The sequence below is a fragment of the Cucurbita moschata genome, unplaced genomic scaffold, assembly GCF_002738365.1.
Source record: "Cucurbita moschata cultivar Rifu unplaced genomic scaffold, Cmos_1.0 Cmo_Scf00010, whole genome shotgun sequence".
Taxonomy (NCBI): Eukaryota; Viridiplantae; Streptophyta; class Magnoliopsida; order Cucurbitales; family Cucurbitaceae; genus Cucurbita; species Cucurbita moschata.
Window position 1 is genome coordinate 1,460,171 of NW_019268526.1, and position 62,280 is coordinate 1,522,450.

At 36.6% G+C, this 62,280-nt stretch overlaps 8 protein-coding genes and 2 non-coding genes across 11 annotated transcripts in view; 7 read left to right on the top strand and 3 right to left on the bottom strand.

Moving 5' to 3' along the window:
* Nucleotides 1-781: 781 nt before the first annotated feature.
* LOC111449094 (organ-specific protein P4-like) lies at nt 782-1,527 on the top strand. Its single transcript, XM_023088953.1, has 2 exons — nt 782-835; nt 994-1,527. Exons 1-2 carry the CDS (start codon nt 791-793, stop codon nt 1,264-1,266), a joined length of 318 nt encoding a protein of 105 aa, XP_022944721.1. The 5' UTR covers nt 782-790; the 3' UTR covers nt 1,267-1,527.
* A 1,363-nt stretch (nt 1,528-2,890) lies between these two features.
* Nucleotides 2,891-8,123, top strand: LOC111449091 (proline-rich receptor-like protein kinase PERK5). The gene is made up of 8 exons (XM_023088949.1): nt 2,891-3,968; nt 4,066-4,608; nt 4,705-4,791; nt 5,142-5,212; nt 5,343-5,419; nt 5,518-5,665; nt 5,747-5,908; nt 7,746-8,123. The coding sequence occupies exons 1-8, from the start codon at nt 3,281-3,283 to the stop codon at nt 8,025-8,027; spliced, it is 2,058 nt and encodes a 685-aa protein (XP_022944717.1). The 5' UTR covers nt 2,891-3,280; the 3' UTR covers nt 8,028-8,123.
* A 4,395-nt stretch (nt 8,124-12,518) lies between these two features.
* LOC111448340 (coatomer subunit gamma-like) lies at nt 12,519-24,386 on the top strand. Of its 2 annotated transcripts, XR_002711421.1 has the most exons (19): nt 12,519-12,748; nt 13,812-13,909; nt 14,015-14,065; nt 14,218-14,331; nt 14,421-14,621; nt 14,700-14,801; nt 16,415-16,522; nt 16,599-16,829; nt 17,076-17,326; nt 17,520-17,691; nt 17,788-17,943; nt 18,041-18,091; nt 19,939-20,079; nt 20,156-20,353; nt 20,452-20,583; nt 20,660-20,833; nt 22,887-23,126; nt 23,749-24,025; nt 24,168-24,386. XR_002711421.1 is itself a non-coding variant. In XM_023087857.1 (18 exons), exons 1-18 carry the CDS (start codon nt 12,703-12,705, stop codon nt 23,941-23,943), a joined length of 2,661 nt encoding a protein of 886 aa, XP_022943625.1. In that variant the 5' UTR covers nt 12,519-12,702; the 3' UTR covers nt 23,944-24,386. The 2 variants fall into 2 exon arrangements, 1 of the variants encoding a protein (XP_022943625.1); XM_023087857.1 differs by having other exon boundaries at nt 23,749-24,386.
* Nucleotides 24,387-25,814: 1,428 nt separating this feature from the next.
* Nucleotides 25,815-29,715, bottom strand: LOC111448341 (glucan endo-1,3-beta-D-glucosidase). Its single transcript, XM_023087858.1, has 5 exons — nt 29,487-29,715; nt 28,736-29,400; nt 26,500-26,826; nt 26,107-26,395; nt 25,815-25,983 (listed from the first exon to the last, which is right to left on the bottom strand). Exons 1-5 carry the CDS (start codon nt 29,551-29,553, stop codon nt 25,946-25,948), a joined length of 1,386 nt encoding a protein of 461 aa, XP_022943626.1. The 5' UTR covers nt 29,554-29,715; the 3' UTR covers nt 25,815-25,945.
* A 1,063-nt stretch (nt 29,716-30,778) lies between these two features.
* Nucleotides 30,779-36,086, bottom strand: LOC111448935 (cyclase-associated protein 1-like). Its single transcript, XM_023088727.1, has 10 exons — nt 35,580-36,086; nt 34,374-34,542; nt 34,228-34,292; nt 33,645-33,972; nt 33,409-33,556; nt 32,843-32,952; nt 32,707-32,762; nt 32,561-32,617; nt 31,615-31,758; nt 30,779-31,150 (listed from the first exon to the last, which is right to left on the bottom strand). The coding sequence occupies exons 1-10, from the start codon at nt 35,850-35,852 to the stop codon at nt 31,064-31,066; spliced, it is 1,437 nt and encodes a 478-aa protein (XP_022944495.1). The 5' UTR covers nt 35,853-36,086; the 3' UTR covers nt 30,779-31,063.
* Nucleotides 36,087-37,947: 1,861 nt separating this feature from the next.
* Nucleotides 37,948-38,019, top strand: TRNAQ-CUG. The gene has a single exon. It is a non-coding gene; the product is annotated as a tRNA-Gln (tRNA).
* A 160-nt stretch (nt 38,020-38,179) lies between these two features.
* TRNAQ-CUG lies at nt 38,180-38,251 on the top strand. Its single transcript has one exon. It is a non-coding gene; the product is annotated as a tRNA-Gln (tRNA).
* Nucleotides 38,252-38,351: 100 nt separating this feature from the next.
* Nucleotides 38,352-44,938, bottom strand: LOC111448176 (probable LRR receptor-like serine/threonine-protein kinase At2g16250). Its single transcript, XM_023087632.1, has 4 exons — nt 42,296-44,938; nt 40,486-40,614; nt 40,307-40,329; nt 38,352-39,278 (listed from the first exon to the last, which is right to left on the bottom strand). Exons 1-4 carry the CDS (start codon nt 44,227-44,229, stop codon nt 38,668-38,670), a joined length of 2,697 nt encoding a protein of 898 aa, XP_022943400.1. The 5' UTR covers nt 44,230-44,938; the 3' UTR covers nt 38,352-38,667.
* Nucleotides 44,939-54,496: 9,558 nt separating this feature from the next.
* Nucleotides 54,497-55,654, top strand: LOC111448177 (glycine-rich RNA-binding protein-like). Its single transcript, XM_023087633.1, has 2 exons — nt 54,497-54,734; nt 55,028-55,654. The coding sequence occupies exons 1-2, from the start codon at nt 54,621-54,623 to the stop codon at nt 55,433-55,435; spliced, it is 522 nt and encodes a 173-aa protein (XP_022943401.1). The 5' UTR covers nt 54,497-54,620; the 3' UTR covers nt 55,436-55,654.
* Nucleotides 55,655-61,695: 6,041 nt separating this feature from the next.
* The window catches only part of LOC111448798 (protein RADIALIS-like 2), a 2,145-nt gene continuing 1,560 nt past the window's right edge, over nt 61,696-62,280 (top strand). Inside the window, exon 1 of the mRNA XM_023088550.1 lies at nt 61,696-62,184. Within this exon, the coding sequence (XP_022944318.1) occupies nt 61,898-62,184 (287 nt within the window). The 5' untranslated portion in view covers nt 61,696-61,897. The remainder of the gene's footprint in view (nt 62,185-62,280) is intronic.

Consider the following 62,280-nt stretch of genomic DNA (forward strand, 5'->3'; position numbering starts at 1 on the left):
ATATATATATATATATATATATATATATATATATATATATATATATATATTATATTAAAATATTTGTGGATATATTCGTCTAAATATATCAATTAAACGTTACATGAATATGAATATTAATAATAAGGTTTATTATTTATTTAAGAAGTTAAAATAACTTAAAACTAATTTAGAATCAAATAAATACTTTAGTTCATAATTAGGGTTTAAGAGCTTATTATAATGTATAGTTATGGACCTCAAAACCCGCTAAAAAAAGAAAAAAGAAAACCGAACTCAATAAGGACAAAAACTTAGGTCTTAGAATTCAACACCGAGCGGGGCAAAAGGGCTCGAAGGTCTACCTCGCACCCTCAACCAACTTCTTCAATTCCAAAAGCTCCTCGAGCATTCCGTTTTCTAGCTAGGAGGAAAATCGAAAATTTTAAGTCAACTGTTTTCACCTCAGCTAACTCGTGTTCTCCAGATCTAAAAATATATATTTTTCTTTTGGTTGACCGAGAAAAGGGATTTTTTATAATTAAAAAAAATGCTAAATACACACAGCCCACCACTGGTTTTTAAATAAGACTGCGTTTGTCCCCTTCCAAAACCCTAGAAAATTAATGATTAAAAAGAATAGTTTTTTTTTTTTTTTAATTTTAAAAAAAATATATATATATATATATATATATAAATAATATTCATGATAAGTGTACTTCCAATAATTAAATTATTTAAATGTTTTGACCCACAAATTTTGTCTATAAAATGGTAAACTCAACCATGGTTAAACCTGTGGCTGTCCAACATGAAGCTGTCTCTTGCTTTCTTTCTTCTCATTTCTCTTGTTCTGGTAAGCTTTCGATCGATTTGATCGGTTTAGAGTTATAAATATTACGATCGAAGTTAAAAAAATTTGATTTTGATTTCGTTAGCTGAAGAACGAAGAGTTATCGATCGATGGTTTTCGTTTTCGTTACGAAATTTGACGAGTTTTTTTGTATAATTTAGTTCGTAGATGTTAGCCATGGAAGCAGGAAAGATCAAGGGAAGTATTGGAAAAAGATGATGAAAAATGAAGAAATTCCAGAGATGTTGAAAGAGCTGTTGTTTGATGATTCAATGGTGGAGAATCAAAAGCAACGGTTTATGAACAACTTTGATCCTCATCCAAATGCTATAATATACCATGCTCATGCTCATGCTCATGGCCATGGGGCTGCTACTCCTACGCGTAATATTGATATCAAATCCAACCCCACTGTTGCCAATTCAGCACCATGATGATACCCTTCCAAGCCCCATGTGTGCATGTCTGCCGGGGGGAGTGTTATGGTTAAGATCAACTTACTAGGCTTTTCATGTTTGTGTAAATTAATACATTTAGTGTGTGGTTTCTTTTGATGGGTTTTTGGGGTTTGAGGTCTTGGGATTGTTCTTGTGTTTGTATGATGAATTGGGGTTGTTTGATACAATGATCGACACGTGGTTTTTGATAATTACTGAAGTATAAATTTTAAATAATTTGTCGTTTTTTCTCTCGAACTGTGGCTTTCTCGAGTGTTGTTTTACTTTGTTGTCGTTTTTTTCTCTCGAACGGTGACTTCCTCGAGTGTTGTTTTAGTTTGGTGTTGTTTATGTAGGGTATTGAAGGTTGTCGAGAGGCTGGTGTCATGGTGACTCTATACTAATTATATACAATACTCAAATCTTGGAACTATGTATTCTAATTGGTGAATATCTGACTTACCCGATGAGTACACGTGGATTGGATTGAGTTGGATTGTGAATGTCATGTCTCGAAATTTTGAAGCATCGAAAGTCCAGGAGTGACTCGACAAACTATGCTAACAAATTTCAGGTATAAAATTTTCCGGCAAGTTTTAAACATTGCAAGTAAAAGGGACCAAAATATGTTAAGAATGAAACTATACATGAGCTAAGTTCATACAAGGAGGAAAGAGGGGATCAAGATACATGGTATGATAAATGCCAACTATGCGTAAGTAAACTAGACAGACGGCCCGGGTCAACATTTCCTTTGTGACTTTCGAGCTCCTAAACACCCCAACACCACGATTTATAACTTCACGAACCTGAAAAGAAAAATAGTAGAAAGGGGTGAGTATAAATATACTCAGTAAACAACCTACGTGTAGGCCCTTATCGCATCCAAGTCTTAGGAGAGAACCACCGGTTATACTGTAGATCATCGAGTCTCAGTACTCTCAGTATACAACTCTTGGGTAGAAGAACTTAACCTTCATAGTGGCGTCTGAGGATAAGGCGGCTACCTCATAAAACTCTGTACCAAGGCAGGAGACATCATGGTGAGCACTAACCTACTCATCGTCCATGGGAAAGTTAGCAAGCGAACCCGTCTTACAGGCCATGAAGTCACCTAAGAATTGTGGGCGCTACCCCTAGTACAAACCAACTCGAACAGGTCACCCACATGGTCATCATCCTTCCATAGGACGGATCCGCCATACAGGCAACCTTGACCTACCCGTGTGATCAACATCCTACCATAAAACGGATTCACCATGTAGAGTAATCGATCTACCACTGAATAACATGACCCTAATCAGTGTCTCGCCTAGCTCAACGGTATCTCACTACAGTAGGAAGGGAATTGGAAGATCCTCAAACGCTATACTAGCTCATGTTAGCTAAGGGATCGTTTTCTTCGGTCCCGAGATTCTAGAGTGGTCTTCTAGGTCTCAAGGGTAGTTTTGAATTCGTAATGACATAAGTCGAACACATGGATTATTGGGCTTGTGAGGAGGCCCAATGGGCTGACCCAGTTATTAAGTTAATTAGAATTATTTCAAATAAATATAATTTTTTAAAAAAATATAAAATCCAATAATAGAATGAGGGGGGAATGATGCAGGGCATACCGGCCTCCATTGTTGGAGCTGAAGATTTACAGGCACAACATGAATGTAGCGAAACAGAGGAAGGCTCTGTGCCTGAAAAATCTTGGAAGAAATGGCTGGAATTTCAACTCCATGGAAGGAGACAGAATTTTCCTTAACCACCTTTTGCAGGCGGCGATCTGGAGCCAACGAACCCCCAAATTAAGCCGGAAAAGAAGAACTGCGGTTAAGCCGGAAAACAAGAACTGCGGTTTTCTCCGTTTCTTCCATGGGATTATTACCCATTTTCTCTGTCTCCGTCCTTCCAGAATCCCTAATTTACTTCCCGATTTCCTCAGGTCGGCGTCGTCTGGGAGGACCGGCGAGAGTTTCTCCGGCGCCATTCAACGACTAGTCTTTTGCCGGAAACTCTTCTAATGTCTTCTTCATCGGATTCTCCCTCGCCTACCTTGGATTCTTCATCGTCGCCGCCGCCTCGGCCGTCTGATTCTTCTCCGCCTCCGCCGTCTGATTCCTCTCCGCCTCCGCCGTCTGGTTCCTCTCCGCCTTCGCCGTCTGGTTCCTCTCCGCCTCCGCCGTCTGATTCTTCTCCGCCTCCGCCGTCTGATTCTTCTCCGCCTCCGCCGTCTGATTCTTCTCCGCCTCCGCCGTCTGGTTCTTCTCCGCCTCCGCCGTCTGGTTCCTCTCCGCCTCCGCCGTCTGGTTCCTCTCCACCTACGCCGTCTGGTTCCTCTCCACCTCCGTCGAACGATTCTCCTCCACCTCCGCCGGACGCATCGCCGCCGCCTCCTGATTCCTCTTCTTCACCCCGACCGCCATCACGGAAAGACTCGAAATCTTCATCTCCTCCATCTCCTCCGCCGCCGCACGGTTCCTCTAGGCATTCTCCTCCGCCTCCTCCGAAATCGATTTCGCATCACTTTCGATCCGCAAACTCCTCATCCGGCGGCTCTAAAGCCGATGCGTTGCCGATCTTTACAGGACTGGCGGTGGCAGTAGGATTTATGCTACTCGCCGTGGTTTTGATGTTCTTCGCTTGCAGGCGAAAGAAACAGAACAAAAGTAGTGATTCCATGGGCTTCGATGAACCGTCTTCTCCGAGAAGTAATTAATTAATTTGTTTTTATTTTTTAAAATCTATTTAATAAATCTTTGGTAGCTTAAAATTGAAACAAAATTGATCGGCGATGTAAAATTACAGGTGGGGATCCATATTACATGAGAATGAATTACAACAGGAACAACCAAAACGAACACGTCGTGAACATAACGCCAGTCGGCGGCGGAGGACAAGGAGGAGAATGGCCGCAGCCGCCGCCTCCGCCGCCGACTCCTCCGCCGTTGGGAATAGTTAGCAGTGATATGAGTTCGAATAACTCGGGGCCACACGGGCCGGTGTTGCCGCCGCCTCACCCGTCGGTGGCGCTAGGGTTCAATAAGTGCACGTTCACATTCGACGAGCTAATGGCGGCGACGGGGGGATTCTCTCCGGCGAACCTGTTAGGGCAAGGGGGATTCGGGTACGTTCACAAAGGAGTTTTGCCTAACGGCAAGGAAATTGCAGTGAAGAGCCTGAAATCGGGAAGTGGTCAAGGAGGTCGGGAATTCGCGGCGGAAGTGGAGATAATTAGCCGCGTTCACCACCGCCATTTGGTGTCGTTAATCGGACATTGCCTCGCCGGTGAACGGAAGTTGTTGGTTTACGAATTTGTCCCTAATAACAACCTCCAATTCCACCTTCGCGGTACGTTATTACATAATTTATTATTATTATTATTATTCTTATTATTATTTTTCTAATTTCATAATTTAAGAATATTTTTTAAATGTAAAATTATAGGCAAGGGGCAGTCACCGTTGGACTGGCCAACCAGGGTGAAGATAGCATTAGGCTCAGCCAAGGGCCTCGCCTATCTACACGAAGACTGTAAGCATTCATTTTGATACATTAATATTTTTAATATTCAAATTATTTTGTTATTATTATTTTTAATTATTCTTTAAAAAATCATACACTATATTAATAATTAAAATCTCATAAAAATTCAAATCTTAAATATTTATAATAACGTCGATCAAATATTTTTAATGTTCATAATAATTTTACAAGAAAAACAGGTTAGGTTAATTCGACTAAAACTGTCTAATTTTTTTTGTTTTTAAAAAATTCAACCCAATCCAAATCGGAATATATATATATATATATAAGCGGAATGGACGACCTCTTCAAGATTTATGAATTAAATTTATAATTTAACTCTATATTTTTGGTGGCAGGTCATCCTCGCATCATCCACCGAGATATCAAGACTGCGAATATTCTCATAGACATGAGTTTCGAAGCCAAGGTATTTTTCAATTAAAAAATCTTATACTTGAAACTCGTATAAACGTAAAAGATAATATTGTAATTTTAATGAAATTAATATCTTCCCTTATTGATTAATAATAATATATTTTTTTTTTAATTTCTAAAAGGTGGCTGATTTTGGATTGGCGAAGCTCAACCAAGACAACGACACTCATATATCGACTCGTGTTATGGGCACATTTGGGTACGTTAGATATTTTTCCAATTCATTTATTACAGAACGAGAATCAAATCATCGACTCGAAAAATGGGTAGGTTTTAAAATGAGTTAATGATATGCAGATATTTAGCTCCGGAATATGCATCATCGGGAAAGCTAACAGAGAAATCAGATGTATTTTCATTCGGGGTAGTGCTTTTAGAACTGATAACGGGAAGGCGACCGATGGACACGATGGGAGAGTTCATGGAGGAAAGCTTAGTAGATTGGGTTAGGAATTTATTTAAATAATTTGTTTATAGAATTAAATGAAAAAAATAAATAAATAAATTGATTGGATTGTGAATGCAGGCGAGGCCTCTATGCATGCAAGCAATGAAGGATGCAAACTATGAGGTGCTGGCTGATTCACGGTTGGAGAAGAAGTACACCGCCCCCGAAATGGGCTGCATGGTCGCTTGCGCCGCCGCTTGCATCCGTCATTCCGCTCGACGTCGTCCCAAAATGAGTCAGGTTCGTAATATTTAATCCTGAATTATGGTTTATCATATATATTATATTTGACCTTTTATTACACTTAAATATCTGATATGATTGAAAATATTTAGACTTCATTATTATTACAGATTGAAGATATTTACACGACACTTTCATTGCTGTTTACATAGATATATATTATATTTGACCATTTATTACGATATGATTGAGGATAGTTAGACTTCCATTACAGTTTACATAGCTATACATTATATCTGATCATTTATTACAGTCAAATATATGATATGATTGAGGATATTTAGACTTCCATTACAGTTTACATAGCTATACATTATATCTGATCATTTATTACAGTCAAATATATGATATGATTGAGGATATTTAGACTTCCATTACAGTTTACATAGCTATACATTATATCTGATCATTTATTACAGTCAAATATATGATATGATTGAGGATATTTAGACTTCCATTACAGTTTACATAGCTATACATTATATCTGATCATTTATTACAGTCAAATATATGATATGATTGAGGATATTTAGACTTCCATTACAGTTTACATAGCTATACATTATATCTGATCATTTATTACAGTCAAATATATGATATGATTGAGGATATTTAGACTTCCATTACAGTTTACATAGCTATACATTATATCTGATCATTTATTACAGTCAAATATATGATATGATTGAGGATATTTAGACTTCCATTACAGTTTACATAGCTATACATTATATCTGATCATTTATTACAGTCAAATATATGATATGATTGAGGATATTTAGACTTCCATTACAGTTTACATAGCTATACATTATATCTGATCATTTATTACAGTCAAATATATGATATGATTGAGGATATTTAGACTTCCATTACAGTTTACATAGCTATACATTATATCTGATCATTTATTACAGTCAAATATATGATATGATGGAGGATATTTAGACTTCCATTACAGTTTACATAGCTATACATTATATCTGATCATTTATTACAGTCAAATATATGATATGATTGAGGATATTTAGACTTTCATTACAGTTTACATAGCTATACATTATATCTGATCATTTATTACAGTCAAATATATGATATGATTGAGGATATTTAGACTTCCATTACAGTTTACATAGCTATACATTATATCTGATCATCTATTACAGTCAAATATATGATATGATTGAGGATATTTAGACTTTCATTACAGTTTACATAGCTATACATTATATCTGATCATTTATTACAGTCAAATATATGATATGATTGAGGATATTTAGACTTTCATTACAGTTTACATAGCTATACATTATATCTGATCATTTATTACAGTCAAATATATGATATGATTGAGGATAGTTAGACTTCCATTACAGTTTATATAGCTATACATTATATCTGATCATTTATTACAGTCAAATATATGATATGATGGAGGATATTTAGACTTTCATTACCGTTTACAGAGCTATAAATTATATTTGACCCTTTATTACAGTTAAATATCTAATATGATTGAGGATATTTAAACTTCCATTAAAGTTTACCTAGCTATACATTATATTTGACCATTTATTACGATCAAATATCTGATATGATTGAGGATATTTAGACTTTTATTACCGTTTACATAGCTATACATTATATTTGATCATTTATTATTGAGAATATTTAGACTTCGATTACAGTTTCCATAGCTATCATATTTGATCATTTATTATACGCAAATATCTACGTATTTGCCTTCCACTATGGGGTATCATATTATCGTGTATATATTTTGTAAATGATTATAAATAAAGAACTTTCACCGGCATATACGGTATGGATACAGGTGGTGAGGGCTTTGGAAGGAGACGTGTCACTGGAGGATATGAGCGACGGAGTAAAGGCGGGGCAGAGCTCGTACTTCGGCTCAAGCACGACCTCGGAGAACGACACAAGCTCCGATACCGCCGACGTGAAGAGGCTCCAAAAGAAAGCGATGGACGGCCGGGAGGAAATAAGCAGCGATTGCGGCGGCACTAGCGAGTATGGACTAAAGCCTTCGGCAACAAGCGGCGAGATCAGCTTGAAGCCCGGCCGCCAGTCATCCCCAAACGTACGGGCCACCTAAGTAAAAAGCTTGGACCGGCCGGTCGATGAATTCTCTCCCCTTACCTTAGTGTAATTTCATCACTTTAAATTATTAGTATTTATTACAGTTTGTAGTTTCGTGGTCAATTAATATAATTAAAAAAGTCAACTCATTAACTAATAGTAACTTCTAAAAATCTTACCAAATTCCTTTTTTTTTTTTTTTAATTAAAATTTAATCTTCTAAATATATATATATATATATTAAAAGTTGATTAAGAAGAGGAGGGAGAAGCTAATAACACTCCTTATTGAGGGGTATTCTTGGAAATAATGAAAACATCGCTAAATACTTAAAATTTCATATTGGAAGCAAGTTCTCGAGAAACTGCTCGAGTTTAGCAAAAGTTTTCCTTCGAGGTCGTATCGATTGGTTGAGAGATTTGAAAGAAAACATTGTTCCTGCTCGAGTTTTAGCAAAACCTGCCCTTCGAGGTCGTATCGATTGGCTGAGAGGTTTGAAAGAAAACATTGTTCTAGCTTGAGTTTTAGCAAAAGCTGCCCTCTGAGGTCATATCGATTGGTTGAGAGGTTTGAAAGAAAACGTTGGTCTGGCTCGAGTTTTAGCAAAAACTATCCTCCGTAGTTGTATCGATTGGTTGAGAGTTTTGAAAGAAAACGATGTTCCTACTCGAGTTTTAGCAAAAGCTGCCCTCCGAGGTCGTGTCCATTGGTTGAGAGATTTGAAAAAAAACATTGTTCCTGCTCGAATTTTAACAAAAACTACCCTATGAAGTTGTATGGATTGGTTGAGAGATTTGAAAGAGAACGTTGTTCCTGGGATGATACTGATTGGTATTGAATACAGATACGAGACAATATAACAATATTTCTTTAAAAATTCCTAAAAAGACGGAAAAAGTAGAAATTATGTGATATGAACCAAGAGACATCAATCATACAATATACTTTAATGAAGATGTGAAGAAAAGGTTGTCAAAATTATCAAAAAGATGTTTCAATTCATGCTACATTGAAGAAGAATGAAGTTTGATTGTTGTAAATTTTGGGTGGGTTACAATTTAGAGTAATTTAGAGTTATTGTATTTTAAGACTTGTTATTTAATTTCGGTTACATTTACATAATGACTAATTATGGCCATAAAGTAGGAATGTTACAACTTTTGGAATACCTCTAGTAGTTTCATTTTTTAGGCTATATAAAGCCATGTATGTTGTATTTGTAAGGAAGACTTAGAAGATATATCAAAAAAAGCATTTGTGCTTTTCTTTAGCCAATGGCTAAGTTTCTTTGCAACTCTATGTAGTTTAGGTTGCATGTAGAATCATTCAAGCTCGACATGATCAATCTTGCTTGTGGAGTGATTCGAATCTCAAACAAGTGTTCTTGTCTTGAGATATTTGATCAACAAGAATCATTGAAGCTAGACATGATCGATCTTGCTTCTGGAGTGATTCGAATCTCAAACAAAATGTTCTTGTCTTGAGATATTCGATCGACAAGGTAATCCGAATCTTATTCCCCTTGTATTGATTCCTTATCGTATCATTTATAAGAAAATTAAAAGAGATAAGCGCAATGAAACATATATCCGATCGTGAGCCTAAAGCTCTGATACCAAAATGATAAGATAAGGAATCAACTACAAGGGGAATAAGATTCGAATTACCTTGTGGATCGAATATCTCAAGCAAAGAACACTTTGTTTGAGATTCGAATCACTCCAGAAGCAAGATCGATCATGTCTAGCTTCAATGATTCTTGTTGATCAAATATCTCAAACACTTGTTTGAGATTCGAATCACTCCACAAGCAAGGTTGATCATGTCAAGCTTGAATGATTCTACATGCAACCTAAACTACATAGAGTTGCAAAGAAACTTAGCCATTGGCTAAAGAAAAGCACAAATGCTCCTTTTACTATATCTTCTAAGTCTTAAGATTCTTATCAATAATAGCCCTAAGCATAGCAGTCATGGTTCTGTTAACAACTTCAGTTTGTCCATCCGTTTGAGGATGACAAGTAGTTGAATATACTAGCTTAGTTCCTAACTTACCCCATAAAACACGCCAAAAGTGGCTTAAAAATTTTACATCACGATCACTAACGATGCTTTTAGGAATGCCATGTAATCGTACAACTTCCCTAAAGAACAGGTCTGCAATATGTTTTGCATCATCAGTTTTGTGACAAGGAATAAAATGAGCCATTTTACTAAATCGATCCACCACAACAAAAATGCTATCATAACCTTTCCTAGTCCTAGGTAAACCTAAAACAAAATCCATTGATATATCAATCCATGGACCATTAGGAACTGGTAATGGAGAGTATAAACCATGTGGTTGAAGCCTAGACTTAGCTTGTTTACATGCTATGCAACGACCACAAACTTTATGAACATCATGTCTCATTTTAGGCCAAAAAAAATGTTCAGAGAGCATATCATAAGTTTTAGAAACTCCATGGTGTGCCATTAAACCACCTCCATGAGCTTCCCTCACAAGTAGCTCACGGATGGAACAAGATGGTATGCAAAGTTTTCCTTTTCGGAACAAAAATCCATCTAACAACAAGTAATTATCCACAATGAGTCCTTTTTCACAAGATTCAACAAAAGGAGCAAAGAACATGTCATGTTGATACAAATCCTTTATGTGTTCAAAACCCAACAACCTAGCATTCAAAGTATTGAGGAGGACATACCTTCGTGATAAAGCATCTGCTACAATGTTCTCCTTTCCTTGTTTATATTTTATGACATACGGGAATGTTTCAATAAATTCTAACCACTTAGCATGTCGTCTGTTGAGTTTATTTTGTACTCTCAAATGCTTTAAACTTTCATGATCCGTATGAATAATGAACTCTTTAGGCCAAAGATAATGTTGCCAGGTTTGCAATGCACGAACCAAAGCATAAAGCTCTTTGTCATAAGTTGGATATCTCAAAGATGCACCAGTCAACTTCTCACTAAAGAACATTAAAGGTCTTTGATTTTGCATTAATACAGCACCTATCCCTACTCCACTAGCATCACATTCAATTTCAAAAGTAGACTCAAAATTAGGTAATGCAAGCAAGGGAGCAGAACTCAATTTATCTTTCAAAGTATTAAAAGCAAGTTCTTGATCTTTTTCCCATATAAAGGATACATTTTTCTTAACAAGTTCATTCAAGGGTGAAGCAATTGTATTAAAATTTTTAATGAACCTACGGTAGAAACTTGCAAGACCATGAAAACTTCTTACCTCACTTACATTTTTCGGAGTAGGCCAATCTTTTATAGCCTTCACTTTCTCTTCATCAACCTCAACACCATTAGATGAAACTACAAACCCAAGAAAGTTAACTTTTTCCATGCAAAAGCTACATTTCTTTAAATTTACATACAAACATTCGTTTCTTAAAGTAGTCAAAACATTGCGTACATGGATAATATGATCATCTAAAGATTTAGAGTAAACAAATTGAATTTGAACTTTGGGTCGATTAAAAACTAAAAAGATGAAAATAAATAAAAAATTAAATTGAGAAGAAACGCAAAGGAAACATATATCCGATCTTGAGCCTGAAGCTCTGATACCAAATGATAAGATAAGGAATCAACTACAAGGGGAATAAGATTCGAATTACCTTGTGGATCGAATATCTCAAGCAAAGAACACTTTGTTTGAGATTCGAATCACTCCAGAAGCAAGATCGATCATGTCTAGCTTCAATGATTCTTGTTGATCAAATATCTCAAACACTTGTTTGAGATTCGAATCACTCCACAAGCAAGGTTGATCATGTCAAACTTGAATGATTCTACATGCAACCTAAACTACATAGAGTTGCAAAGAAACTTAGCCATTGGCTAAAGAAAAGCACAAATGCTCCTTTTACTATATCTTCTAAGTCTTATTACAAATACAACATGGATGGCTTTATATAGCCTCAAAATGAAACTATTAAAGGCATTCTAAAAGTTGTAACATTCACACTTTATGGCCATAATTAGCCATTATGTAAATGTAACCGAAATTAAATAAAAAGTCTTAAAACACAATAACTCTAAATTATAACCCACCCAAAATTTACAACAATCAAACTTTATTCTTCTTCAATGTAGCATGAATTGAAACATCTTTTTGATAATTTTGACAACCTTTTCTTCACATCTTCATTGAAGTATATTGTATGATTGATGTCTCTTGGTTCATATCATTATGACATCATGCTTGAGATTATAAGGGTAAACTAATTGAATTATAATAAAAATTTGTATAAAATATTACAAAATTGAAAGCTAGAAAATTAGTAAATAATACTAAAAAAAATAGAATGTTAATAATTAATGGCTACAAAATTAATTTATGACGTTAAATGTAATAAAAACTGAATTTTAATTTTTAATGCGTAAAGATTAAAAAAAAAAAAAAAGAGAGGAGGGGTAAAATGGGGAATTTGATATTCATGGACAGTTTTTTGTAAAGAAAATTGTGAGATATGCAAATATCACACACCCGCCAATTTCCCTTCTTCCGATTTCACCCTCTTACGTTACAGCTTCTTCTTCTTCCTTTCGTTCACCTTCGACTTGGATCTCACTTCCACAGCTTTTCCCCATTTCAATCCCACCCACGGACGAAATTTCTCTGCAACTCTCTTCCATTCCGATCTCTCACCGGTTCTTCTGACTCTTCCGCCATGGCTCAGCCTCTCGTCAAGAAGGATGATGACTACGACGACGAAGGTTCTTACTCCACGTTCTTTGGATTACGATTACTTTCTTCTCTCATTGTGCTTGCTGCATTCGATCTGGTTGTTTTTTGAAATTTTGGATTAGTTTACTGATTTTCTTACCTGTAATTTGTTTTTCAATTGTTGAATTTTGGCAGATCTCACTGATTTTGTCATTTTAGTTACTTGTTGATTTAGTCGTACTTTAGATGTTTTGATATAGCATTTTTCTTACCTGAAATTTGTTAGGAATCAGACTCTCCACAATGGTATGATATTGTCCACTTTGAGCATAAGCTCTCATGGCTTTGCTTTGGGCTTCCCCAAAAGGCCTCATACCAATGGAGATAGTATTCCTCACTTATAAACCCATGATCTTCCACTAAATTAACCCATGTGGGACACTTCCAATCCCAATAATCCTCAACAATCCTCCCCTCGAACAAAGCGCACTATAAGCCTCCCCTGAGGCTTATAGATCTCTCGAATAGCCTCCCCTTAATTGAGGCTCGACTCCTTTCTCTGGAGCCCTCGAACAAAGTACACCATTTGTTCGACACTTTAGTCACTTTTGACTACACCTTTGAGGCTCGCCATTCTTTGTTCGATATTTGAGGATTCTATTGGCATGGTTAGGTTTAGGGCATGGCTCTGATACCATGTGTCGCTACTGTTGAATTTTGGTAGATTTCACTGATTTTGTCATTTTAGTTAGTTGTTGTTTTAGTCTTACTTTAGATGTTTGGATATAGCATTTTTCTTACGTGCAATTTGTCTCTATTGTTGAACTTTGGCAGATTTCACTGATTTTGTCATTTTAGTTACTTGTTGATTGAGTCTCTTGATTGTATTGATTTCAGTCTTACTTTAGATGTTTGAATAGAGCATTTGTCTTCTTCGCGCTTGAATTGAGATGTATGTGTTTGTTTGGTTGACGTGAATGGAACTGCTAAGTGTTTTGCTACTCCTGGTCGCAATTTGGTGGAATTACCTGTGTTCTGAAGTTTTGATCTCGAACTAGACTCATTTCGCCACTGTTTTCTGACGCCTTTTGGGAATTGTTTGTTTCTTTTCAGAGGAATATTCTCCGTTTTTGGGGATTGAGAAAGGTACCGTTCTTCAGGAAGCAAGGGTGTTCAATGATCCTCAGCTAGACACAAGGAAATGCTCCCAGGTATATGCTTTGAACCTATGGAATTGGTTGATATTTTAGACATCAATCTTCCATTTCTTCCTAATTTAGTTTTTGGTTCTGATCGCTTTTATGCCTGGTATTCAGGTCATAACGAAGCTTTTGTATCTTCTCAACCAAGGTGAAACATTCACAAAGGTTATGTTGCCTCTACTTGAATTTGCTTTATTTGTTTTTCTTCCCAGATTATGTTTTCCATCTTACAAATGAATTTAGTATAGACACAGACATGTTTTTCCTGTATGTTTTTTTAGTTTCTCATAATATTCTTATTCTATGAATTACTATAGGTTGAAGCTACAGAAGTTTTCTTTGGTGTGACTAAGCTCTTCCAGTCTAGAGATATAGAATTGAGGAGAATGGTTTATTTAATGATAAAGGAGCTCTCTCCATCTTCTGATGATGTTAGTACTTGTTTCTAATTTCATGAGTTTTCAGTATATTATAAATGCATAAATACAAACTGACCATTCTTGAACTTTCAAAATTAAAGGTTATTATTGTGACAAGCTCCCTGATGAAGGACATGAACAGCAAGAACGATATGTACCGTGCTAATGCTATACGTGTACTTTGTAGAATTACAGATGGTACCCTTCTCACCCAGATTGAGCGGTATCTGAAACAAGCAATTGTAGACAAAAACCCAGTGGTTGCTAGTGCAGCCTTAGTCAGTGGGATTCATTTACTCCAGGTACCATCTACTCGAGCTTAATGGTAGACGTACAACCTTTTACATAGTAATTCTATTTAACAATTTTTGTCTCCTTAGACAAATCCTGAGATTGTGAAGCGATGGAGTAATGAGGTCCAAGAAGCTGTGCAGTCAAGGGCACCACTCGTACAATTTCATGCCTTGGGTTTGCTTCATCAGGTATGCCAAAGTTAATAGTTTAGTTTATTATGTGACTGGAATACGGAGTTTTTAATTTGATTCATCTGTCACATTTTTCCAACACTATAGACTTCTAGAGTAAAGGTTTTGACTTATTATTTTCATATTTGATGTGTTCATACTGCACAGCAGAGTAGTGATTAGCCTGATAGCTCTAGCACTTATCCTACTAAAATTAAAATTTTGCCAACCATTATCTATTTGCCCCTTAAGCAACCCAGTTTTTTTCCCTCTTTCTTTTTTATTTTATTTTATTTGTTTTTGTGAGAAACAGTGTCAATTCATTTCATTGAATAAACAAATTTACGAAGTGGCAGTATGCCTTGGGAAGTCCCAATCCACCATTTCAAAAGCCTTCTCAATATCAAGCTTAATGATGACCCCCTCCTTTCAGTCCTCTTGTATTTCTCAATGAGTTCATTTGCGATAAACATCAAGAATTTGTTTCCCTTCAACAAAAGTGGATTGGAAATCTGTGATAGTGAATGATTTTTTTTTAAGCCTTTTTGAGCACCCGGGTAATGATCTTGTAAAGGCATAATGTGAGGCTTATAGGCCTCCATCACGCCTTTTGCATCACTTCTCTAATAAAAAAGGCAATTATTGGTCTCATTTAGGATCATGTTGATGACAGCACTCTCAAAACGTCTTGGAACAGCCTTGAAGAATGTTCCAATTCTTTTTTTAAAAAAAAGAAATTAGTGGTATAACTATGCGCAGGAGATTTATTAGTACTAAGATCTGCAACTGTCTGGAAAATTTCTCCATTCGAGAAGGATCCCTTCAAATCTGTCCTTTGTGGGGCCTAATGGGATCCCGATTGTCAAGGGTTGGTAGTGGACCCTGCCGCGACTTTTCAATGTACAAACCCTAGTAAAGATTGAGAACTGAGCTTCAATGTCATGATCAGTGACCAAACTAGCTCCTGAACTTGTAATAATCTCCACAATGGTGTTCGTTCTTCGCTTACATGACATCAATCTATGGAAAACTAGCTTTTTTCATCATTCTCGATAGCTCATTTCAGCTTGCATTTTTGTCTCCATGGGATTTTCTCTTTGGATGAAATATCCACGAGTTCAGTCCTGATGGCAACTCTTCTCTCCTTTTTTTGGGGATCAATACTCTGATTATCCTTGAGCAGCCCAGTGTTTTAATTTAACTTATTTTCAAATTTGCAACTATTCCATTATTCCTACACTATTTTGTTCGACATAGAAAGCTAACAGTTCTTTGTAGTGCTCTCGATACTCTTCTTTTATTTTGTTTGTGTACAAATTGTTGCCTAAAAAATTTGTTCTTTTTCCAAACATCAGTAGTAAATCCTACCGTACTTCTGGATATCTCCATTTTTCATTTTTATGTTATTTGTATTGTTCTGTATGTATGTCTCTGGCAATGCCACACAAGAACAGGCTGAGATCTGTTGAGAAACTTTCTTGGTGGCTGTAAGACGAGCATGAAATTTGTTGAGATTGGATACTGTAGCATGAATTAATACTTTTCTGGTTATAGCGGATACTGTTGATCTCTGGGTTAGGTAAGTTTAGAATTTAAAACATATGATAAAAGGTTGTATTTCCAAACTGCAGATCCGCCAGAATGATCGTCTAGCTGTTAACAAGTTGGTTAGTAGCTTGACACGGGGCACTGCTCGCTCTCCTCTGGCACAATGTCTTTTGGTTCGTTATGCCAGTCAGGTGTGTTTCAGAAAAGGGTCATACATAGCACTGAATTTCTTTTTTCTGCTGATGCATAAATGAAAGTCTTTTGCAGGTTGCTAGTGAGTCTGCTAATAGTCAAACTGGGGAACGACCTTTATATGATTTTCTTGAAAGTTGTCTGCGGCACAAATCAGAGATGGTCATCCTTGAGGCTGCCAGAGCTATTGCAGAACTAAATGGCGTGACAAGCAGAGAAGTTACTCCAGCAATTACTGTACTTCAGCTCTTTTTGAACTCTCCCAAGCCAGTATTGAGATTTGCTGCCATCCGTACTCTGAACAAGGTCCTTTACATTTGAGTCATGCTCTTTTCTCTATTAAATTAGATATTTTTCTCTTAATAGATGGTTAGGAAAAATACTCCTCACTTGGCAGTTGAAAATATGGAAGAGAACTCTTTCTTTTGTTTTTGTGTGCCCCTTATTTAATTTATTTAATCATGCGAAGTAATGTTGGTTGTTCTGTAACTATACTCCATTCTTGTTACTACCTTCTTGAAGTCAATACTAAAGACACTTGTACTTTTACAGGTGGCAATGACACATCCAATGGCTGTCACCAATTGTAACATTGATATGGAGAGTTTGATTTCAGACCAGAACAGAAGCATCGCAACTCTTGCAATAACTACACTTCTAAAGACTGGAAATGAGTCAAGTGTGGATCGCCTGATGAAGCAAATAACAAATTTTATGTCAGATATTGCTGATGAATTTAAAATTGTAGTTGTGGATGCCATCAGGTCACTGTGTTTGAAGTTTCCATTGAAGTACAGATCTTTGTGAGTAAATAATGTTCATGATTTTGTGTTTGAAGATTACAGTTTTTGCCCATTGATTGTTTTCTTTTCACTTTAGTAGTACACCCAAGTTTCTCTTAAAAAAAAAGAATATTATAGTTTATTGGGTGCATACCTACTGTATGTAATGTAAATATTTTGCAGTAATCAATATTGTTTGTTTTTGTTATTTTAGGATGAACTTCCTATGCAACATTCTCAGAGAAGAAGGTGGATTTGAATACAAAAAGGTGATAGTTGATTCAATTGTGATCCTTATCAGAGATATCCCTGAAGCTAAAGAAAATGGCTTGCTTCATTTGTGTGAGTTCATAGAAGACTGTGAATTCACATATCTTTCTACACAGGTCAGTCTTCATCATTACTTTGATAATTGGTTGAGAAATTAGATCTTCCTTTCCTTCTACCTAACGTTGTATGTAAGTTTGCTCTTCTTGTATTAGATACTTCACTTTTTGGGAATTGAAGGTCCAAAAGCCTCAGATCCTAGCAAGTATATACGTTATATATATAATCGAGTACATCTTGAGAATGCAACTGTTCGAGCCTGTGCTGTGAGCACTTTGGCGAAGTTTGCTGTCATGGTTGATTCATTGAAGGTATCATTACTTCTGTGCTTCCTCATTCCCATAAAAGTGAAAGTGCACGGTAACTTTTTACTTTGCTAAACTGATTGAAAATTTCCAACTGTTTCAGCCCCGAATATATGTTCTCCTTCAACGATGCCTTTTTGATAGTGATGATGAGGTGAGTCTATAATTTCAAAGGTCTTAGATTTGTTGTTCTTGATGATTTATTTTGAATAGCGTATTCATGTCTCAATGTTGGATGCTTTAATACTGACTTTTTGCTTGCATTTAATTTGTGATATGATGAATGCAATTGTTTTGGTTGGGGCTGAGGAAGAAGATGTCAATGCTGATGATTTTATTTATTGAAAGTCAATAAATGTTTCAGAAAAATACACAAACTTAAAAATCAGCCAAAAAATTTCAGCATTAGTTTAATCAAGTTGAACCCTTTTAACAATTCTTGTTCATGAATGGAGGTTAACTCTAGTTGGTCTATTAACATCTTCTTGCTAGGTGTTAGTATCCCTAGCTCAAAGGGTTGTTCTATATCCCTTTCTCAAAGGCTTGTTCTAATCAATAAGTTAATTGACATGTACCCTAGCTCAAAGGGTTGCTCTAATCTATGAGTTAATTAAAATATTTCTCCTTCAAGGAGGATCTGAGCAATAAATAGCGTTTCAGTCGATCAATTGGTTGTTGATCACTACCTATAATATTGTTATGAAAACCCAAGGGGGTTGGAACTTTGGTTATGTCAATTCCATTCACAAACACTAAAACCCCCAAATCAATTCAATTTCAACCCCTAAGGATTAGGCCTTTTGAGACAAAGAACAAGTTCTTTGACTCAAGATTCAAACACTCCACCATATAGGATGATCAATCCTTCTTGAATCTTCTTGGCATGCAACAAAACACGTGTTGGAAAATTCAAGCTCTCTTGGCTAAACTTGAAGAAGCACAAAGGCTAAAACTCAATGCATTAGATTCTGCTCTGTGCAACTAATAGTCAGGCTTTAGGTAACCTCCCAAAAACCTAAATGCATGCCACATCATAGATCATAGCAAAATGACAAAATACCCTTCTTTAATATGCCAATAATAAAATTAAAAAACAATAAAAATTGTATCAAAATTATTAATTTGAATATGAACTTTAATTTGATGTCCTTGGTGGTTCATGTCAAATACACTTTGCTTCAAAGCTTGTTGAAGGATAGAAACAAACAAGTTTGCACTATATTCTTAAATACACATAAGTTGCAATATGTTTTCAATCAATTTGGTTCATTCAGTCATAGCCCTACTATCTGATTGTATGAAAACTAAGATCCAGTTTCTGGTTTAGTATGTGTTAAAGTATTGAACTGAATGAATTCTGGTTAATCTCTCTAATTCTAACTATAACGCTCCCTAGACCTATTCATAAGTAGCTCCAAAAAGTTGCAATCTGGAAAAAAGGAAGTTCGTTAGGTCTTCCTTTTGTGAGCAATCAATAAGGGATGGTCACAAAAAAGGTCTACAAAGCTTTCAGTTGTCTAATTTAAGACAGGTTAGATTTTCTTTTAGTAGAGTTGAGGATGGGTTATAGCTAGCTTCCGCCTGTCCATCCCTATATCTGATTTGATAATATGTAGTTATGGTGGTTTATGCATAGTAGCCAGTTTTCACGGAAATTTGTAGACAATTTGAGTATCAATTACTGAAAAAGAAAATAAGTGGAGAACATGTAGTTGGTATAATGCACATCCCTACGTGATACACCATTCTTTGATCATTATTACGTCATGTATCATCATATCTTATTGTTAATAATTTTGCAATAAGTTTTGATGCTGTGTATTTATGATCGTTGTTAAGGTTTTTCTATTGTTTTGCTGTTTCTTATTTGTTTGGATTCCAGAAATTTACTCTTTTTGCTTATTTCTATTTCTCTGAGAATATGGACTTGGTTTTTAGTTTTTTCTTTTTTCATCTCTTTTCCTGAACAATGTGCAACTATGGACCAATTGTTGGCTGCAGGTTCGTGATAGGGCAACCCTTTATCTTAAGACACTTGGAGCAGAAGGCTCAATTGTTGAAAATGAGGAAGACGTGCAAGAAATTCTTTTTGGCTCTCTAGACTTGCCACTGAGCAATCTAGAGACCAGTTTGAAAAATTATGTAAGGTGCTTTAACTTGGTGTTCTTAAATTTAGTTTACCACAGTCACTATCTCATCTCATTGCATATGGGCACAGGAACCTTCTGAAGAACCTTTTGATCTTGATTCTGTATCTAAGGAGATCAAATCCCAGCCACTTGCTGAGAAGAAGGGTAGTAGTAAAAAATCGAAAGGGCTTGGTGTTCCTCCCACTACCCTTACTTCTTCTGTCGATGCTTATGAAAAGATGCTTCGTTCCATTGCAGAATTCTCTGACTTTGGGAAGCTTTTCAAGGTTCTTCCATTTGCCCTCTTTATTAACCGATCTATACAAATTCTTATATGTTAGTGTGCTCTGTTTTTATTATGGGTACTTCTATGTTGTCCTTACAGTCATCAGCTTCCATGGAGCTTACAGAAGCAGAAACAGAGTATGCTGTCAATGTTGTCAAGCATATTTTTGATAGACACGTTGTCTTTCAATATAACTGCACAAATACAATTCCTGAGCAGCTACTAGAAAATGTAATGCCAAAAAATCAAGTGCAACTTTTTGTTGAACCAGCTAGAGAAATGCTTTTATAATTGTCTGCCTCTGCAGGTCAATGTTATTGTGGATGCCTCAGAAGCAGAGGAATTCTCGGAAGTAGTATCCAAGCCACTTAGATCTCTTCCTTACAATACACCTGGGCAAACCTTTGTGGCATTTGAGAAGCCAGATGGAGTCGCCGCTGTTGGGAAGTTCTCAAATATGTTGAAGTTCATTGTCAAAGAGGTATGGAATTTTCCTGTATTTTGTGTGCAGCTTCCTTCTTTGATGAAGTATTTAAATAATTAGGACAGGAAAAAGAGAGTTGAAAAGGTGTGTTCAGAGTTTGAAAGTGAAAGATATCAAAAATTCTTCTTTCGAATCATATCCCCCATAAATTGGAGAATCCCGAGCCTCTTTTAGAAATCTCCATTATGGATTTTGAGATTTCCAAGCCCCCAAATGTTAAAAAGGGCAAGAATGGTTATGCCTATCCTTTGAATTATTCATGTAAAAAAGCGGCCCTTTCTTCCATGTTTGGAGGAAAATCCTTTGAATTCTCATTCAATTGAAGAAAGACGAATAGGACTTTTATCACCCTCGAATCAAAATGTCGCCTTACCACCTTCCTCTTCTCTTATCTTACCCTTCAACAATTATTTTGTCTTCACTCCTTTGGATCTAGTTCTAGGTTTAACAAGAGGAGTTATTTACTCTACAAAAGACCCTCCACCTCATGGTCATGTCTCTAAGGATGACTCTAAGGTAAGCTTGAGTAGTGTGAAATCAGTCACTCAGCCTCTGAATTTCAATATGGAAATTGTTCTTATTTTTTATTTATTTATTTATTTATTTTCTTCCTGAAGCTTTTGACTTGTCATTTCGGTATTATGGCCAAGAAGACTCTTTGAGTTTCGTGAAATTCCTGCTTTGGCTCAAGAAGGAAACCACATCATGGTTTAGCTTTGCTAATTTTTGTTTTGTCTTGTCTTCGATATTTTAATTGACTTGCATGAGGAGATTTCTTTTTCTTTGCTGGTGATGGTTTTTCATAAGTTCCTTTCAATGGGTTAATAGTTCTTGCAAAGCTGGAGAGTTTTTTGAGATTGCTTTATGATGAGTTTTAAAAGGTTTTTTGGTTGGTTGGTTGTCGGTTTTTGGTTATTTTTAAAGATTTAAAGTAGCTATCAGTTTTTCAGTTTGGTGGAGGCCTTATTCATAGTTTCATCATTCATTTGCAAGCTAGTTCTTCCAATTGAAGTTGTTGGTTCTTAAAATATGTATTTATTTTCTTGGCTAATCTCTATTCTGTATTTGTTGTTTGTATTTTTTTCTTTTTAAGGGAGTTTGTATTCCTTGAATATTTATTCATTTTCATTATATAATGAGAAGTTGTGTCTTGCTAAAAAAATTAATTAATTAGGACAAAATATAGTCTCTCATTTATGCTCAATCATTTTGTTGTGCTAAGTCTATGGTAGTTATTTGTTGTCGACGCAATTTGTGAGTTCTATTATGGCATTTCACAATAAGAATGATTGTACAGATGCTAGATGGAACATTTTTGTTTATGAGATACCAAGTTTACATGCTTTGTTGATATACCTATAATTATATGTCCAAATGTTGACTCTTCCGTCTATTTTTTTTTTTTATTCCACAATGCATATGGAGAAAATTTAATCTGTCTAAACAATAAAACGCTTTGAGAGATTGAGTTGAAATCATGATGATCATCTACCTAGAATTTAATATTCTATGAGTTCTATTGGCAATTAAATGTACCAAGCTCAATACTTTCGTAAGATTTGTCGAAGTGCACACAAGTTGGCATCGATAGTCACTCACAAATATAACAACATAATAATAAAAAAACAAAAAATATAAATCATTCAAATAAGTTTTTATTTTGTGGGGCAGCATTGTAAAGACTCACTTTGGCTTATTTGGTTGTGAGAAATAAAGAGTGTTCTATAGTGAGGCTAGGAATCGTGAACGTCTTCAGGATTTGTTAGTTTGGTTTGATTTCCTTTAAAACTTTTCCTCCAAATATTTTGTAATTGCTCCATTAGAGTTTCCAATTGAGGTGAAATTTTGATCCGTTGAAACCTTCGTATGTATTGCTGATCAATGAATTTTTGTTTCTGATTAAGAGGAAAAAGAAAGCAATTAAGCATTCAAATAATTTCAAGACTATTTTATTCTAGTCCATCTATTTTCTTAAATCTATTTGCCATTTGGTCTTTCTAGACTAATACATCTTTCATTTTCCCCCCTTTCTTATCCTTCTCGGAAAAAGATTGATCCATCTACTGGCGAGGCAGAGGACGATGGCGTTGAAGATGAATATCAGCTTGAGGACGTCGAGGTGGTTGCTGCAGACTACATGTTGAAAGTAGCAGTTTCTAACTTCAAGAATGCATGGGAAAGCATGGGTGAAGATGGTGAACGAGTAGATGAATATGGATTAGGCCCAAGAGGGAGCTTGGCTGAAGCTGTGCGAGCTGTCATAGACCTTCTCGGCATGCAGCCTTGTGAGGTATGCGCATATGGATTTATTTTGTACGTGCATGAATATTTCCACCTTAATGAAAATCTTCTGGATGATAGAACAGTACAATTATGTGTCAACACTTAAGGAAAACAAATCATCTCGAAAATGAACTATGATTAGCGGCTCAAGGTTTTCCTTTTTACCATGTTTTCCTGAATTGGTGACAACTAGTAATACTGTTTTAGTTACATTGTAACGACGACATTAGAAACTTGGGTGCTTTTTATGAGTCAATGTTAAAATGAATGTTGAACTTATTCGAGTGCAGGGGCTACCTCTGGTTTCAAATCTTTTTCCCCTGCAGCCCAAAGAAGCCAACCTTTTCCTTTGTTCCAGGATTTTGATAATTAAAGCCCTACTTCTCATCTATTTTGTATTTTGTTTGGTTTTCTGTTTCAAAAAGTTTTAAAAAACTACTTTTTTGGTTTACAAAATTTGGTTTGGTTTTCGAAATCTTGCTTTAAATTAGGTAATAAAGCAAGAAAACTAATTGTAAACTTAATTTTTAAAAACATAATAACAAACAAAAAATGGTTATGGTATATTATTCCTCCTAAAATCAGATGTAACTTCTGTTTTTCTGTCTCTTCAATTCATTGTTTTCCAGGGAACAGAAGTTGTCCCTAGCAATCAGCGGTCACACACATGTTTACTATCTGGTGTATTCATTGGCAACGTTAGAGTTCTCGCCCGTCTGTCATTTGGTCTCGATGCTTCAAGGGAGGTTGCAATGAAGCTGGTTGTTAGATCCGACGACGAAACAGTCAGTGATCTCATTCACGAGATTATCTCCAGCGGCTAAGTCGGTCCCTTATCGGACATACTTTCTCAAGTCTTGCTGTGGATAAGAGGTCGTCAGCTTAAGAAAGATCAACACCATGAAACCACTTCATTTTTGGGCGTTAGCCTTCCAGGTTTACTCTTCATTTAGCTTGTTGTTTAACTCCACTATATTTTATCTTAGCTATATATCATCATATCGTAGTCCATGGGAAGGCTTAACTCCTGCTGTATTAATTATGTGACCCAACCTCTACTTTGTCAGCGTATTTTTTTTTTTACCGTCTTTTTAGGACACATATTACCTGAAAGGGGGCAGATTTCATTCGTTGGGGGGAGCAATCAATTTGCTTCACAGATATATGTAAGACAACACAAATTTATCTTGACACCAAACATTCCTTACTGTTGAGAAAAGTGCACTTCAAATTATCAATAAATTTCATTCCGAACTTGGTTATTATTTGAATGTGGATCAATATACGAAGCAAATGGCTTCTATTTCAAGTAGGCTTTGGCAGAAAACTGTTCATACGAAATCCGATGTTCGTTTATTGGGCGGATTTTGAGTATTTGACGCCATTATTCCAGGTAAGTTGGTTCTTATATCAAGAACTTTTAGATTAGAAGTTAAATTTGCAGATTAATTGCCTTGTCATTACTCATCTCATCTACAGTGTTGCTATATTTTCCTTTCAAGTTATAACTGCTACATCTTTCAGGAAAATAAAAATCCGAGAACGGGCCAAAATGCTGGTTTTGATCTGAAACAATCTTTTCGTCCACTTGGAGTAAGGTGGATATTGTTTTAATTGAGAAAATCATGTACTCTGCTTGTAGTTGGGAATTTTTTTCAGTTCTAAACACCTCCTTACTCATTGTATGTGGTAATAAGTGTCAAATTGTGAATGGACTAAGTATGTTCTATCGCAATTTTCTCTTTAGATTAGATTAAAAATGTATAGTAATTGCTGATTGGAAAACTTAACGAGGAAGAAGGTAGGTAGAATGAATGACAATAAAGGTCATTGGGGAAGGAAATGAGTTTCAGCTCTTTCACGTATGAGCCAAAGATTTTTATCATCTAATTGATTTTTATTGGCGTCACTTTAACATATATTGTCGACCAAAACGTTAGGGTCTCATTCGCATATGGTAGTATTTATATTTCATTTAAGATTTTTGTTAAGAAGTAATGGATTATAAAGCATATATAAATTACAAAATTGGTGATACTTAAAAAAACATTGATATAAAAGTTGAATTTTTCGTACAATTTGAGTTTGAGAAGATTTGCTCTATGCTCTACCTTGTACTGTTGGTCAAACTCAATTTAAACGAAACATTCCTTTTAAGGGTGTGGAAATATCTTCTTAATAGATAGCGTTTTAAAATTGTTAAAATTGCAAGATTGACAGCGATACATAATGGGCCAAAGCAGATAATATATGCTAACAATGGATTTGGATTGTTACAAGCGGTATTAGAGTCGAGCGGTGTGCCAACGAGGACACTCGGTCTTTAAGGGGGATGGATTATGAGATTGGTCCTTAAGAGGGGGATGGGTTGTGAGATCCCACGTTTGGAGAAGAGAACAAAACATTTCTTACAAGAGGATGGAAACCTCTCCCAAGCAGACACGTTTTAAAACCGTGAAACTGACGATACGTAACAAGGACAATATCTACTAACTGTGAGCTTAGGTTGTTACACGTTATTACAAACATAACAAACTTATGAAAGAAAAAAAATTTAACAAAAGGTAAAAGTTGAAGTTGAAATTAATATATAAAAGGGCATGGATTGATTTTTCCCCTAAAAAAATTGTTATTCTTAATTAATAGAATTTAAGAAGGTAGCCATTTTGGCTTTGTAGAATGTTGGACAGGGCAGCTAAGAATGACCAATTGTTGGCCAATTAATTAGATTATTGCTTCATTCGTTTGTTTTCAAATGTCTTAAGACACCTTAGAATATGGAAAACTAATTCTTTATCTCATATCACTGAACTATGATCTCCCTTCTCAGCTGCTTCCGCCTGGATACGAGCAGCCATTATAACCTGAAAATCCACAAATGTGAGAACTTCAACTAAAAAAATAACACCAAAATATGAAAACTTTCTGTCCTTCCCTTATTGCTTGGCTGAAATTGAATGGAAGAGATATTAGAACAGAAAGCTTACTAGGATTTGTGGATGTTAGTGTTGCTGTCTGCGAGAAATCACAGTCCCATGGATTCTTGCCAAGAGATTGGTAGTAGAGATTCATAGCATAAGCAGCATGTGATTTTACAGTGTTTGGCTCAAAACAGGCACCCCCCGGTTGGATCGCCCCACAATCGATACCGTGCCCGCAAGCATAGTCGAGATTCGACTGAAGTTGAGCATCAGAAGCACCTGCCTTGGGCATGCACCAAGCAGCCGCAGTCGGTTTTGGGGACGGGGTGGCTGGAGTTGTTGGAGTTGTAGGAGTCTGTAACATTCAAGAGTCAACTTCATGGATGTAAAATGATTGGATAAAGTTCATCAAAGTAAAGTTGATGCAATTAGCAATCAATGATTCAACCATTGACTGACCTGGCTGTTCTTTGAGAGCCCAACATCATATGTCATGGTTAGATCTGGACGGAACAGCCCAAATGATCGTTCGGAGGTGGGGCCAGGCTTCAAGTTTTCATCATAGAGAGCAAAGATATATGTATCCACTGATTTTCCAGGCATCAATGGAGTACCCACCATTGATCTAAGATGTGCAATCAAATTGCCATTGTAAGCTCTTGCATTTTCCATAGTTGTTCCAACTTCATTGCTATCACCGCGATACGCCCACCCCGTTTCAGCTACCAAGATCTCGACATCCTTGAAATCACCCAGTGCATTCAAGGCAGACCTTACTGCATCAAGCTGTTGAAATCAATACGAGTCATGGACCAAATAATAATAGCTCCCAATAATGGATGTAGTAGTTCAAATTATTAGAATCTGTTGCAAGATATCATAAATACAAGTTTTAAACAAACATGGTAGTTGAAGACCACAGAAAGAAATGCCACAAAATTCAGAATGTGCTTGTTTGGTTGTGCTGGGGGGATTCCAGCGCACCACCATATGCTGTGCTCCCTTGATAATTATAATTTTTTTTCTATAAGCACCCACACCAAAACCAATAGTTCTCAAGTTACAAAAATTTTCTTTCGAGGGCTTGAATACACAATTATTCAAAATAGTGTCCAGCTAACTGCGAACCTGACTCGAGAGGGGGCACCAAGATAAACAAACTAAATAAAAAGGGCGCAGGAGTCCATCCAAGTCAAGGGTCTCCCCGATATCTTTTCTCAACAAAAAGGAGAAAGTAGAAAAACCAAATTCTTACATCACTAGCCCACTTGGTTGTCTTTCTGACTAACGGGCATATTAGGGGAAAAAAAAAAAAGGACGAGTCAGGGGAGAAGAGGAGAGGGAGAGAAAACCTTCTTTTTCCTTTTTATTGGGATATTATGCGTTTTTTAACCAATTGTAGGGTTATATCTAATCTGCTCCATCCATTCATGGAGGGGCTAGGCTTGAATACAAAATTTTGAAATGTGTCTTCAAACGTCTCTAATCCTTGTCACGAGGACACTAGCTCTTACTAATATCACAGCTCAATAAACCCAAAAAGAAAAGGAAGAAAAATTCCAGGCCAATAAATAATATGTAAGCATTCCTCATCTGCTATAATAATTGATATCTTGGAAGGACTTACCGACATTAATTGGCACAGGCCAGCTGTAACCGAGCATAATATAGGTCACATCACACAGGAAAAGCAAGCTTATTTGCTAAGATTCGAAAGTTGAATGACATCTCCCACCTCATCACTTTTTTCTAAATTCTTTTGGCCTTTTGGGTTGAAAATACAACAGAATATCAGGCTTTTAGTCTTCAATTGGGTGTAAAATCAGGAAGGGGCGTTTAAGCAAGCGAGTGATTACTGATTTCATACATCAATTTCTTTCACGCAATATCACAAACACCTTGCAGACAGAAACAATCAAAACATTTCCCACCTGATCACTTTTTTCTTCTAAATTGGCCTTTTGGGTTGAAAATAAAACAGAATTTACGCTTTTAATCTTCAATTGGGCGTAAAATCAGGAAGGGGCGTTCAAGCAAGCGAGTGATTTTACACATCAATTTCTTTCACGCAATATCACAAACACCTTGCAGGCAGAAACAATCAAAACTTCAAACACATCATTATCTACACCCATTGTTTAGTTTCAAGCAATTTACGCGAAGTACCCACAAGCAAGCACCAAATCGAAATGCACCACAAGAACTATAAACAGCAACAAGATCTATAAAAAGTATTAAAATTCCAAATCTAGCAGCCAGGAAAAAAAAAAACCCAAATTGATAAGTAACGTCATTCAGATTACTTTCTAAAAAATTGATTCTGAAAATGATAAATTTGCTAATATCGATGCATATGGAAAGAGATTTTTTAACCCCAAAAGAATAAAATATAACCATCAGCAACCCCCAAAAAAAAGTGACGTTAATATTTTTAGCCAAAGCTTTTTGTAAATTAATCTTCAAATTATATGCTTAAAAAAAAAATTACATATTTACTTAAAAAAGGTAAAAAAAAAATAATAATAAATTTAAAGCTTATTGACACGTGTCACAATTTGAGGCTATTGACTGTTGACTTAAAGTAAACGTCGTCGGTGTTTAAGGTGAAAGAATTGGAATTAATTAATTAATTAATTAATTAAGATTAAGAAATTGAAATGAAATTAGGAGAACTTGATTGGAGCGGTTGACTGACCTGAGCATCGAACATGTTCATGTACTTTATTCCGGTTCCCGAGTCGACCCGGCCCGAGTTGGGTTGAAACAGGCAAAACGCCAGCGTTTCGGCTCTCGGATCGCTCTGGTACGCGAAGAACGGGTAAGGGTTTATCGCAAATGGCGACGCGTTCTCCTTCTCGAATTCCACCACCGCCTTCATCATCTGTTCCAACACCGGATTGAATCTCCCCGACGACGGCGGATCCGACTGGCTTAACACCGCCATCGAGTGCACTGTCGACACCTTCACCTTACCGCCAAGGTTCGCCGAATTCAGAGCGTTCTGCACGTTCTGCATCGCTGGGAGAAGCTGCGAAATCAGGCCTTGATCCATGGATGAAATCACCTCGTTGCCGACGGTAATCAGCACGATATTACTGGCTGGATAGTAGGGAACGACATTCGTGTTGATCCATTGAGCAGCGGAGTTCGGATTCGAGGCCAGGGCAGGAATGTCGCCATTGGCTACGCCAATCACGATTCCTATTCCGGTGTTGGCTAGGGCTTTGATTATCTGTGGATCGGCGCCGTAGAGTCGGACTTTGCCGATTGTAGTTGAGCGAAGTAGTGCGGCAGTGGAGACCGGCGGCGGAAGGTTGTTGGCGACTTGGCCATAGTTGACGCCGATGAAGGATTGAGAATCTGCAAAACAGAAACAAAAAACGAAAGGAATTGAGAAAAGAAAATGAGTGAACAGAGAAAAGGAAAAAGGGAGGAGAGAAAGAGACCGGCGAGGTAAAAGGCGGCGAAGAGAGAGAAGGAGACGAAAGTGAGTGAAAAGGAGGAGGCGGCCATGATTAACAACAGAACGAAAAATATCAACCGGACATGAAATGAACGCAGAATTGCAGAGAGAGATAGAGAGAGGTCTCTGTATTTCTCTCCGCCTGTCTCTCTGTCTCTCTCCCCGTCTCTCTCTCTGTGTTTGTTATGTGAATGTGAGGTGTGAAAGTCCGCAAGTTCAGAGATGGGGGGGAAGGTGGGGCCCAGAAGAGAGGGGCAAAATTGGAAGCTTTGGAAAAAAGACTACGCCCTTTTCAACAGGGAGGCCCACCACTATAGTTATTACATGTACCTGTAAAAATTAAAATATTAACATTTTTTTTTATTGGTCAAATATTTAAAATCTTACTTCAAAATTAAAAATAAAAATAAAATAATTGTTTTTTATTTTGTAATTAATGTGCGTTATGAGGTGTTTCTTGTGTAACTCCTCTCATCAGTAACTGATTTTAAAGTTTTTAAATTTTTTAATAATTTTTATTTTTATTTTTTCCTTACACTTAAAATAATCTATTAAATATAAAGTTAATAGACTTAATTTTGAATTTTTTGCGTCATAAATATATTTATTTATTTATTTTGGATAGGCTGATCTTTTATATTCCAAATTAAAAAAATGTATGAACTTATTATATATAAATTTTAAAGTTTAAGAATTTTTTATATTAATTTTAGTTAATACATTTATTAGATATTTTTAAAATTTAAAGACCAAATAAACACAAATAAAAAAAAATGGACGATAAGTTTTAGATTATATAAACTTTAATTTTTTAATTAATAAATTCTACTCGAAAAAATAATAATATATATTTAAAATTTTAAATCTAAGAAGTTATTAAATTTAATATATAACAATATTTTAAATTTAAAAACTTTTAATTTTGTACTAAATATAAATGTAAATTTTAAAAATATATAAATTTATTATATACAAAATTGATTCAATTTTTAAAAATTAAAAGTTTAAGAATCTATTAATTTTTAAAATGGAAAAATAATGGAAAGATTTGTCATATAAGTTCAAATTTCTTCTTTCAAATTTTAACATTTTCGTATAATATTATATATGTATGTGTGTGTATATATATATATATATATAAACACGTATTTTTTTGGATAATAAATATTATTTTTATCAATTTATTTATTTAAAAAATTAAATTTATAAACACTAATTTCATCGTAAGTCATTTGTATAATTTTACGGTGTAAAACCATAAATTTTTACTTGAGCATAACTCAAAGATAATTGACATGTACTTCTTCTCTTAAACCGAGATATTCAAATACAGAACAAACCAGAAGAAACAGAACATCATTGCACAACACACTACAGCCGCCATGAACACCTGAACCCAAGCTTCTTTATAAGAGGAAAACAAGAACCCAATGAAACAAACACTAACAAGCACCACATGTAATTTCCTGTGACAATTGAATCAAATGGGGGAAAAAAATGGAAACAAAACCCACTCTAAACCGGATACGAAGAAAAGTGAGAATCTGTTCAAACTCGAGATCACCCTCCCGAGTGAGAGACTGGAGTGGTTTCGAAGCGACCGTCCTTAAACGTATGAACGAACTGTTGCGGCAAAGCATGCTCGACCTACAGAGATAGAACAAGAACAAAACAAGAACATCCATGTTGAAATCTAATCCCAACGGTTTCCAGATAATGTTGTAGCAGAATCAAAACGTTCTTTTTATGAGAGATCGGCATGTTCGATCTAGAAATGTTTTGCAAAGTTCGAGTTTGTCGCATAAAGTATGATCATTCTATGGAATCAAATTCATTTCTATGCCATTTTGTTGGCCTAATCAAGAACATGTATAGCAGAAGACAGTGAGGCTTCATGGACATTGTTAATAGCAAAGTTCTATAAAACGAAAGGAAAATGCTATCAAGGCCTAGAATCTAAGAGCTTTATCAAAAAGCAAAAGTGAACAGTTTTCTTTCTTTTTAAAGCGAATATATTCCTCGGAAAAAAGTGAATAGAACTGCGTAAGAATTCGATCAACTGATACGAGAAAATCAAGAACATGAGCGGAGGAAGGAACACGGAACCATACCCAATCACCATCGGACGCTCCACCAGGTACCAAAACGTTGATCTCACTCGACTTGGCAGTCGTAATGGATGTCCCCAAAGAATCTTTGCTCAAGTATAATACACAGCCTCCAGTATTGTCCACAGAAATGGTTGGGGCAGAACCCTGGAATAACCAGCAAATGGAAGAACTAAGTCTTAGCAACTTCATGGCTTTAAAACTAAAGGTTTATCAGCCATTGTTAATGGCATATCTCTTCTCGTAAATTATATTTAGAACACCCGGATTGCTCCGTTAAAAGCCAAAGCTGTAATATGTCAAGCCCACCACTAGCAGATATTGTCCGCTTTGGCCCTTTACGTATCACTGTCAGCCTCACGGGTTTAAAACGCGTCTACTAGGAAGAGGTTTCTACACTCTAACAAAGAAGGTTTTGTTCCCCTCTCCCACCGATGTGGTATCTCACAATCCACCTCACTTGGGGGGCCAACATTCTCGCTGGCACAGCGCCCGGTGTCGAGCTCTGATACCATTTGTAACGGCCCAAGTCCACCGCTAGTAGATATTGTTCGCTTTGGCCTGTTACGTATCGCCGTCAGCCTCACGGATTTAAAACGCATCTACTAAGGAGAGGTTTCCACACCCTTGTAAAGAATGCTTCGTTCCCTTCTCCAACCGATGTGGGATCTCACAATCCACCCCCCTTGGAGACCCAGCGTCCTCGCTGGCACACCGCCCGGTGTCTGGCTCTGATACCATTATAACGGCTCAAGCCCACCGCTAGCAGATATTGTCCGCTTTGGCCCGTTACGTATCACCATCAGCCTCACAGGTTTAAAACACATCTACTAGGGAGAAGTTTCCACTCCCTTGTAAAGAATGCTTAAGCTATGTGCATAGATGCAAGAAAAATGTAGCCACTAGCTTCAAAGATGTAGAACCATTCAATGTGAGAAGAACAAAGTACCTGGCATTGTACTTCAACCCCATTGGAGTTAACAATCTCAAATGCAGCCACAACATCCTGTTATTTTGGAAGTAAAAAAATTCATCCAAATCAGCTATATATATATATATATAAGGATCGTTTTTTTGCCCAATAGCGTATACTACCGTGAATACGACTCCCATTTTTGTACACTTGTCGACTGTTATGTTGTTAACTTTCCCTGCAGCAAGGTGAAAATATTAACTTCCCTATTCATCAGAAGAGACGAACGAGTAAACCGATTGTGAGATAAAACGTTACCTTGAATCTGCAAAACTGAATCTTTGCATCCAAAGATATATACCGATTGTTTAGCATCGCAATCATCAATCACCAAGTTTTTCCTTCCGATTTGGTTCTCGACGACCCACCTGTTTGAATGTATAAATAGAGAGATTAAGTAGGGCACTTAGTGTCAACACTGTAACAGATATTGTCTGCTTTGGCTTATTATGTATCGCCGTTAGCCTCATGGTTTTAAAACGCATCTACTAGAGAGAGGTTTTCAAACCCTTACAAGGAATGTTTCGTTCTTCTCTCCAACCGAGGTGGGATCTCACAATCCACCCTCCTTGGGGGTCCAGCGTCCTTGCTGGCACACCGCTCGGTGTCCGGCTCTGATATCATTTGTAATAGTCCAAGCCCACCACTAGCAGATATTGTCCGCTTTTGCCCGTTACGTATCGCCGTTAGCCTCACGGTTTAAAAAACGCATATGCTACAGAGAGGTTTCCGAACCCTTATAAGGAATGCTTTGTTCTCCTCCCCAACCGATGGAGGATCTCACAAACACTATCTTATTTGTAACTAGGATGAGTAAAACTTACTTTCGACCCATTTGAAGTTCCAACTTTGGAGGGCCGGTTTTGGAAAACGACGGAGAGGCTGTACGACCACCTTTCTCACTAGAACCCACAATGCCAACTCTATCCGCACGGTTCTTGGTTTTCATGTCATCGGTGACTTTCTTCAGACCTTGTGGCAGAGAACGTGCTTAGAGATGTTCAAATAGTAGTGAAGTTCAAGTAGTAGTTAAGGGGAGAGTTTTGAAAACAAGCAATACCTAGGGTCACAGGCTTCCCAGAATTAATTTCTTGGAAAACAGCAGCCATTCCTTCTTTTGGCTTGGAAGATGAAGCCTGAGAAGGCTCAGAGATGAAGAGTGAAGCTGGAGGGGGCGGGGGTGGGGCAGGTGCGCTCGGTGCTGACGTTTTAGTAGGAGGAGAAGCTTTAGGGGCAGCAGGTGCAGCCTTTTTCCCAGTAACACTCCATACCGGACCCAATGGATAAAAACTTTTGACATAGTCCCGTAAACCCGGCAAATAGAGCTCCTTCATAGCTTTTGCCCACTCGACGTGATTCGGATCTTTGTTTCTGTACTCTACAAGAACCTGAATGAAGAAGTAAACAGGTCGACAATAGACCATTAATTTTAAGATAAAAAGTCAAGTATTCGATCCATGTGTAACAAATGTTGGACCTGCATTGACTTCATACAACTAGTGTCAAACACATCCATCAAGATAAGACGTGTCCAACAACTGTCGGTCCAACAACTGTCGAGTGTCCAAGTAAGGACACGCTAGTCAAACTAAAGTACATGTTCTTTTTAGCAAAAGCGGGTTTTAGAGGGAACATAAGCTTACTTTGTTGTTGTAAAATTCAGCCATTTGCCAACTTTCTTCGACATGGGCAATAGGCATGCTCATACCTACAAAAATCAAGAACGGCTTAAATCGAACGGATTTGAACTACACGTCCCAACGAGGATATACTCAACTACACTTCATACCGCAGTCTTTTCCAGTAAATGCAATCCAAGCTAAAGCAGATAGACTATCAGCTGCAGTTTTCAAATGGTTGAAGAAATTAGATCTCCTTCCCTCTGTAAGTGCATTTGCTTTGTTAATAACTTCGTTCAATGGCTTCAGAAATTCAGCCAAGCCTGCGAGGTCGGGTTTCTGCGAAACAAAATAAACAATTGAACTTCAGACCCACAAACTTCACCCGAAAATTTCTACTGAAAGTTAGTACTAGGCCCTCGTTTAGGTATATAACAGTCTTGTTCTTTCTCGTTTTTGTTGCTAAAACGAACGAGCAAAATAACATTCATTAAGAGCATTCGACGAAAACGTTCTGTCTTCATTAACCTTCAAGGCTTTCAGGATTTCAGCTGAACTTAAACAGATAAACAATCTACTAATCCAGAATTGAGATTTGTAAAGAGATTAGAAGGCATGTGTGCAGTGACAGCATATTGGTTCATCCTTGTCACTTATTCCGACAAAAGTAGAAGTCCAGTTTAAAACGTCATAAAAATTACATCCCGGAATCTAGTAGTACTACATTTTCGAAGGACCACCATGATGATGCTCCAATGCGCGTATTCAGAGCTACACAGATCTCGTAGTTGCTTATCAACATCATGACAACAGCATTATCGAAACTGTTGGGTCACCCCATCCCAACATAGCGCTTCACTTGATGCTCCAATGCGCGTATTTGGAGCTACATGGATGCCGTAGTCACATAAGCCAAATCAACATCATGACAACGGCATTCTAGAAACTATTAGGCCACCCCGTCTCGACATAGCGCTTCGCTTTCAAAGATTCGGAAGAATACACTTCTCCCTTCTTCATTGATCTAGGGGGCTGATGAGGGAAAGGAGTGAAACCGCTTCTTTACATGTGAGTTTTTCTTTCATTTTCATTTCCAAATCGAATGAAGAAGGCTTAGACATGAGTTGACAGCTAGATAGCTGATATTCCTAATTCATTACACCAAAAACACCCTTCCACAAAGCATCTCAACACAATTCAGTAGTTCCCTAACCAATCATCTAAGATTTTCATTATCATTCCGACAGCTTACATCCAATCCCATATGAATAAAACAGTGATTATGAAACCAAAACAATCAACTTAAGAAGAAAACTAAATCAACACAAGCTTCAATATCACATTATTTGAGGCGAAAAACAGAGATTATCACTAACCTGAGTTTGCTTAACCTTAACAAGAAGCTCCCTCTGAACAGAAAATGCCTCACTCAAAATCTTAGTGGCCTCAAGAACCTGTCCCCCAATCTTCTCCGCGGCGTTTGAAACTCTCGCAACGTACTGTCCCATGAAATCGTCAAAAGCAAGAACCGAAGGATCAGACACCGTAACCTCGTCACTCTCTGGTGCACCGCCGTGCCGGAACCCAGTGGAGAACGCCTCAAGCCGAGCCACAGCGGACTCCAATCGCTGTATCAGCTTCTCATCCATAGTTCAGATCTGAGAGACAAACAATGGTGGGTTTTAGGGATTGGAATGAGTAAAAATGGTGGTGGTGGCTAATGGGTTTGGGCTGTGGGGATTAAATTTCTTTTGGGTAACAATAATTTTGGGGTGGCGGAAAGAAGACGCTGTGATGAAAAGGGATTATGTTTTGGCGGTACCCATAAGAAGCGGATGCGACTACCGGCGGTGAGATGAACGCGTGGCGGATTTAGAGCTGTTTTTGGCTGCAATGGTTCGTGTGGGCAAGTAAGAACAGCCGTAAACATCGCTAAATCAAGTCTTCATCATGCTTTTTTTCTCGTTTTTCATCTTAATTATCATAATTAACAAGCTAATGAGGGAAAATTTTCTAGAAACAACTCCGTTAATGTAATTATCGAAGAAATAAGTATGTATTATCACGGCGAATGTTTGAATAGTCATCCGTTCTTGTTAGCTCAGTTGTTGTCGTTGAAAAGCGGTCGTAAGAGAGTAGAACATCGATGGTAGTTGTTCCCATGGATTTGAGTTGTTGTGGGATCGTGTTTACTCGCTGAGATGAGAACTGAGTAGCTCACTGTCTTTCAATCCACACAGGAGGGAATCGTTATTTTGAGATGGGTATGGAAGATCAAACCTACTTGAACGGTTGAGTACCATGAAGTGTTTGATTGATATCTAGATTGATTATCATTTGTTTTGAAATGTTCGTCTAGTTACATGTTTCTTTTACTCTCGGTTGACTTTAGTCATTTATTTCCAAAATTTATATTTTTAAAAAAAATTATTAGATACTTAATTATGTCTCAATTTTGAAATCTTACCCTTCCTTCACTAAAATTTAGGAAATTAGAAGGTTTCCGGTGGTTGGTAGCGTTTTAAAACCGTGAGGCTAACGATGATACATAACAGGTTAAAGCGGACAATATCTACTAGCAATGAGCTTGGAGCGTTACAAATGATATTAGAGCTAGACACCAAGCAGTGTGCTAGCGAAGACGTTAGGCCCTCAAAGGAGGTGGATTGTGAGATCTCACATTAGTTGGAGACTGGAACTAAACATTCTTTATAAGGGTGTGGAAACTTCTCCTTAATAGACGCGTTTTAAAACAGTGAGGCTAACGACGATACGTAACGGACAAAAACAGACAATATCTACTATCGGTAGGCTTGAGTTGTTATAGTTTTACCTTTTAACGGAGATTAAATTGTATGATAAAATAGACGTGAAAGTACGTAGACTAAATCATGTATGATAAGAGATTGGGTTCGGACATACATTATTTTCCTTTTTTTTTTTTTTTTTTTTTTTTTTTTTTTTTTTTTTTTTTTTTTTTTTTTTTTTTTTTTTTTTTTTTTTTTTTTTTTTTTTTTTTTTTTTTTTTTTTTTTTTTTTTTTTTTTTTTTTTTTTTTTTTTTTTTTTTTTTGTTGAGTGAAAGTAAGATTTTTCTTTTTTGAAAAAATGAAAAAGAATAAAAAAAAATAACAATAATAATAATAAGAGCGGGAAAAAAGAAAAAGAAAACGAGAGGAGTGAGGAGGAAGATGGACAAAGAATTTGTACCTCGAAACACGACACCACACATGGGCTTTATGTTCGATCGAAAGTGAATCAAAGAAAAGCAAATTCGAAGAAAAGAAATCTCTATATTACTCCACCTCAAACATAATAGAAAAATCGAATCTTTATGCACAATGGGGTCGACCACGTCATATATTCGAAAGTAAATTTTCTCCGCCATAAATTATTTAAATAAAATAAATAATAAATAAACAAACATATAGATATATATATATATATTATATATATATATATGAATGTGGAAAATTTTATTAAGTATATTTTTTCTTTAAATAGTCTAAAAATTTTCTAAACTTTGGGATAAGAAAATAATATATTGTTTAATTAATTATTTTATTACAAAAATTAATAATTATACACGTGATCTAATAAATTAATTTATTTTAATATATTGAAACTCTATAAAATATAAAACAAAAAGTGAGGACACATTAAACATTTTTAAAGTTTTGAAATTATAAGAAACAAATTTGAAAATATTTATTTTTTAAAGTTTACAAATTTAATTCAACACTTGTGGTCCTATGGTCTAGTGGTTAGGACATTGGACTCTGAATCCAGTAACCCGAGTTCAAATCTCAGTAGGACCTTTTTTTTTTTTTTTTTTTTTTGTTTCCCTTTTTCTAATATATTTTTTACATTTTCTATATTTTTTATTTAAAATTCACCGATATAATAGTAATAAATTTGAAAGTTTATAAATTTTTAAAATTTTAAAAATTATAAGATATGAATTTTATAAATACCTATGGTCCCATGGTCTAGTGGTTAGGACATTGGACTCTGAATCCAGTAACCTGAGTTCAAATCTCGGTGGGACCTATTTTTAATATTATTTTTCTAAAATATTATACATTTTTTTGGATTGTTTACATTCCCAAAAAGGCTAAACCCTAAAATCAAATATAAAGAGGGAAAAAAGGGAACAGAAAAAGGTATAAAATAATAATAATGAGAGAACAAACAAGAACAAGAAACGCCTACAGAAAGCTTGAAGGCCCCATGCCTTCCACAAAACATAAAATCACCAACAACAAAGAAACCCATACATTTCTCAAAGAATGACAATTTTCCATGGCAGAAAGCTCGGGGCGTCACCCGCCCTCTCCTCTCCAACTACGAAACCCGAAAGCAACAACCCGCCGGGTCGAGCAGTTATCAGGCTCTCTCAATTGGAATGGCCTGCTGCTGTGTTTGTTATTGACAAAGAATCAATCAAGATCAATGAATTTTCTTTACTAGTAATGATACTCGCCTCTCTCGCCTTGCTCGTCTGCTGGCTCGGGGAATATCTCCTTTGAATGCCTTCTCCGTGAAGCTTCACCGCTGTTGTTCTGGCCACTTCCCTGTGAACCTGAAGTTCCTGACTGTTTGAAGCTACCTCCCACGGCTCTTGACGTTGTTGTGGCAGCAGCTGGTACAACCGTTAGATCTGATAGGCTCTGTCGCCAGCTCCCGAACAAAGCTGCATTCCAGCTTCGTGAAGAAGTCGCTCGTAGCCTTGCCGAACCCGAACTTTCTTCTCTCACGACCTTTAAAGGATTCTCCAAAGCTTTCAGGATGTATCTCATCTGGGGTCGTCTCGAAGGCCTTGGATTCAGACATGACTTCGCGACAACAGCCATAGCCCACACTTCCTCGAGGAAATCTTCATCAACAATCAGATTCGGATCGATGATTTTGCTCACCAATTCTTTGTCGTGGATGCTGATGTATGGGAATGTTTGATCATAAAAGTCCTTCAATTGGGTATCAGGAGTAGCACTGATGCCCACCTTGCCTGTCACTACCTCTAATAACACCTTCCCAAAGCAGTAAACATCATAGGAACATACTGATGTCTGAGTCCCTGCAAATATGAGGCTAACTTCAGATCACAACGTTCACATCCTAATAAACTCGCTTCAAATGATACCGACAAACATGCTAGGAACCACGACTCTCGACAATGGTATGATATTGTCAGCTTTCATGACTTTGCTTTTGGTTTCCCCGAAAGGCCTCGTACCAATGAAGATGTATTTCTTACTTATAAACCTATGATCAACCTTTTAATTAGCTAACGTGGGACGGAACAAAATAGTACACCATAGAGCCTCCCCTGAAGCCTATGGAGCCCTCGTACAGCCTCCCCTTAATCGAGACTCGACTCCTTAGGAACCCTCGAACAAAGCATACTCTTTGTTCGACACTTTTGACTACACCTTCGAGGCTCACAACTCCTCTGTTTGACATTTGAGGATTCTATTGACATGGTTAAGTAAATGGCATAACTCTGATACCATGTTAGGAACCACGACTCTCTACAATGGTATGATATTGTCCACTTTGAGCATAAGCTCTCATGTCTTTGCTTTTGGTTTCCTCGAAAGGCCTCATACTAATGGAGATCTATTCCTTACTTATAAACTCATGATCAACCCGTTAATTAGCCGATGTGGGACTCCTCTCCCAACGATCCTCAACAATCCTCCCCTCGAACAAAGTACACCATAGAGTCTCCCCTTAATCGAGGCTCGACTCCTTCTTTGGAGCCCTGAAACAAAGTACACTCTTTGTTCGACACTTTAGTCACTTTTGACCACACCTTCGAGGCTCACAATATCTTTGTTAGACATTTGAGAATTTTATTGACATGGCTAAGTTAAGGGCAGGAACCACGAGTCTCCACAATGGTATGATATTGTCTACTTTGAGTATAAGCTCTCATGGCTTATACGAATGGAGATGTATTCCTTTCTTATAAACCCATGATCAACCCCTTAATTAACGATGTGAGACTCCTCTCCCTACGATCCTCAACAAAACATGCAGACAACCCATGGCAAAAGAAAATTTGTAATCTCGAAAGGAAACAAAATGTAAATATGAACATACCAGAGGAACCTGGCTCGGATGACCTGCACGTTTTAAAGCGAAAATGATTATTACACCCTCAAAGCAACAACTGATAAATTTTGCTGACAAGCAATCCTAAGCTTGAAGATAATCTTAATCGAGTAGTCCCGATGAGAAAAGTCGAAGAAATATTTATCAGAAGGTGAACGAACACTTACTGTGGCAACCGAAGCAACCTGGACATTCGTTTCTGGTGGCTGTCCCCATCTTGGGCACGAACTTCACTCAAGCTCCCGAGTCGTACTTCGAATTTATCATCAAGAAGTATACTGCTAGCTTGCACATCTCTTCAATGACCAAAAGAAGAAGTGTTAATAAAGTCAATAATGCTAAGTTCAAATACTTATATACACATATCAGAGCTGAACTTTTATTTATCGAAATATTTGGTCAAGTGACTCAACTCACTATAAGAATTTATCCAAAGAATAGGAGAGACGCGATATGATCTCGTCCGTCGAAGTCACAACAAGACAATTAAGTGAACTCAAGCCATTGATATTATACACATCAACTGTGAGATCACAGGTCGGTTGGGGAGGGGAACAAAACATTCTTTTTAAGGGCGTGGAAACCTCTTCGTTGTAGATGCATTTTAAAAACCTTGAGAGGGAGCTCGAAAGGGAAAGCCCAAGGAAGGCAATATCGGCTAACGGTGGACACTGGGCCCTAAAGGGAGTGAATTGTGAGATCCCACATTTGATTGGAGAGGGGAACGAGTGTCAGCGACGACGCTGGCCTCGAAGAAGGGGTGGATTGTGAGATCCCACAACGATTGGAGAGGAAAACGAAACATTCTTTATAAGGATGTTAAAAACTCTCCCTAGCACACGTTTTAAAAACCTTGAGAGGAAGTTCAAAGAGGACAATATTTGCTAGCAGTGGGCTTGAGTTGTTACACATGGTACCAGATCCAAACACCGGGCGGTGTGCCAGCGAGGACGTTGGGCCCAAAAGGTGGTGGATTGTGAGATCCCACGTTAGGGTTGGAGAAGGGAGAAGGGAAACGAAATATCCTTTATAAGGGTGTGGAAAACTCTCCCTAACACACGTTTTAAAAACCTTGAGGGGGAAAGCCCAAAGAGGACAATATTTGCTAGCGGTGGGCTTGAGTTGTTACAAATGGTATCAGAGCCAAACACCGGGCGGTGTGCCAACAAGGACGCTAGGCCCCAAAAAAAGGTGGATTGTGAGATCCCACATCAGGGTTGGAGAAGGGAACGAAACATTCTTTATAAGAGAGTGAAACATCTCCCTAGCAGACATGTTTTAACAACCTTGAGGGGAAACCTGAAAGGGAAAGCCCAAAAATGACAATATTTGCTAGCAGCGGTAGGCTTGGGTTGTTACAAATGGTATCAGAGCCAGACACCGAGCGGTGTGCCAACAAGGACGTTGGGCCCCAAAAGGGGGTGGATTGTGAGATCTCACGTCGGGGTTGGAGAAGGGGATGAAGCATTCTTTATAAGGGAGTGAAAACCTCTCCCGAGCAGACACGTTTTAAAAACCTTGAGGGGAAGCCCGAAAGAGAAAGCCCAAAGAGGACAATATTTGCTAGCAGTGGGCTCGGGTTATTACAAATAGTATCAAAACCAGACACTGAGCAGTGTGTTAGTGAAGACATTGGGCCCCAAAAAGGGGTGAATTGTGAGATCCCACGTTGGGGCTGGGCTTGAGTCGTTACAAATAGTATCAGAGCCAGACACTAAGCAGTGTGTCAGCGAGGACATTAGGCCCCAAAAGGAGGTGCATTGTGAAATCCCACGTCGGGGTTGGAGAGGGGAACAAAACATTCTTTATAAGGGTGTAGAAACCTCTCTCTAGCAAACACGTTTTAAAAACCTTGAGGAGAAGCCCGAAAGAAAAAGCGCAAAGAGAACAATATCTGCTAGCAGTGGACTTAGACTATTACATCAACAAACCTCAAAAGAAGGAAAAAAAAAAGACAATAACTAAAGTTTCGTGTACCTGTGAACGAGCGGCGGAGAACAATCATGATGCATATAAGCAAGACCCTCAGCAGCTCCCAAAGCAATTTTAAGCCTTGTTATCCAATCCAAAGACTGTATGTTTTCATCATCAACATTAGTTTTCCTCACCAAAGAATTCGCCAAGTCTCCATTTGGCATATATTTGTAAACCAAGAACTTCTCATGTTCATTATCTAGGCAGTGTCCTAAAAGAGGAACCAATCTTGTATGTGACACCTTACCAAACAAATCCAATTCCACTAGCTCGGTTTCCTTCTTAACCTTCCGCAGGTCGATCTTTTTTATAACGACATCGGCCCCATTGTCCAAGACGCCACGAAATAGCTCACCAGAGTGGCCGAGTTTGATCAAGTTCTCGTTGCTAAAGCCATCAGTAGCCTGAAGAAGCTGTTTATCTGTAAACCTATCACCTAAGCTTGCAAAGTTAATCGATAAGCCTGGAGGTGGTTCGTTACTGCCAGGGGGTATCGGTCCTACACTGACCGCCCTTTGATTCCCCGACGCTCTCTTGCCACCAATATATAGAACCAGCATTACCAACAACACCAGAAGGACAATAAACCCAACCCCTCCTAATACGCTCGCCAATACGATTACCCTTTTATTGTTCTTGCCAGTTTTTTCGATTAAAGAAGGTTGTTCGGAGTTCGGTTCGCCAAAGTTATCAAAACTAAGGCCTTTTTCGGTATAAAATGACGAGCAGTCAGCCAGTGTCCTCTGGCTAGATACATTTTGAAGACAATTACTCTCAAGAGTAGCATCCGTTGGCACAAAGTTCAGAACTCCGCCTTCAAAATAATTTCCCGATAAATCAACAGCCCTGAATCGTCCTATAACTGGCATGAGGCTACCGTAAAACATGTTTCGAGATATATTCAATGTTCCATCAGTTGAATTTAAACCAGAGCTCGAGTTAGGCAGCATACCAGTGAAACTATTTCCAGAGATATCGAGAAGACGCAATCCAGGCGACAAGAACAATACGTCGGGAACTGCACCGGTAAAGTTATTATCCTTGAGAACCAATGCCTGCAATTGTCTAAGAGAAGTAAACAAACCATCTGGCAATGATCCACCAAGTAGATTGTTCCCAATTATCATTCTCTGAAGACTGCTCATGCCTCTCAAATCTCGAGGTAGCAGCCCGGACAATTCGTTAAAACTGAGATCGAGATCTACTAATCTATCGAGGTCCCCAAGTGAAGCAGGCAATGAAGAAGTGATATCATTTCTTGAAAGGTTCAAATTCTGAAGCTTCCTAATGGACCCAATGAGGGAAGGAATCGACCCATCTAAACGATTCGAAGAAAGATCGAGAAAAGAAAGGTTCCCAAGAGATGAAATCGAAGAAGGAACAGATCCAGTGAGCTCATTACGCGAAAGATCAAGCACGGAAAGATGAACAAGTTGACCAATACTTGAAGGGATCGTTCCATTAAGCTTGTTCTTGGAGAGATATAAACTAGCTAGATTCGTCAAATTTCCAAAACTCAATGGAATAGAACCAATGATAGAACAAGAACGAAGATCAAGAACTTGCAAAGACTTGAGCCTTGAGCCAAACCAATCAGGAATTACACCCGGAAGCAAGAACTTAGAAGCATTAAAAGACTGTAAAAGAGTCAAATTAGCCAAAGAATCAACAACAAATTGTGGGTTTAGATTACCACTACGAGTTCTTCGAAACCCAGAGATATTGATACCAATAACTCGACCATTTTGACAATTGATACCATTCCAAACAGAGCAAGGGTCAGCTCTGATAGGCCAATCCCTGCTCCTCAAACCCAGAGACGATCTGAGGTTGAGAAGAGCTACACGCTCAGTTCTCAAACTCACCTGTTGAAATGTTGGCTCAAAACACAACAAGAACAACAAGAACAAGAACATGAAACGTATTACGTTTCGCATATCCACTCACCACAGCTCAAGAACACCAAGCTGTAGATCCAAATTCCCTTAATCTTCCCCTTATATGAAAACCCTTTTCGCCAAATCCTCATCAAATTGCTCGAAGTTGCAAATACCCATTCAGCTCTCAAGAACAAAAACAAGAACAAGAACAGAAACCCCCTTACCTCTCTGCTTCAGCTCTTCCCTCGATCACAGATAACCCATCTTTTAGTTCCTGAAAATGGGTGTTTGACAAATTGAAAAGGGAGAAAGAGATAGCAAAAGGGATTAAAAAAAAAACCGAAGAAAAAGAGAGAAGGGAAGAAGGGAAGCTTCAAAAATTGACAAACAGCACTCCTTTTTTTCCTTTTTTTAATAAAGATCTTCGGTCAAGAGAAACTGCGCTGTCTCTCTCTCTGTCTCTCTCTCTCTCTCTCTCTTAATTACAATTCTTGTGAAGCAATAAAGAGAGGGAAAAGTAAAAGGGTAGAGAGAGAAAGGAATGGGGGAGGCGGAGCACGGCGGGTCCGGCGGCGGCACGGCGGAAGAGATGGTGACTGTGAGAGAAACCCACTTTGTTCTTCTTTTTGTTGAAACTATAAAGAATTTTGTGTATGGAATTTCTTGAATCTTTCTCTCACAGTTCCCCAAGTTTGTTCATGATACATCTCTCTCACTGTTTCTGGGAAGCGACAGGGTGAAGTGACGACGCCACTGTAATCGGAGAGCTGTTTTAGGTTTCGATATTTAACAACATAATTCAAAAAAATGTTTTTTTTTATTATTATTTATTAATTTATAGAAAAATACAACTAAGTTTTGTTTATTTATTGTTTTTACCTTTTTTTTTTTTTTTTAATACTTCTAAATTTTTAAAATTTTATTAATATACTTAGTCAGACCTCCATGCCCCATAGTTATATGATGTAAGCAGTTAACACCAAGTTCAATCTCTCTGCCTCCATTTTCTAAAACTTTTTTCTTAAATTAGAGCTAGAGGCTCGAGCATACGTCGTTTCGTCGTATGCGATGCAAGAACGACTTAGCTTAGCTCACTTGTTCCTGGAAAGTGAGTGTCGCACAATCGCAAGTCTGCTGCAATCAAAAATGCGATTGTGACAAGTAGTAAACTTAAAAAATGAAAATACTACAAAATTTATAATGAATTTATTTTCTATATTTTATTTTTCTTCTCGCTCGTCTTCCTCAAAGTTATGACACAAATTTTAAACGTGTCTTTTTTTTTTTGTATTAAATCCAAACGTGTTGACTCGTACTCAAATACAAATGTACAATCTTGTTAAAATGATGCATTTTTTTTAAATAACTATAAGAGTATTTTTTTTAATTTTATTTTAAAGTTTAAAAGTATTAATGAAACATTTTTTCCACGAATATCAATTTATACTCAACTTTAAATTTGTATGAATTAAAATTTTAAATTAATAATTGTACTAATATAACAGCTTAAGTCCACCATTTTTGGGGATCAGCGTTCTTATTAGTATACTGCCTAGTGTCTGGCTCCGATACCATTTGTAACCGTTTAAGTTCATCGCTAGCAGATATTGTCTACTTTGGCTCGTTACGTATCATCATCAACCTCACGGTTTTAAAATGCGTCTACTAAGAAAAGATTTCCACACTTTATATAAGGAATGTTTTGTTCCATGAGATCTCGAGTTTTAATTGATACACCTGTACCAGTATCAATTGATTTTTTTTTTTTTTGTCCTACTAAAAAATAATATGAATTTAAAAAAAAAGTAATTTACTATTTATTATTGTTTTATAATTTGAATTTTTTTATATATTTTTTTTAGTTATAGGACTAAATTATTAACCTACTTCATTTAACTATATTTATAGTGAGAAGTTAAAAGTTGAATTAATTTTACAGTTACTAAATTTAGGGACGTTTCTTTTTTTAGTTAAAATTTTCCATCTTTACTATATCTTTATCACATCCATTAATATTCATTATTTACTCTACAAAATACAATTATTTTTTATAGCAAAAGACTACATGTTGGAGTAAAATTTTGCTTGATTTTGCAACTATGTAGTGGTTAAGTAGCGGGTTAGTCGCTCGTGGGCCTAAGCGTTTTTCTTTCATTTTCGATCGTTGAGTTTCTTTCTGTTTTTCTCCTTTGGTTAATTTATAGATCTTTATGAAATTAGGTCACGTGATTGAACATGTGTCACCACAAATTTTCATTGTCGAAGGGCTAGCTTCGTTGAAGAACGAAACACGAACCATCAGTGCACTAGAGCTGAAGGGTGACGAGGATCGGTTTGATTGAACTAATTTGGATGTGTACATATTAGAGTTGGTTGCTGTAGGGTCACGTCTCAGTTCACATGTGACCGTCAGTGCACTCGAGCTGAAGGGTGAAGAGGATTGATTTGATTAAACTAATTTGACTGTGTACATATTAGAGTTGGTAGCTATAGGGTCACGTCTCAATTCACATGTGCCCGTCAGTGCACTCGAGCTGAAGGGTGAAGAGGATTGATTTGATTGAACTAATTTGACTGTGTACATATTAGAGTTGGTAGCTATAGGGTCACGTCTTAGTTCACATGTGCCCATCAGTGCACTCGAGCTGAAGGGTGAAGAGGGTCGGTTTGATTGAACTAATTTGGCCGTGTACATATTAGAGTTGGTAGCTATAGGGTCACGTCTCAATTCACATGTGACCGTCAGTGCACTCAAGCTGAAGGGTGGAGAGGATCAGTTTGATTGAACTAATTTGAACGTGTACATATCAGAGTTGGTAACTACAGGGTCTCGTCTCAGTTCACATGTGAGGCTACTCCTTTGCATGTATATAATGTGATTCTACAAGGGTCGTATTTTACACAATACACACACATATAGGGTCACTCTCTGTATGTACTAGATCTACTAGGGTCGTGCCCTAATTATGGTGTGATTATACTCGGATCATGCCCTAATGATTTGAGCTTCCATGTATATGATATGATTCTATTAGGGTCATACCCTACATGATACGAGAACAAATATAGAGTCATTCCTTGTTTGTATCAGGTTCTAATAGGGTCGTGCCCTGAACAACATGAACCCACACATGTGAGGTTACTTCTTGTATGTATATGAGGTGGTCTAGTAGGGTCGTGTCGAACATGATTTGATGCAAATGATTTTTGTTATAATTATTGTATATGAATTATTAAAATGTTTTATTTTTAATTATTTTAAAAATTATTGTATTTATAAATTATTGTATGGAACTACATATAATAATTGTGTGGATACACCTTGGCTCTAAAAATGGCAATTAAACATACAAGGCAATGAGTTATATCCATTCTCCAAATATAAAAATAACTTTACTTCAAAATAATGGAGAAAAAGGAAAAAAGTATTTCCATGGAAAGAAAATAATTTAAATTAGATATACTTTCCTCCGACGCTAAAGTACCACATGTCACAATCACACTTTTTTGGTAGAGGGACAACGATTGTTCTTGTACGATATTTGTTCTAACCCGACGAACAAGTAAGTCGTATGATGATCGTAGGACGCGGATAATTCAGATGTATGATCGATCCTTGATCACGTTTGAGAGAAAGTGTTTTAAAAAACGGTGAACAAATAAGTAATAACACATATTTGATAACATATAACTTACGAAGAATTGACAACTAGTCACTTCCTGTTATAAGGCATTTTAGCCTGACCGGTAGTCATGATTTTGGTACACTCCTTATTGACACAACAGGAATAGTAAAGACCTAATTATACATGACAACAAGTAAAAAGGGTTTGGAATGGACCAGGCATGTATAACACGGTGCATCTCTGTAAGAGCCCAAGCCCACATTGTTAGCAAACATTGTCTCTTTGGGCTCTTCCTTACGAGTTTCTGCTCAAGGTATTTAAAATGCTTCATTCTTCTCCTCAACCGGGACCTCGCAATCTTCCTTTTCAATGGTTTAATTATAAAAACGCTAAAACTAAGCGTGTCTAGTTAAGAACAATTTTATGTCGAGTACTTCAAAAGAAATTTTCTTAGAAGTATGTGTGTAAGAACAAAACATACTAAAAAAGACTCGTGTTAGTTTATGAGGATATCTCCATCTTATAGGCAATTCAAGACAAGTAAATGACATGGTCGTGTCAACAGAGGATGTGGAAAAATATCTTGGTCATCTTGTATTGAAATCGAATTCTAAATCTCAGTCCGCACCCTGAAAATGTCTGAATCATCATGTATCGATGTCAGATTCTCAAACGAGAAATTTCTCGAACCCTTTTTAAGGAAATGACCAAAAGAAGAGCTAAGAACTTAAAAAACCACATGGGTTGACACAATATGGTTAAAAGATGATGATGTGGCTTTGTCGTGCATGTTTCCTTTTAGTGAATTAATCATTGGCTTCAGTCTCTAATTCTAAGGCCTCTTAAAAAAAATAATTAATTAATTTCTTTTAAAAGAAATATTTAATGACTTATTTTATCCTCTAAATTTTTAGAAAATTAGTAAGTATGATAAATAAAAAATACATAAAATACTAAATTTAAATCTTTCAAACAATAATAACCAAAGCCAACATTAAAAATATGACACGTTTGTTCAAAATTATTTTAAAATATATTATTAATTGTTTAAAATCAATTTAATATTTAATTTAATGTTTTAAACTTCTAACCTTTTAATAGACAAATTCCGAAACGGAAGTAATTTGAAAAAAAAAAAAAATCACTGGGGAGGAGTGGTTCAACTGTTCCCTTTGCCTTTTACATTCTTTTTCTTTTTTCTCTCCCTTTTTATTATTTTAATTATAATGCATATTTTAAAAAATTGTGGAAGTAGAAGTTCAACAGTCACGATCTCAAGACCGATCGGTACCTATTAAGATCGAGTCATTCTTGAATTGGTTTGCTTGTCTTAACTCATGAGTTAGCTGATTAAGCTCAATTGAACCTAGATAGCTTGACAAGCAAGCTGTGACCCTAATGGCCTAGACCCTTTTAAGTAGGCTCGACCACATAAGCTTCCAAGAGTAGTAATCTTCGAGTTCTATAATCTCTATTCTCGACCTTCGTTGTGATTCATTTCCTCCCTATTAATATTCAAACTCAATTTCATTATAATTATAATATTTTAACTTATTATAATTATAATATTTTAACTTATTGGTAAAGGTTCAATTTTTTTAAAAAATATTTAAAATAAAAACTTGAACATCAATTATATTGGAAATAAATACTCCCTTTTTAAAAATTATTTTCGAACAAAAAAAGTTGTCTGGTTTTAAATTCCGTTTTTTTTGTTAATAATTTAAAATATTAATTTATTGAAAAGTCAACTTAAAATAACAGAAAAAATAAATAAATAAAGTGATAACTGTGACGGTCGGTTTTTAAGATTTTTTTTTTCTTTTCTAATTATATTTATTGGCTTGTAAGATTTTATTTTTTTAATTATTTATTTGGTTTGAAGGAATATAGATATTTTAAAAAATAAAAACTAATATTCTAAAGGTAATTTTTATAATTAAACTTAAAGAATTCTTTATTTACTTTCGTATTATAATAAGGTCTTAATCTATATATTTCAAATATTAAATTATAATATATTTTTAAACTATTAATTTTGTGCCTAAAAAATTATTAAGTTTTTAATATATTTAAAATTGAAAAAAATGGATCAATTTATATATTTATGTCTAATAATATCGTAAATTTTTAAGTTTTTATATAATAAATCCATAAATTTAAAAAATACTAAATTACATAAATCTCAAAATTCAAGGATTAAATAATTAACCATCTTATTATATTATTAATTTGAATTTAGTTTTTATTAAATAATAATAATAATAATTTTCACCAAGAAAATAAATATATTTCTAAAATTTATATAGAATATTTGAAATTTATTAAAATTATATAAACAGAAAAAAAAAATTAGTAGAAATATCTCAAAAAAAAAAAAAAGTCTTTGAATGAGAAACCTTTGGAATAATCTTTGAAATGACCAAAAGGGGCTTCACGCGTTGAATTAGTCTTTTTTTTTTTTTTTTTTTTTCATTTCAGCCAGCCAATCACCCATTTGATTTTATTAATGATTTTTTGTTTTTTTTCTCCTAATTTCCTTTTCTGTAATTTCCCCCCTAATTTTTTTAATATAAAATAAAATACCTAACTATATAATAACTAATAAATATTTATATGGGTTTTAAATATTTAAAAAATAATACTTTTTCAAAGTCCATCAAAAATTCTTATAATGCACGCATGTCAGTTATTTATTGGAAAAATATACCTTTTTAAAAAGTGCTTTTAAATTACGTCATTTTCGTGATTAAAAATATTATAACTTTATTATTTATTTACAAATATTAATATTATCCTCTATATAATATTGTCATTTTCTTCTTGACATTTACATTAATTGAAATAAATAATTTAGGACATGAATTGGTCGAGTGCTTATGTCTTTTATAGTTTTTTTTGTGTTTTAAAAATGTTTTGATTATTTTATCTTCTTTGAATCTTCTTCTTGGTCCTTTTTAACTACTATGATGTTTTTGCCGACGTGTAAGATGTAACGTGATGTATGTAAATAAGATTACGTAACATGTTTATTAAAAAAAAAAGTTATTAAAATTTATTTGGTTAGAGTATACATGGATTGAGTGGGGAGAATTTTTTGGATCAACCAGAAATTTCGAGCCGGTTAAGTTGGTGACTCGACCAACTTAAATAGAGTTTACAATTAAGGGTTAGATTGTCAGTGTGATGTCCTACATTGGTTTGGAAGGAGAACAAAATACCCTCTATAAGAGTGTGGAAACCTTCCCTTAATAGATGCATTTTAAAGCTTTGAGAGAAAGCCCGAAAGGGAAAACCTAAAGAGGATAATATCTACTAGTAGTGGATCTGAGGCGTTACAAATGGTATTAGAGTCTGACTCTGGACTTTGTGCCATTGAGGAGGCTGTTCCTCAAAGGGGTAGACATGAGACGGCGTGCCAATAAGGACGCTGGGCCCAAATGAGGTGGATTTGGTGGGGGTTCTACATCGATTGTTGAAAGGAAAGAGTGCCAGCGAAGACGTTGAGCCCTGAAGGGGGTGGATTGTGACCTATGATATTGGTTGGGGAGGAGAACAAAACACCCTTTATAAAGCCTTGAGGGGAAGCCCTATTTGCTAGTAGTAGATCTGGGTCATTATTTTCAGTATCTCAATTACAAGTTGCAATACATCAGTATCTGAATTATAAACCTCAAATATTCTTAATTTTTATAATAATTTTAAAAGTACGGTAGTGTTAGGTTGGGTTGTAACGCTGTTTTTTTAGGTTAGTCAGATTGACTAACCTAAAAAATTGTCAACCCACGAACGACTTAAACTTCTCGTTTTCCAAAAAGTCAACCCAACCCAATTTAAAAAAAGTCTAATCCAACATAACCGATTTGGATAATTTGGATTGGTTGGATTTTGAAGTCATATAACACCCTTATTATTAAAAATAAATCAAATACTTAATTTTGAATACGGGAATTAATTTGGCCATTCCAATTTTCATTTAGCATAAAAAATAATATAGGGTGACAACATAACGGGATTCGAGATGCATTTTATTATTAAACATATTCCCGATTCAAACTAACATGAAAAAACGTTCGTGTTCCTAACATCTTTCTATTACTTTACATAAATATCGATCTAGAATCTAAAATATTTAACTAAAATGGAGTATGTTCATCCACGTTTCACATATGAGAAAAAAGTAAGTTGATATAGTCAATACNTTTTGTTTTTTTTCTCCTAATTTCCTTTTCTGTAATTTCCCCCCTAATTTTTTTAATATAAAATAAAATACCTAACTATATAATAACTAATAAATATTTATATGGGTTTTAAATATTTAAAAAATAATACTTTTTCAAAGTCCATCAAAAATTCTTATAATGCACGCATGTCAGTTATTTATTGGAAAAATATACCTTTTTAAAAAGTGCTTTTAAATTACGTCATTTTCGTGATTAAAAATATTATAACTTTATTATTTATTTACAAATATTAATATTATCCTCTATATAATATTGTCATTTTCTTCTTGACATTTACATTAATTGAAATAAATAATTTAGGACATGAATTGGTCGAGTGCTTATGTCTTTTATAGTTTTTTTTGTGTTTTAAAAATGTTTTGATTATTTTATCTTCTTTGAATCTTCTTCTTGGTCCTTTTTAACTACTATGATGTTTTTGCCGACGTGTAAGATGTAACGTGATGTATGTAAATAAGATTACGTAACATGTTTATTAAAAAAAAAAGTTATTAAAATTTATTTGGTTAGAGTATACATGGATTGAGTGGGGAGAATTTTTTGGATCAACCAGAAATTTCGAGCCGGTTAAGTTGGTGACTCGACCAACTTAAATAGAGTTTACAATTAAGGGTTAGATTGTCAGTGTGATGTCCTACATTGGTTTGGAAGGAGAACAAAATACCCTCTATAAGAGTGTGGAAACCTTCCCTTAATAGATGCATTTTAAAGCTTTGAGAGAAAGCCCGAAAGGGAAAACCTAAAGAGGATAATATCTACTAGTAGTGGATCTGAGGCGTTACAAATGGTATTAGAGTCTGACTCTGGACTTTGTGCCATTGAGGAGGCTGTTCCTCAAAGGGGTAGACATGAGACGGCGTGCCAATAAGGACGCTGGGCCCAAATGAGGTGGATTTGGTGGGGGTTCTACATCGATTGTTGAAAGGAAAGAGTGCCAGCGAAGACGTTGAGCCCTGAAGGGGGTGGATTGTGACCTATGATATTGGTTGGGGAGGAGAACAAAACACCCTTTATAAAGCCTTGAGGGGAAGCCCTATTTGCTAGTAGTAGATCTGGGTCATTATTTTCAGTATCTCAATTACAAGTTGCAATACATCAGTATCTGAATTATAAACCTCAAATATTCTTAATTTTTATAATAATTTTAAAAGTACGGTAGTGTTAGGTTGGGTTGTAACGCTGTTTTTTTAGGTTAGTCAGATTGACTAACCTAAAAAATTGTCAACCCACGAACGACTTAAACTTCTCGTTTTCCAAAAAGTCAACCCAACCCAATTTAAAAAAAGTCTAATCCAACATAACCGATTTGGATAATTTGGATTGGTTGGATTTTGAAGTCATATAACACCCTTATTATTAAAAATAAATCAAATACTTAATTTTGAATACGGGAATTAATTTGGCCATTCCAATTTTCATTTAGCATAAAAAATAATATAGGGTGACAACATAACGGGATTCGAGATGCATTTTATTATTAAACATATTCCCGATTCAAACTAACATGAAAAAACGTTCGTGTTCCTAACATCTTTCTATTACTTTACATAAATATCGATCTAGAATCTAAAATATTTAACTAAAATGGAGTATGTTCATCCACGTTTCACATATGAGAAAAAAGTAAGTTGATATAGTCAATACAATGTCGTTAGATTGGTCAAAATTGTTCGTAAGCTAACTCGAAAAACTTATTATTAGTATATGTCAATTTGCACATAACTAAACCGGTAAAAACACAAGCTCTCGATCGAGATGCTAAACACTCGAGTCTTTTATTAAACTCCCGTTAAAAAAATAATAATAATAAATAAATAAATAAAATAAAGTGTAAAAGGTTCAACACCAATTCCTGTTTGGACCAGATTAGCCGATTGGGCTTTGGCCCAACAATTTTATGTAATTAGGTTATTACAATTTTAAAATAAATGAATGTATTGTTTTTTGTTTTTTTTTGTGTGTTAAATAATCCAATAAATATAATAATAACGATAGTGTTTGATAAAAATAAAAAAAAAATCAAATTATTTCAACATATAAAATTAATTAAGCTGTTAAATATATTTTTATTTTTATTTTTATGTAGAATAGGGTTAAATTGCAAACCAAACGTACTTTTTAATATATTTTTTTTAAATTTAACCCAACACAAAAAAGAAAAAAAAATATAAACTAAATATCTAAAATAACTTAAAATAAATTTAGTAATTTGATAATTATTAATTATATTTTTTTTAGAAAATAGGAAAATAAATATAATATAATGATATATAATTGAATGAAATAATTAGATGAGATAAGTAAGGGAAGGACGGGGTTTGGGGCGCATCCAAACAGGGGACCAATCACACGGCTTTTAGGTTAACCCTGATTGCACAAAAACCGCGTCAGTTCGATTTGCAGCAAACCCTAAAACTAACCCTAGTTAAATTCGGCCTTCTATATAACCAACCCATTGCTTCACCACCATCTCATTGTGCTCTTCTTTGGAGGTGTGGATTTGTGTTGGGTCCCCCTCTTTCTCTCATTTCTTCTTCTTCTACCCCGATTTAGGGTTAGGGTTTTCAGTTCCGATTTAATGGCCTCCTCATCTGTTGAGTACCGTTGCTTTGTGGGTGGCCTAGCGTGGGCCACTGATAATCATGCCTTAGAGAAGGCTTTCTCTTCCTTTGGCGAGATCGTTGAAGCCAAGGTCCGTTTGTCGTCGAGATCTGGATTTGTCGATCCGAAATCTGATCTGTGACTCTGTGACTCTCATCTGTTTTGTGTTACTTTACTACTACTACTACTACTCTCTTGATATGTTACTTTTATTACTCTCCTTTGATCGGTACGTTCACCTTCATCCTCTTTACAGAGACGAAGAACGATCGGTTTCTTTCTTTTTTTTCTTTTTTTTTTTTTTTGATTTTTTTGTTATTGCGAAATCGTTAATCGGTGTTGTTCTGTGGCTGATCTTGGTTTTCCTGTGATTTTTTCGTTCAGATCGTTAACGATCGTGAAACTGGAAGGTCGAGGGGATTTGGATTTGTGACGTTTGTTGAGGAGGACTCCATGAGAAGTGCTATTGAAGCGATGAATGGCCAGAATCTCGATGGGCGTAGTATTACCGTTAACGAGGCTCAGCAAAGAGGCGGTGGTGGCGGTGGAGGTTACAACCGTGGTGGTGGTGGTGGTGGAGGTGGATACGGCGGACGTCGTGAAGGTGGTGGTGGTGGTGGATACAACCGCGGCGGCGGTGGATACGGTGGTGGTGGAGGTGGATACGGTGGAGGTGGTTATGGTGGAGGAAGAGACCGTGGGTACGGTGGTGGTGGTGATGGTGGCTCCCGTTACAACCGGGGAGGCGGAGGCGGAGGCGGTGGCGGATCTGAAGGAGGCTGGAGAAATTAGGCTAAAATTTACGAATTAGCTTTTTGTTTTTGAAGTACTGGTGTGTCGAAAAAAAATCTTAGCAGCCTCTTTCATTATCAATTTGCGACTGTTTCTGTATTTCGTTTGGGTGCTCTCTTTTTTGACCGATTACCGATGGGTTTCGTTCTTGTTCCTCATTATCACTATGTTACGATGAAGAAAAAATTGACAAAAAAATTTAGTATAGCTCTTCGATCTCCCCGTTGATCTTCTTCCCTGATCTCCTCTATGGCCAAGATTTATCCCAACAGGGAACTTTTCAAAAAAAAAAATCTCAGTCATTATTGATTTTCTCGTGTTCAGTTGGAAAGAGCGAAGAAATAGTTGTCTCTATTTTGATCTGATCCGATTTGACAGCTGGTCGGATTATCTTGGCGGAGTTGAGATATTTTCATTCAAGTTAAGATAATTTTCAATATTCGGTCTTTTGTATTGGGCCCACGTTGTGTTGTCTATCTTGGGCTGCGTGATAGTTGTTGGGCTTTGGGAACTTTTCACATGGGCCTATGTCGGCCTGTTTTTTTTTTTTTTTTGTACGGAAAAAGTGGTGGGATTCTATGGTGTGCATTGTGTATTAATTACGCCTATTGTTTTTCGGGTAATTCTTTGCTTAGTTTGGAAATGGGTTTTTGTCAATATTGTTCTTGTTATAATTTCCCCTGTTTTATTTTTATTATTTTTATTTTTTATTTTGAATTCCCTGACACACCTCAGTTTATGGACTAAAATTAAATTAAATTATTGCTCTAAATTTGATAGACTAAATCAATATAACAATCAAATGCTTACATTATTACTTCAATGAGAATTATTGGTAACAGATTATATGAAGTAATCAAATTATAAGATTCAAAGATTTCTACCCCATCATAACTATGCATAGTACCAAATGGGAGAAAGACTGCAACAAAAAATGGTCGACTTCGTTCGTTACTCGGTCAACGATCATTCATAGGGACAAACCTGGACGAACAATAAGCAATCAATTTTGTCCTGTGTCAGTTTTAGTGATTGTTAATCCAAGCCAGATGAAGAGCATAAATATAACTCAGAACTTTATGATGCAAAAAACTTCACAGATGACAACTTTGCCATGGAAAAGTGATATAGAATGCTTAACTTCTCACTAATATAATTCAGGAAATGACTGAAATGTTTTCACATTACACCAAGTCAATGATCATACCAGTGAAAGAAGAGTAGAATCCCTGGGCCATGCCCACGAGCGCGATTCTTCTCGACTGGGGCGGTGTGATTCTTCTCTTCTCCATAAAGTTGAAGATTCTCGTCCGTTTCTTCCAACCTGCAAGGCTGCAATGAACACGAAAGCCATGTATAGCATCTTAACGATTGAACACGCATCCTTTCTTATCAGCCTTTGGGAACTAAATGAAAAAAATGCATGTTCACATTCACTCATGGGGACAGTCAAAGAGGATTGAATCTTTCTATGTAGCAGAACAATCCCGAGGAATCGTTATTGATATTACTTTCATGTGAAGAAGGGTCGGAGTAGGGCGATACTTGATAAGGATTCGGAGTGCACATATTATTCTCAAACAGATTCCACTCCTTGTGATGGAGGAGGTAACAATCAAGCCATGATCAGTCCCAAGTTTGATCATTTATGCCCACTAGTAGCTTGGAGCCAGTATGGCATTGACTAAGACTTGTCCAACTTGACAATGGGGGCAACGTTAACTTCCATTTGCTAGCTGCTTTCACCATGTCAAAATGGTGTTAAAGACAAAGGTGTTCCATCTAATGGAGGTTTAAGATTACGACAGAAATCGTGAATCTATAGACATAAAAACACCAATTGATTATCGAAACCAAGGTTCCTTTCGGAGAAAACTATTACTTATAACCGACCTATGACGTGTATCGATTGTTCCAAGAATATCACTTCATCTGCTTTCCCACTTTTGCAAATTGCAAACTTAATCTATCCATTTGGCTTAACAACTCTAAAACATAATGATGAATCCCAACAACACGTGAGATCCCCCACACATTGATTGGAGATGGAAATGAGTGCCAGCAAGGATGCTGGACCCTGAAGGAGGGTGGATTGTGAGACCCCCACATCGATTGGAGAGGGAAACGAGTGCTAGCGAGAATGCTGGACCCCGAAGGAGGGTGGATTGCGAGATCACCCACATCGATTGGAGAAGGAAATGAGTGCTAGCGAGGATGCTGGACCCCAAAGGAGGGTGGATAGTGAGATCCCACATCGGTTGGGGACGAAGCATTCTTTATAAGGGTATGGAAACCTCCCCTCCCTAGCAGACGCATTTTAAAAACCTTGAGGGAAAGTCCAGAGAGAACAATATCTGCTAGCGGTGGACTTGGGCTGTTACGCATCATCCCTTTTTACCTCCCAATATAATGAACTTACTAGTTCAAGAACACATCGTGAGCTTAGGTCAAGAAATTAATTCACGATGAATGGTTTATATAACAACCCAAACTCACCGTTAGTAGATATTGTTCTCTTTGGGCTTTCCCTTTCGAGCTTCCCCTCAAGGTTTTTAAAACGCGTTTGCGAAGGAGAGGTTTCCACACCCTTATAAAGAATCCTTCACTCTTCTCCCCACAACTACTATGGGATCTCACAATCCACCCCCCTTCGTGGCCCAGCGTCCTTGTTGGCACACTACCTTGTGTCCACCCCTCTTCAAGGCTCAACCTCCTCGCTAGCACAAGCCCACCGCTAGCAGATATTGTCCTCTTTGGGCTTTCCCTTTCAGGCTTCCCTTCAAAGTTAGGGAGAGGTTTCCACACCCTTATAAAGAATGTTTCATTCTCCACCTCAACCGACGTGGGATCTCACACATCCAAAGTCATCAAATGCTTTGTTAGATTATGTTTTCATTCCCAAAACCTGCACGTTTTTATCTCCATAATAGTGTTATAAGACGCTTTCTTAGCGCACATGACACAACTCCCTACTTCGACCTTAAAACGAAAAAGCTAGCAAACTCTATTTCTATTTTCCTAAACAATCACTCATATTATGTCAAAAATGTAAAACATTATACCACAGTGTAGATCATCACCAATCAGTACTAACGCAATAGAACCCGACCACTCTTAATGAATTCTAAGTATTCAGACAGCATCACAAGCGATACGGAAAAGAAAAGGCTAGCTAGCTGCAGTAAAAGATCCCGAGGCAATAACTTTATCGATGCTATATCATCTCGAAAAGTAACAAAAATGAGGTCCCCTAATCAAGTATCTTTTGTGACAAAAGAAAAGTAAGAGCAGACAAAAAAAAAAAACACTCAGCTGGGCCATCTCAATTCTTTGCATCCAGGACAACAAAGATTCTATATCACATTTAAGTTGAAAAGAATATAATGATATCAGTTGGAATATGATTATCAATAGTTTGAAAGTTGAAGAGTAAGACATATAAAATGGGCCAACCAAAGCTCACCCATATCTTCTAGCTGGAGATCAGTAAAATGTGTCACTTTTTATTCACATAAAAGTAACCAAATATAGCAAGGGAACATATAGCTGAGGACCATTATAAGCTAAGAACAAGTAGGTAAAGCATATGAACCAACCTTTGTGATTGTAATAACACCATTCTCAAACTGTTGCTACAAAACAAAACAAACAGGTCATCAGGGATATGCTTGATATCAAGAAATAGTTCACTCATCGGTTTAGTATTGGTTCTTTCATTTTGTTTACGGGTGTGCGAAACTAGAGGTCATTACAAATACATTGTAACGGTCCAAGCCTACCGCTAGTAGATATCGTCTTCTTTGGACTTTCCCTCAAGGTTTTTAAAATGCGTATGCTAGAGAGAGGTTTCTACACTCTAATAAAAAATGTTTCGTTCTCCTCCCCAACTGATGTGGGATCTCACAATCCACCTCCCTTTGGGACCCAGTGTCCTCGCTAGCACTCGTTTCCTTCTTCAAATCGATGTGGGACTGGGGATCCACCTTCCTTCGAGACCCAACATCCTTGCTGGCACACCACCTCTTGTCAACCCCCTTGCAGGGCTCAACCTCCTTGTTGGCACATCGCTTGGTGCCTGGCTCTGATACCATTTGTAAAGGCCCAAGCCCACCGCTAGCAAATATTGTCCTCTTTGGGCTTTCCCTCAAGGGTTTTAAAACGCGTCTATAGGGAGAGGTTTCCACACTCTTATAAAGAATGCTTCGTTCTCCTCCCCAACCGATATGGGATCTTACATACACGCAACAAAACTGTGGCATGAATGACTTGATCTTAACATGTTCCATTACTAGCAAGGAATATCCAGAAAAGCATGTAATTCATGAGGTTCAACTAACAATCGATACTCCTACCTTCTATATACAAACCATTAGTCAATTGTTTAAAGGGTATCAAGTTGAAATGGGGCTAGTTCTAACATGCTTGGACTTCACACTCCTGAGCTATGTGTTTCAATTCCTTTGTAAGTTATAATAAAGCCAAACAAATTCACTTAGAGAATTAAGGTTCAAATCTCTAAAACAGTGATGGAAACAGCATATCAATCCAACCAAGACAAGCAGGAAGAAAACACATGAGGATTACTTGCTAAGATATCAATGGCTAAGAAACTCCCAACAAAGAGGAAATGGGAACCAAGCATTTCTCCATAGGAAAGAAAGAAAAGAAAGGAACTCAAGAGACAATCATTGTACGGACTCGTATGGCCAGCTAGCTTTGCTTGGAAGGTTGTTCAGGATAAAGGACACATCAAAGGGTACCTGCAGAGCAAGAAGAACACAAAGGGATTTCATATGGCAGATAACTATGTAAAGCAATATGGGGAAGAGGGAAATTTCAGCAGAGATGAAAATTTGAAAAGAAAAGAAAAGGGGTTTTGTAGCAGAAGCACACACGTGAAAAACTTGTACAATCCATTGATTCTGGTCTGAATTTGGGCCCATAAAGAGCTACTAAGGAGGAGAATAAAACAGAAAAGGGGTAAAATCTGGAAGAAATCTTTAAGGGATGAAGAAATTGACCTAAAAAATGAGATGGGTTTTGTTTTCCTTTTCGATTCTGTCATTCTTGCTTTCATTTTCAGATGGCGTGCTTATCTCCTACACTTCCTTTTACACCCCATTTGAAAGAAACCCTTGAGCTGAGCCGCTGCTATCTGTGTGTTCTTGGTGTGGCGTTGGGGCAACTTTCTCGGGGCCTCGGCCGCCTGTGCGTTGTGGGTTTCTTCAATATTCTTCATTTTTGCCTTAAACACGGATTGCTTATTCAAAACTAAGGGCATTTTGGGGCCTTTTTGTGGGATTTTGTGGTTAAAAGATTTTGTTCTTTATTGCCATGTCTTTGTCAATATTTGGATTTTTCTTCTTCAGGAGAAATATTTCCTCTAATATTATTATAAAATTAATAATATTTCATGTTTGTAATCAATACACTAAGCTAAGGGTCGGTTGGATTGTGAATTCTATTCAATTGTTCGGGTCACCAATTTCGAGTTGGTTTAAAAGATTTTTTACAACCCAACCTCTCTTTGCTCCTATATTATTTGAATGTCATATGTCGTTATGAATAATAAAATTGGTCATGTTACTTTTGTTTTCATTTTCTATTTGTGAGAATCGACAATGGTGAGTCTTCTTTTCCATTTCGTTTTTTATTGAATGGAATGTTTTGTTTTGATTTCGTCTCGATTTGAGTTTTCATTGTTGTGGTTTATGTTGATGTTCATGCAAATGTAATTGTGGTACGATAGCGTGGCATTATAAACACAGTCATCTTGTGAAATCTCACATTGGTTTGGAATGAGAACGAAATAGTCTTTATAAAGGTAAAAACCTTGAGGGGAGCTCGAGAGGGAAAACCCAAAAAAGACAATGTTTGCTAGTGGTGGGTTTGGACCCACTGTTACACTTATTCTCCATCATTAGACTTCACATGTGGTGGTCGTCATCAAATTTTGTCATTGTTAAGGTTTTGCAAAAGCAGCCGAAGATAAAATGAGAGATTAAAGATGCGGTCCAACTTAGTTGTTTTGATTCACAGTGGGTTCGGTCTGGTTCGTCTCGATTCATTGGTTCAGGGTCTAATTCAACGTAGTTTCTCTTCGCTATTTTCAACGAAATCTCGCATAAATACGAGTCTATATTACACTAAACTTACTATTTTGAACCCGTTTTAAAGGTTAAAAGTTCGATATAACTAAAACCCGAAAAAATCTTTGGGTTGTCTTGAGAGAGAGTAGAGAGAGAGAGCATGGTATTTGGCATTTGCTGCTGTGCATCTTTGTCTTCTCTCCCATTACCAATTTGTGGTTGCTAAGTAGACAAATCATTCAAAATTCTGAGTCCTCTCTTCCCCTTTTATACAACATTTCCTCTCCCAACTATCTCTCCGCCCCCACTTCTCTCTCTCTCCCATTCCCTTATATCTCTCCCCCTTTCTCTCTTCCACACCTTACTATCCATAATGGCTTCCATGGCCTCCTCTCATCGCTCTTCCTCTTGGACTCCCAAGCAAAACAAAGCCTTTGAGAGGGCCTTGGCTGTCTTTGACAAGGACACTCCCGATCGCTGGCTCAATGTCGCCAAGGCCGTCGGCGGAGGCAAGACCCCCGACGAGGTCAAGACCCATTTCGACCTTCTCGTCGAGGATGTCAAACACATTGAATCTGGCCATGTACCATTCCCTAATTATTCCTCTACTGCTTCTGCCTCCGGAACATCCAATGCCAACATCAATGATCAAGAACAAAGGTATCACTTCAAAATACACTCTTAACTACTCAACCATGTTCTATGTTCTAAGTTTTTTTTTTTTTTTTTTTTTTTTTTTTTTTTTTTTTTTTTTTT

Excerpts from the sequence above, each read along its gene's own strand:
- LOC111449094 (XM_023088953.1), top strand. The coding sequence starts at position 791 with ATGAAGCTGTCTCTTGCTTTCTTTCTTCTCATTTCTCTTGTTCTG. Across the intron at positions 836-993 it reads TTCTCATTTCTCTTGTTCTG|TTCGTAGATGTTAGCCATGG; the intron begins GTAAGCTTTCGA and ends TGTATAATTTAG.
- LOC111449091 (XM_023088949.1), top strand. The coding sequence starts at position 3,281 with ATGTCTTCTTCATCGGATTCTCCCTCGCCTACCTTGGATTCTTCATCG. Across the intron at positions 5,666-5,746 it reads AGGAAAGCTTAGTAGATTGG|GCGAGGCCTCTATGCATGCA; the intron begins GTTAGGAATTTA and ends TTGTGAATGCAG. Across the intron at positions 5,909-7,745 it reads GTCGTCCCAAAATGAGTCAG|GTGGTGAGGGCTTTGGAAGG; the intron begins GTTCGTAATATT and ends GTATGGATACAG.
- LOC111448340 (XM_023087857.1), top strand. The coding sequence starts at position 12,703 with ATGGCTCAGCCTCTCGTCAAGAAGGATGATGACTACGACGACGAAG. Across the intron at positions 14,802-16,414 it reads CCTTGGGTTTGCTTCATCAG|ATCCGCCAGAATGATCGTCT; the intron begins GTATGCCAAAGT and ends TCCAAACTGCAG. Across the intron at positions 17,944-18,040 it reads TCATGGTTGATTCATTGAAG|CCCCGAATATATGTTCTCCT; the intron begins GTATCATTACTT and ends CAACTGTTTCAG.
- LOC111448341 (XM_023087858.1), bottom strand. The coding sequence starts at position 29,553 with ATGGCCGCCTCCTCCTTTTCACTCACTTTCGTCTCCTTCTCTCTCTTC. Across the intron at positions 29,401-29,486 it reads CGCCGCCTTTTACCTCGCCG|ATTCTCAATCCTTCATCGGC; the intron begins GTCTCTTTCTCT and ends TCTGTTTTGCAG. Across the intron at positions 26,396-26,499 it reads GGCTCTCAAAGAACAGCCAG|ACTCCTACAACTCCAACAAC; the intron begins GTCAGTCAATGG and ends TGAATGTTACAG.
- LOC111448935 (XM_023088727.1), bottom strand. The coding sequence starts at position 35,852 with ATGGATGAGAAGCTGATACAGCGATTGGAGTCCGCTGTGGCTCGGCTT. Across the intron at positions 32,953-33,408 it reads GAACTTCAAATGGGTCGAAA|GTGGGTCGTCGAGAACCAAA; the intron begins GTAAGTTTTACT and ends ACATTCAAACAG. Across the intron at positions 31,759-32,560 it reads GGGTTGAAGTACAATGCCAG|GGTTCTGCCCCAACCATTTC; the intron begins GTACTTTGTTCT and ends TGGTTATTCCAG.
- LOC111448176 (XM_023087632.1), bottom strand. The coding sequence starts at position 44,229 with ATGCGAAACGTAATACGTTTCATGTTCTTGTTCTTGTTGTTCTTGTTG. Across the intron at positions 40,615-42,295 it reads TCTCCGCCGCTCGTTCACAG|AGATGTGCAAGCTAGCAGTA; the intron begins GTACACGAAACT and ends TGGTCATTGAAG. Across the intron at positions 39,279-40,306 it reads ATCCGAGCCAGGTTCCTCTG|GGACTCAGACATCAGTATGT; the intron begins GTATGTTCATAT and ends TCATATTTGCAG.
- LOC111448177 (XM_023087633.1), top strand. The coding sequence starts at position 54,621 with ATGGCCTCCTCATCTGTTGAGTACCGTTGCTTTGTGGGTGGCCTAGCG. Across the intron at positions 54,735-55,027 it reads GCGAGATCGTTGAAGCCAAG|ATCGTTAACGATCGTGAAAC; the intron begins GTCCGTTTGTCG and ends TTTTTCGTTCAG.